We start from the raw sequence: 61,861 nt of genomic DNA, 5'->3' as shown, positions 1-61,861 counted from the left end.
GGAGGGAGGGAGGGAGAAAAAGAGAGGAAGCGAGACAGATATGTACACGCGAACCCGATTCGATAGGTAGGGACACAGCGGCGCGTGTAACACGACGGCTGTACGGCCTCGCCTCACCTCCTCGACGCGCGGATCGGAGATCCCCTACCCCGCGCCGATATGACGGCGCGTTGTCGACAGCGGTGGCGGCACACCGGCGACGATGAAAGGCTAAAATAGATCGACTCTGTCACTCGCGCGCGTCGTAAGCTGCCGAGCCGGTATCGAGTTGTGCTCACGAAGGGATGACGAGCGCGTGTCGCGGAGGACGCAACAATGGTTCTCGCTCTTCCACCTGCGGCTCTTCGAGCTGCTTTTTCGACTCCCTCTTCGCGCTCCTCGCCGGCGCGACGGCTACCACCGCCTCCTCCTCTCCCTCCTCTCTTCGCTCTTGTGTTCTCGAATGGGCGATCCTCTCCACGTTCCAGCGAGGAGAGTCCACGGACGTTCCCTCCCGTTGCCTCTTCGGTTTCTCTCGGCGCCTCCCGTCTCCTCGCTTTTTCGGGGGCTCGCACACTCTCTCTGAGGAGCCCTGTTTCCTCCCTGCCGCCTCCTCCGCGCTTTTCTACCCCACCCCCCCTCCGCCTCCTCTTCTCCTCCTGAACCGCGAGCTCCTCGCCGACGGTCACGGCACGACCAGCAACAGCAGTACTCGGAGAACCCGCACCCTCGCGTACCTGCTCCTCTCTCTCTCTCTCTCTCTTTCGGCTGCCTTTAAACACACACGCACACCCTCTTCGGAGAGGTCTCGCGCCCTCACCGACCTCTCTCGCCACCGCGCTTCCTCACCGAGTTCGGGCTCGTCTCCCCTCACTCAAGTATCCCCGAGAAAACTCGCGACCGAAACGTCCGAGACGAGGTGCTCCCTGCAGCCAACATGTCGTCTGCTAGACCACCAGCGCGGCGCGGCACGTCGCGGCGGCCCACCGCGCTACAGACAGTCCAAGCTCGTAGTCAGATTTCGGAGCGCCCGTTGCGCCGGTATTAACGTCGCTCATCGCGACGCTCGCCGACGGATCCAACCGAACTCGATGTTTCCAATTTTGTACTCGGTTGCTGGCAACTCCGTTGTTCCGGCGGTGCTATTCCATTGATTCTTGAAAATGTGGAATCTGTGACTCTGGTGTTCGCGCGGGGTTCGCCCGTACGCTGCGACGTTCATGCGCCTCACGAACGCCAGCCGAGGATCGATCGGATCTTTTCGGCCGCGAGTATTAAAGCATACAGGTGCCGACGATGATCTTCCGGGTGTCCACACTCTGCCGGCGATTCAGAGACGGCTGTCGCGTGCTTGCTTCGTCAAATTTTCTCTGCAATGCATTAAATCGAGCTATTCGCTTTTGACGATCCGTTATGACAAAAAAATGCATAATTCGCCATTTCTGTTGTATATTATATCTATGTACATTCTTTTCATACATTTTTTTATTTCCAATATCTATATAATTTTTACGTGCTCACATACACGATATGAATAGAAGATTGATGCATAAATATATCTTAAAGTTAAACATATATATACTTCTTATTATGTAATTATATATATTTACACGCAACATTTGTATATACTATTCTGTGTGTTGAGAAATAAGTATTGGGATTACCCAAGTTATAAACATATACCTTTCCTACTCTAAATTCAAGTCAAACATATGTGTGTTCACGATTTACTCGAAAGAATTCTTCCGCCACGTGTTACGCGCATGTATATGTAACAATCATGATTTATAACAAAATTAAATATACAGCATTGAGATAATATAAATTTAATCTTAACGACATCCGAAACACGTTTGCATTTATTTACGTTTTACTTTTTATGTATTTATAATGTATTGTATGAGTACTTTTTACGTACATATCTCTTGAGACTATTATTTCGCGAAATAAAAGTCACGTGTAGAAACGTATGAGTCGTACGTAATATTAACGTATGTACAATGGTACACACCTGCAGAAACTTCTCACTATTTTTTTTCGCACTATTTATTGCATCGTCGTTTTGTCTCCGCTGGGCGATGAGAAAAACGAATTCTTGCGCACTCGAATATTACTCCATTATTGCGGAGATAGATGCCATGTCTCGCATTTTCTCGCCCCTTGCCCCCGTCACCTCCCGTCACTTAAACACGTTGTAAATTTAGCGGGTAATAATTCACCGACGACGTTGCAACTCCGAAGGCTCTCGTGTTCGCAGGAAACCGCGTCTCGACTTTTGACACAATGAATTTAAAGCGGACATCTTTCCAAGATGTCCACTCGCTGTTTCGATTAAACGAGCCAGAGTATTTCCTCAGGTCTATCAATACCACGTTGATTGCTTCACGTGGCGCTTGCGCTGGGTTTATGACTCGGTGATTGTTTCTGCTAATTCTTCTTCAGGTCTATCCGCTAGGACCTCATTTAGATTTAGATCTTGAACATTTATGGCGTGCTGATTGGAACCTAAGGCAAAAGATAAGAATCGCTATTCAATTAGGGTTTCGTCCACACAAGATCCATAAGGCTAGAACAAATCAGAGGGGAGAAAAAAAGTACGTAAAAAACAATATCATAATAATGATATTTATTTGGGCTTGTTGTAAAGTGTGCCAGGAAATTCATTGGCGCTAGAATTGCTTCAATTTTACCTGTATGCGCGAGGAAGAGATCCTTGAGGAAGCCTAGCTCCTTAGTAAGCATCTTGATCTTCTCCTCCAGTAATCCATTCTCTATCTTCAGTTGGGTAACCCGCTTTTGGGTATGTTCCGTGCGTAATTTGCTCTTCACCCTGGATCGCTTCACAGCCTGTGAAATGCGAAAATAACGACTGACACTGGTTCAGGCATAAATAATCAATATAATCAATATAAAAAAAGTAAATCATGATAAAGAAAAAAGAATGTACGTTGATGTGCGAAACCAATAGATTACTTGATTATTTCGATCCCTTCGCTTTCGATAATCCTCGTCGTCCTCGTCCTCCTGCTTCTTCCGCCTATTACTGCTATTTTCTTTATTTTTTGGCGCCATCTAAATCAGCATGCAAATTTAAAATCAACATGCGAATTTATCAATTTGCGAATCTTCGAACGATATGAGAACATATGACAGTATAAGAATTAAAATTATAAAAACTTGAATCACAACTTATACAGCTTCTTTTTAGATATAAATATGCATCTTTAAATATAAATATGGGTTGAATTCAATAGATAAAGAGAGTAAATGTAGTAATAACGTAGTTACCGATATTGATCCCATTTTGATTTTACGCTGTTATATCCACGTTCCATTTTTTACATGCGACTAATCCTTAGAATGCCAATACATCGACCATGTGTCGGTAAAGAGAGAAAAATGAATTCTTTGGATCTAATACAATTTTTTTAATTGAGGCAAACTTGTCTTTTGAAATAGAGCAAACAAACGAATATTTGGTCCCACAAATAGGATTGTCTGCTTCCTCAAACAATAAACATCTTTACGTCGAACAATATATTTTGTTTGTATTTTCATTGTATAAACATTGCATTGGTTGCCACAAGCAACAAATTATTTGATAGTAGTAAAACTATGCCACAAAAATATTAGAGAAGTACTTTGTTTCAGTGAAACAATATTTAATATATAAAAAAATAAATTTTTTTATTGGAAACGAAATATTATTTCCTTTTAAATAATACTATTTGTTTCTATCAAACAACATGGTTTACTCTAGCAACATTTTCAAATTCAAACAAAATGATGTTTGATATTAAATTATGTTGTATATATTAAACAAATCCAAGTCAAACATGTATGCTGCTTTTTCTTTTTGTATGCTAAAGATTTTGAATTTCTAAAATTTCTTGCTATGTTTTGATCACAATATTGTTATACTTTCGACATCGAAAGGTCCAATCTTGCGACGATTTGCGAATTGCGCGGTTACCCAAACGTGCAATTCGCTAATCGAGATACTAGAATTAGATGCGTGACAAATATTGAGATCGGTATGCATTTCAATGTACAGCATATGTATGTACGCACGCACAACGTACAGGCCGGTCATTACGTTTCGCTTTGAGCAACGCGCCGTCGCATAACGCCGCACATGGTGTATTTACTCAATAAGGCCTTGAGGCCGTTCTGTTAAGAAACCGGCCCTGACATCTTCGCGCCGACACAACCTCGGTTCGGAAACCGCGAATCGGGCTTTCATTGTGGCGCTTTCGCGATTGAGGTTTCCGCGGGGACGCGACTCCGAATCTAACGCGGAGAAACGGCCGACACGCTCGTGAAAATCGGCACGGTCATTTCCGATTACGATCTCGTTAAACGTCATTTTCAGGCTCAACTGCGCAGCGACGGTTTCATTCAACTAATCTTGAATCAGCGACATACGTTGCATATTTTCAGTTTATGATCCTATTCACGATGTAGACGAATTTAAAGAACGTAATTAACGCGTACATGCTTATTGTTGCATCCAACGTATCTCGTATCCAATAGAAAAATATATCTCCTGATAGAATTACTAAAAAATACCATTTTCCCATCGGAATGCGTTTCTTAATTTATAAAAGAAAAGGTGTTGCAACTTTTCTGTGACTGATCACATACACACACACACATACATATATATACACATAATGTTCCAATAGACGCTCTTAAAATACAAAAGCCTACTCCGCCGTAATTTCACATTGTACGCGTTCACAATCGCACCGTCTGTTTCCGCGAATTGATAATATAAAACTCTTATATAAATCTCTGACATCATCGTCGGCCGACTCTGCTCGCGCGCGCTTAATCACGCACGTTATGAACGAAAACACGCTTAACGAGGAGCCGAAATGTCCCGCGCACGAAGAAATAAAACGGCCGCCGGTTATTAATTTCAACGAGAGCAATTTTCCGCGTGCCGGTGATTTGCGCGCGCGACTCGACGGCACGTCGAGGTCACCGTGGAAAACATTTTCGCGCTTGTGTCAGTTGAAATTTCAACTTCACCGATAGTTCTACCGATTTCGAGTGTCACACACGTGACACGATTGTCGTGTGGAAATGACTCAAACGGACGCGTTGCATTTTCCGTTCCACCGGGCGCTTTCTTTACACGCGGCGGCATGTTGAATCTGTTTTTCGTTCCTACACTGACTGCACTAGTTCTCTTTTCACCTCTTTCTTGAGATTTGGTGGGACAGAGAGAAGACTAGTGCAAGCTGGCGCAACCAGTGCAGCAAGAGAAAACAGACCCGTTGTACAACGTCGCGATTTTTTCCTCGTTAATAATCAATCTGCGCGATCTGCGAGAGATAATTTCGCGCGAAACGGATGTCGCTGACCACTTGTTTACCTTTGCAGCGAAACGAAACATTGCGCCGGCAACGGGCAAGACGAGAGACAACGCGTAGACAATTAGTACGCGAGACTCAGGGTCAATGTTTTCAGCATACGCGGTAACTCGCGACCGCATGCAATGGCGGATTTCAAAACTTACGCCTGCGGCCCTACTAAACCGTGATACGAGCTGTGTTCCGAAACCGTGGCCGACGGTTCGGTTAGCGCTCAGCCAATCATGATAAAGAAATTTTTATTCATTTTCTTCCGATTGGTCAATTAAATGCTAACCAAACTACGTCAATAAGATTTCAGAACACAACCACGAATTAAATCCCTCCACCTCGCCCTTGATTATGTTGCGTGATAATAAAATTGAAATATAGAAACGATGAAGAATCTGTAGTTCGCCCTCAGTTTCTTGCAGTCCTGTGTACGGTCGACCGACGAATAGTTGCAACACCATTTGTTCGACGAGTTTCGCAACGCATCACGCGGAGAATTCAATAGGAGGATTTGTCTCATAATAATCCTCGGGAGAGACATTTTGTATGTATTTGACACGAGATGCGTCGCAAAACTCGTCGAAAAGATAAACCGTCGCGACTATCGGCCGACACTTGCGGCCCAAGTTCGGCATCTTTCGGTCGAACGTATATTTAGATACCTACCACGCATCGTGACTGTTGGTACCTTTGACCTTTAACCTGTCGATTACACGCGGTCCTTTTTCCCTTCGAATATCCGGCTCGAAATTTAATTTTCAAAATCGTTAAACACGTCACGACAGCTCGCGATAACGGTCGAGATGCGAAAGCATGGCGCCGAGCACACGGATGAAATTAAATCTGTTTGTCACGCCTGCACTTTCATGCGTGCTAGCGTAGAATCACGACTTCGTGATAGGCAGGTAACATATGTATTCACGTTTCGGCGTGAGAAGAGGTCTGTTCGTTTTCGTTGCACCGCTGAACTAGTGCAATCAGTTGAAGCGAGACATGTTTTTTCACGTCAACTTATTGCACTAGTTCAGCGGTGCAGCGAAAACGAACAGACTTAAGGAAAAGGGACAGAAGGGCGAGAATGCAATCGCAACGAGGTTCTGCGTGAATTCAGCCCTGACGAGCATGAGCGACTTAACGCGTGCACAAGCGTCGGCATACTACGCAGCACGCGGGAAAAATCCACGTTGCCCACGTTTCTTCACCTTTACTTACTGCATCCGCAGTGTCACTCGTCGTTCCGTTCCTCTCTCTGTTGAACTCGTTCGTTTACTCTTCGGCCTCGACTCTACCGTCCGAGCGGAAATCACGCAATGCCATGTGCACCTCAGCTCGCGACACGATCCGTGACAATCCGGTAGGATAGGTCAGAGATGATGCAATCGTGCGAAAGAGTCATCGCAGGTGCCTACCATGGATTGAACATTGAGGTACCGACGTGTACTGCGAGCTGTCGGCAACAAACGAGCGAGAAAAGCGCTCCCTCTTACGTCCGTCTCGATCCGAGAGCGCGCCATCTTGTTCCCTTCTCGCGCGACCATTCGCGTAGACGCGCACGGCGAACAAAATGGCGTAGCCAATCATGCTTTTCAATTTAAACTCTAGTTTCTTTTGCGTTTTTTCTTGTAACGTCCCGTCCGTTACTCGCAACGTCGCAAAAATTACAGGGTATGCAAAATATAATGTTGCAATAATTGTGTATCACAGATCTTGTTTCTCTCTCTCTCTCTCTCTCTCTCTTGTCGATGTAACGTAGTTGCTTCGCATCGCGAAAGTAATCACCAGCCTGTATTTTCATAATCGCAGGTATACTTATATGTGTCCAAGTAATAGATATACTTATAAATATTTATTGTTCCTTCGATTGCGCATCCAACGCTGAGAATTCCATACACTTTGTAATAATTATGTACATGTATTTGTACGCGTCGTCGAGGTTACCTTTCGTGTGAGAATGTTCGAATTCATTTTTCCCCGACACGATGCTTTTACGATAGGGTGACGAAACGTTCGTCGAATCAATACGATCGGTGAATGTGACGGGTAGACTGTGTACTTCCGACGCGTGTCTCGTACTTCACTCGCTCTCGGAACCGCTTTCGCCGCTCGCGCTACCGGTACCACTGCCACTACCGCTAACAGACCTCGATCTCGACTGCGAGCGTGACTTCGACCTGGACTTGGAGCTCGATCGAGATCGCGGTGACGGTGACTTGGCGGGGGATGCCGAGCGCGACCTCGACGCGGATCTGGATCGAGATCTGGATGAGTTCCTCGACTGGGGACTGCCAGACCTCGATCGTGATCTAGACGGCGAATGCGACATGGAGCGCGAGCGAGATCTGGACTTGGACGGTGAACGGGAGCGTGACTTTGATCTTGATGCGGAGCGGGATCGCGACTTGGATCGAGATTTTCTGCTGGACGCTCGCGAGGACGCCCTCGACGATGCACGGGATCCCGCCTCGTTCTCCCCTTCGGAACCTGACGAGAAAATCTGCCATTAGCCGCGGTGGTTTCTCTCGAAAATCTACGGAAACGTATCGAACGTATTTGCGAGCGAACCTTTCCCGTCAGCTTTCTCTCCAACCTCCTGCTGGGTTTCCTGCTCCTCCTCTTCCTCCTCTTCGTCCTCGTCGTCCTCTCCCGGCGGCTCCAACTGTTTCTCTCGGTACCTCTGCATTCTGAATTCAATGGCGTTCAACGGCCGATGGCGCACTATCAGGCGCGTGTTGTTCGGCTGTTGTCCGACTTTCTGGCGACGTTTACTCAGCCGGACCCGCGTCTCCAGCTCGTTGTAATAAACCTACGATACGAGATGGCCGATGAAAATGAGTAAAGTATGTAACATAACAGTGTTATTTCAACAGCGACGTGTACCCCCTCTTGTCTCATCACGAGGAAATAATTCTCTTCGTATCCCTTGGAAGCTTTGCTCTTGACGTTCCAGTTATATTCTCTCGCCATTTTGTACTCGTATTCCTCCTCATCGGCGTAATCTATACCAGCGGTGAAGTCCCGTCGGCGCTTATCCAACGTCTCCTCCAGTGGCAAAAAGTACGCTACAAACTGCTCGCCGCTTTCGTCCATCACACCTCTGCAAAAATTGTTTTTGTATGATAAAGTAATAATTTCGAGACTCTTTTAATTGAAAAAAAAAATTACTCTAGTATCTTAAACTTACCGTATCATAGCTTGAGACATTTCTTCAATCTGCGCAGGTACAGAGCGACCAGCCGGTGCGGGGTCCGAGTCAAAAATAACTTGTGCACATGGATATTTCCACAACTGAAATTTGGAACCATAAGTAAACAAAGGACAGACGTATAGCGGATATTAAACGAATGTAAATGAAGACATTGTTGTGAGAGTACCTTAAAATCGGGATATACCGGTAGTATTTCTACAGGTACTACATTTGGTTTGCTGTAATGCCTTTCAATTGGTTTTTTATTGTCTTCAAAGGTCTTCTCTATAGCTTTTATTTGACTCTCACGGTCCATATACAATGTTTCCTCCTGATTGGAAGTAGACAAACATTATGTTGAAAAAATTTGCAATCAAATATTTATTATATTTAGTGCTGTAAGTATATAGCATACCTTAAAGTTCTTCTTGATACTATAGCCAACTTTGGCTTCGACCTTGTCCACACTCTGTGGTTGAAATCTGGTAGTTTCAGTAGAAATATATTCAGTACGTCTGAGCCAAGATACACTTCTGGCATGATGTCTGGACCTCTTCGAGTCTTGCGGTGTGAGAACATCTTCCTCAAGTAGTTTCTCATCAGCTGGATCCAACTGTGCATTAGGATCTCCTGCATATGTATCCTTGTTTATCAAATCAATTTCAACACCCAAATCATGTTCCGTCAATACTTCGTATTTGTAATTGCGTTCTAACGAGGTCGGGTTGTAACGAATAAATCTGCATCGTGGTAGTCACAAGTTATTGAAGAGAAAACATGTACATGTTGGTTTCACATCTTGCTACTTACCTGGATGGTTCAAAGGGATATGTTATAAACTTCGGATCAAACGGAATGTCCGGCAGTGTATTGCAATATTTAACCCGGCATATTAATTCGGATCTGAAATAAAAAGAGACGAAGCGGTAACGTGTCATATTCGATTAAATTGCATGAAGTGACTTTACTTACCTCTTCTCCGCTGGCCGGGTCACACGTTTATCTCTGTCAGCTTGATTGGTATTAGTTTGAATGGTAGGTGCCATATTACGTTGCTGTACGCGCGTAAATCATATATCCTACAATCCAGAAATTACACAGGGCACGATAACGCTAGTAAATCGAAAACTACACAAGTACACATGGCCGTCGGATCTGGCCGTAGAAAGATTCGTACAGAGGGTAGTAACGCCGTTTTCGTTTATTAAAATAAGGCACCTAGCGAGTAATTCGTGACTCTGATCTGAAAGTATTTACCAATCAAGTCTCTTACTAAACACCCCCCCCCACCCCCTCACTATCCAACACTGAATATTTTGCTACAGCCACTCAAAAGAGTCACAACGCCATTCAACGAGTAAGGAAATTACGTAGTATATAAAATAGAGAAAATATCATATGTAAGATGGGGCTTCAAAATTGCGTTTTGCCTAGGCAGTAATGACTTCGTTAAAAATAAATGGCTTCGAAACGAACAAAAGCTTCGCGAGCACGTGCATATTCACGAATCACCGAACAAACACATCTGTATTCTCTCTCTAAATAATGGTTCCAAAGGCGACCCAAAGGCACATCCCCACTCGACGATGGAAAGAATTCGATTGACCGCGTTGCAATTGACCACCACCAACCACAACCAGCCGTGATTTAGTGATTTTCCAGTGTCGCCCAATCGATGTAGTCAATTGGTCTGTTCATTTTAGCTGCACTAGCTTGAGAGGTAACAAGGAAGAAGCAAGAAGTGCAAAAAGTACAGTTAAAACAGAACAGATGTATGACGTCACCTGCCAAGCAATACGAATAAGAGTTTTGTATTTAACTTCATTTCGATTAAAACTAAACGGTGAGTTTAAACACATGGGCAATGGTGCGAAATTAATTTCGCGTAGCAATAATAAATCTTATGTAAAATGTACAAAGTTGTATGCAGCTTATATCACACGCGCGTTTCAAGGGTGAAGGACCGACACAAAATTGACAATTTTTTACAATCGATGAATGACTTTGGGCTTTTCTATATCGGTGTTCTAACCTCTTTAAAACGAATACTTGGTGTATACGTTTGACAGTAGTGTTTTCGAAGTTATTAAAAAGTTGCTTCTTTTTCCGAGTTGAACTTTTCGGTGACTACGTACAAATTTGTGGAGTCAGATTTACGGTAAAATCTATAACTTCTATTTATTTTGCGGAATAGATATCACCAAATAGTAAAAATGGCAGAGGCAGCAATGGATAACTCGGGCAGACTTGTGAAGATGGAAGTGGACTACAGCAACACTTGCGATACAAAAATTCCAGAATGCAAGAAACTTGCCTCTGAAGGAAAGCTACATGATGCTTTAGATCAATTATTGGCTTTAGAAAAACTCACCAGAACTGTTGAGTATATAGTGATATCATAAAATAAGGGATATGTATATGTATTTGGACGTAAACTAAAATTATTATATTCTTTTTAGGGTGCTGATATGGCATCAACATCGAGACTTCTTGTAGCCATAGTTGAAATTTGTTTAGAAGCCAAAAATTGGTCAGCACTTAACGAACATATAATCTTATTGTCAAAACGACGGTCTCAACTTAAACAGGCTGTTACAAAGATGGTTCAGGAATGTTGTACTTATGTAGACAAGACACCCAACAAAGAGACTATGGTAAAACTGATAGAAACTCTTCGTTCAGTCACAGAAGGAAAGGTAAGCTAACACTCAACCAACATAAATTAATACAACTCAAAATTTCAGAATATTTTATGATATATCTCATAATGATCTGTTGTGACTGTTATCTTTCTTCAGAAATATAAGTAGTTCTTAAAATACATGTATTTTCTTGTAATTAAGACTATTGTCTTTAATTGCCATTTTTATTATATTACTTATGTTATCAAAATAACTAGTCATTTTTAATATATCTCAAACTATTCAACAATAAAAACAGTGTTCATTGTGCAATTTGATTTTCTTGGTTGTACTAATTAATATACCAATTACATGATTGATATGATTTAATATTCACTAAATATAAAATTTAATGTACAAGATATATGTGGAAGTGGAAAGAGCCAGACTCACTCATCGTTTAGCCAAAATAAAAGAGGCAGAAGGAGACATTGCAGGTGCTGCAACTGTAATGCTGGAACTACAGGTATATAATTTTTAATTATAATACATAATAATAAATATTAATTGATATAGTATTGCTCTAAATAACTTATTGTATAGGTGGAGACATATGGTAGCATGTCACGTCGAGAAAAAGTTTCCCTGATCCTGGAACAAATGAGACTCTGTCTGGCAAAACAAGATTTTATGAGAACGCAAATTATAGCAAAGAAAATCAACGTCAAGTTCTTTAGTGATGAGAATGACGAGGAAACCCAAGCTTTAAAATTGAAATATTATGAGTAGGTATACACTGTGTTTTACGTTTGAGTTCATTATATGACAGTTTTGATAAGGTACATTTTACGTTTAGTTTGATGATGGAATTGGCTCGTCATGAAGGTTGGCATTTAGAATTGTGTCGGCATAATAGAGCAGTATTAGAGACTCCAGCGATTAGGGACGATTCAGAAAAGAGGCATACCGCACTTTCTCGTGCAGTTCTGTACCTCGTTCTTGCTCCACACGAACCTGAGCAGGCCGATTTGACTCATCGATTACTCGCTGACAAACTTCTCGATGAGATACCCACATACAAGTAATAATTATAATTATTTTGGAATAATAAGCTAAATATATAAAACTGGCTAATAATTATCTACACTGAGATGATAGTGCATTACAGGAGAGTAATCATGTTTTGCGACGTTGCAACACAAACCGCAACTTTTTTCGAATTTATCGTTACACTCTGCACTATCAATACTATACATGTGTGTAAGCAATAACCGATATTGGATAGTCATATTTGTGCGAATCCACAACGTAATCATGTTTTGTTTTGAAAATCGTCTAATATATTTATTTTTACATTTTTCAAAATAACAAACAATTTCCAGGGAATTACTGCGTTTGTTTGTAAATCCCGAGTTAATAAAATGGTCGGGGTTATGTGAGATTTATGAGAAAGATCTCAGATCAACCGAAGTTTTTTCTTCTACGACTGAAGAAGGACGCAAACGATGGGCGGACCTTCGGAATCGTGTTGTAGAACATGTAAGTTCTCGACCAACATCAGAAACATGTCGGTGTGGCGTCTGTATGTCTGTTTCCAGAAGTATACATTTGCGAATATATTTTATGTTATAAGCTTCAGCATGTCGATATGTTGCAAGATTTTATTGCTTCTTTTTTTCAGAATATCAGGATTATGGCCAAATATTACACCAAGATTACATTAATTCGCATGGCTGAGCTATTAGACCTTCCTGCTGAAGAAACGGAAGCATGTCTCTGCAACCTTGTGGAGACTGGTGTTATCAGCGCACGTACAGATCGTCCAGCTGGCGTGGTCCGTTTTACTGGTACGCAAGAACCAGCTGCTTTGTTGGATACGTGGGCCGCATCATTGTCGAAATTGATGGGTCTTGTGAATCATACGACACATTTAATTCATCAGGAAGAAATGTTAGCTGTTGCGCAATCTTAAAATTGATACGAAATATATATATATATATATATCGTGCAGGTATATAGTGCCGGTGTTTCTTACACATTTGAACTTTATTCTTATTCAATATTAGCACTACACATTATTTATGCCGATTTGTTAACAAATCGATTAAATCTCTTTGATTACGGTTTTAAATCGCCAAATATAAAGATTGCTATAATATAAATACTTTTGTACGTATTGAAAACTCAACAACCTGATAACTAAGTGCATACAGATTTGCCGTTCAAAACAATTTGAATACAAATTTACATTTTAAAAGATGGAGTTACGAGTATTCAGAGGAGCGGCATTTGTTGTTAAATTGGAAAATTAAATAAGGATATTCCTGACATGCAATTAACTTTCAAAATATATAGAAGCAGCAGTAATAACGTTATTAATTTTTTTCTTTCATTAAACTTAATCATTGTCGTCGCCCTATAAGAAATACATACAACTTAAACTAGCGTAGTGTATATATAAGATAATATTTTAATATTACATAATATGTTTGCAAAATACAATGCATGACGATATGGCATTAAAAAAAGAAGAAGGAAGAAACGAGTCAGTTTTTTCAAGAAACAAACGTTTCTTTGAGTATCCTCAGGGTGTTTCTTGTTATTTGCAGATCCTTTGAAAATTCTAATTTAAAGCCTTATTCTACAAATATCAAATATTTACGTATATCCGCGCATTGAAACTTCATTATATTGCACTCGAACGATACGATTCAATATATAAATATCTCAATTAAAGTTATATAATACAATAGTTTTAATCTATTAAAAATTAGGCAATATAATTAAGATTCGTTTAATTATTTGATTATTATCGATTATATGACATTTGAATCTCGACGTTGCTTTTTGAGCTTGCGCAAGTACCAACCTTGTGTAATCTTCTTACTTACGCGATTAGTCAACTGTTGCCAACCGTGCACGACAAAAATGTCAAATTTAACAACTGTATCATTGCTAGTGTTTAGATTCTTTGAGCGTTTAAATTGAATTTTTTTTCCATTATATTCTCGAGGATGGATACTCATCTGTGTTGTTATCGCCGTCACTATTTTCCATGTGTCGCAACGATGATATCAGTCAATAATTCTGGAGTATTTTCTTAACGATGCTCCGACGTAACCTCATCGACAACTGTCAAACTGGTGAAAAGGGGGTGACAAATTAACGAAAACTTCACTCGTCTCGCAAATCGAGGCGATTATTCAGGAAGCCGCTTTTCCATCGATGTCCAAGTGGATACGCAAACGAATGTCAATTTATTGCGACCACAAATGGCATTGCGAAGTATGAACTCGGGCAACACATTTTATACGCCCGTATCATCATTCGCAGGTACGCAATTAAACAAGTGCATTGTAAGTGTATATATTCAAGGATCATTGATCAATCAATGTTTCCGTATCATTTTCCAGAGATGTGGTATCAAATATTTTTATGGGCCCTATTTTCCTCGATATTCGTACATACAATCGCTGGGGCTATTTGTTTCGCTACCTTACGGCAACATAAATACGGCAAGTATGTAAGTTTTAATTTTCTAATAGTTGTTTGCGAACGATACGATCACTTCACGATTTACTGTGTATCCATAGATTCTTTCCACTGCTTATCATAATAATGGGTGTACTCTTGCCGCTGACATCCGGAATTCTCAGTTCAGCGGCAGTTGCCTTTGTATATAGAGCGTCTGGTTATCAAATGCCACCTTTATATGCATTGTTTTGGGGTATTGGGCAGACTGTGGTAGCTGCGTGCGTTGGATTCACGCGAATTTTAGCAACCTTGTAACCTAGGGACTACATTTGTGATATTTGTGTGTATATATACATGAGAACGGCGATCAAGTGTCTTCTAAGTTATAGATATATATATGAAGCTCTGTACATACATAGGTAAGTTTATCATTGTAGATATTTAGTTACATTGACATCGATTAATGGGTTAATTATAAAAATAATAAATTGTGAGAGTTGTTGAAGATATATGTTAGGAAGATTTTGTAACAAGAGATAGATGCATTTATTGAGTATTACAGTGAGGAAATACACATACACACACGCACATATACACACATCACGATATTAATAAATTAATCTTTATTTAGAAAAGATACCTTTAAAATTATTAATACATCTTATATTTTATAAAAGAATAAGGATTTACAAGGAATGCCTATTGTAAACTTAGGCTATTTTACACTCGTCTAAGTTACATAGGGACTTGATAAAGTTTCATTACTTTGAACAAACTTCGAATTTCTTACGACATTGATTCTCTGTGCGGCAAATACTAGTCTCAGTATAAATTTGACTACGTTCGCATTAAAAGTACAATTTCGAGCAGATTGAGATATTTGGCTTCGAAAGAAGCTGTTACCAAAATTAATAAAAATTCCCCAAGTCTTCGTGCATAAAGCTAGTTGTGTAATCTCCCTCAAGGCTTGTCCATTTTTACGTGTTGCTTAAAATTGTTAGCTATACTTTTGACATCTGCTAAACCTTCTTCCAAGGCCTTCGAGGCGTCCATCTTTGCGCTCTCATCAGAGGCACTTAGCAAATTCAGCACCAGATCTATGATTAGAAGAAAACACAACGTTTCTGTACCTGTTCAAAATTTGGTTTGAAAAAACATTTTCGAGTCACAGTGCATCATTACGTACCGTGGTATCGAGACAGAGTCGACACCGTGTGGGGTTCCAAGTGTTTGCGCAGAAACGCCAGTACGGACGACACGTGTCTGCCGGACATGTGTAGAGCGCTTTGCGTAACAGCAGTGAAGAGCACGCTCGTGACTAGGTGCAACGTCAGTGCGGGATCTTGCGTGGAGTTGAGTTCCTCCAACAGAGCCTCCCTGTGAGCGAGCACCTGCGGCCTCTCCTTCTTCTTATCGTACTTCTTTAAGACTAAGCAGCAAGCTGCCATTGCACCGTCGACGGTGTTCAGAAAGTCTTCCACCGTGTCTCCCATTATCGCCTTGTGAATAGCGGTTAACGGCTCCTTCACGTCCGCCGGTAATTCCAGCAACAATTTTTGCCTCGCCTCCGTCGTGAGGTTCTCGCCGACCTGCAGCATATTCTGCTGAGCCGCCAGCTTGAATATACGCGTGACGAAGTCCAGGCCCAGCGACTTCAGCAAATACTTCATCAGGGGAGCCTGATCCGCCTTGTCCAGCTGTTTGACACCCTTGTCGAATATTCTGACGTTCGTTATCAGAACATTCAGACGTTCCTCGACCTCGCTCAAGTTGGTCGTCTTGTTGCTTTGCGCCAGTTGCTCGGTCAACGACAACGCCGACTTGTTTAGCTTCGGCTGCAAATGGTGGGCCAACTCGTCCGCCAGTTCTTCGATCACGGATACGTTCTCATCCTTCGCGACTTCCGCCTTCACATCCTCCACGGATATCAACATGATTTCAGCCTTCCCGACCGCAGTCTGACTAATCTCCTCTTCGTCGGATTCATTCTCCTGCGTCTTCCCTTGAAGATACTTCTTCTTCGTAGACTTGGTTTTGGTCTCCCTGCCTTGGCTACCACCGCCCGCTTTACCGATCGTTGCCTTTTTCCTACGTTCCTCCTTCTTACTCATCTTATTCTCGATTATCAGGTCGGCGGATTTAGACTTAAATTTATTTTCGGCCACATATTGAATCCACTTTCCGCTAGCTACGATCTCTCTAGCCTTTTGCTCCGCCATTACCTCGAGGGCTTTATTTAAAGTTTGCAAGAATGCGTCGGAGACCGCAACCGTCTTTACGAATACATATACGTTGGCTTTTGTTCTCTTCGTTGCCTGTTTGAGAAGAATCTCCGCGTCTTCATCACTGAATACGGACGGTAAGACGGGATAAAGGTCAACGAAGGATCCGGTCGCAACGGCTTCCTCGATGTTGGCGTCAACTTGATCCGTTATTACTGTTCCCACAGCCACGGATTTTAGGAAAACTATATTTTCACTCGGAAAGTGACGCTTTACGAAGCCCGACGGGTCTGATATGCCGAGTCTTGCGAGCGCGTCGTATTCTGAAAGTTAAAGATCGATTGGATCGTTGTTCACCGGGAAGTTTGATAAGTTCTATACCTTACCCAAGTAACCGTTTTGCTTGTAAAAGTTTTCCACCCAATCATTCTGGCTTTTAGAATATATGGTGGGTATGTAAACGCTATTTCCACCCTGCTTTCCAGTTACAACTCCGGGCACCTGTTTTATTTCTTGTAAACCATCTAGAATTGCTGCATATATAATATGATGTGAGTATAGATCAAATATATGTTTTATAAATAAATAGAAACGAGACAGTACTCGATATTAGGAACTTATTCATGCCGTTTTCATATTGCAATGTACATTACAAACACTTACAGAAAAAGATCCTTTCTGGAATAGCACATTGTCCTAATATTGCGGATAACGGCGTAGGCTTTGTGACGGCAGACAAAGCGCCGCGGATTTTTGCTCTGTTTGTAGCAACAAAGCTGTCTGTATAAAAGACCCTAGGATCTTGGGAATCTTGAGTCGCGTGTATTATCTTGCCAAGCTCCTTCTCGACAACCGATTGCAAGAATTCAGGTGGTAAATCGTAAGTGAGCGTCAACTCTGCCACATTAATACAGCCGTGCTGTACGAGCTTATCATTGATCTCTTCTGCGATTTTATTTAGATAACTTCTATCAATAAGCTGCCCTAATATCACTTTTAATCCTTTATTGTGCTTCTCGATCTCTGCTACTACTTTTGTTACTTGCGATAGACTGACATTAAGAATTTGGGCCAAGTCAACTAAACTAACTTTTCCGCCATGGATGTACAGCTCATCTTTGATCTCTTTTCCTAGATGCTGCGGAGTAACGTATTCCTTGCCGTCATTGGTGAATATAATATCTAGGAGTTTGTTCTCTACCAGTGTCGTTATAATCTCTATACAGTTTCGTTCTGAAAGCCTGTAACATGAATTTCATTAATTATATTTAATCACCGCACAAATTTGACAAATATTAACTCGATAAATATATGATAGAGTTGATTGAATTTTTGGACCTTTAACGCCAATATTTCAAGTAACACGAGTAAAGTTAGAAATAAAGATTTTGAAAATTTAAGAATTTAATAATAGTTTTTACGTGATGGATAATAATTATCAAAATTAAATGTTAGCAACCGACTTATTTATATTTATAACAAAAATTGTATTCATTATATCATTATTAATACCATATGTTTAAATTTATCCAGAGCTTTTGCAAAACATATGTGTGATACAAAATTATGCTTGAAATTGAATAAAATAACAAAAACGTTTGTAAATTTATCATAATTCAGCTTAATTTCTTTGCATATTTAACTACCAGACACAGTTATTGTACATTTATTGTTTACTGTAAACGTAGAATTAGGTTAACTCAGAATACAGTGAAGGTAACACGTACTTCTGTAAAGTTGAGCTGAGCTGCGCCTTTTGGAAATCGGCAGCTAATCTTTTAACTTCCTCCCAATCTACACTGGTCATCTTTTGAGTTTTCTGTCGTCCTATGATTTGAGTAGTCGCGTTAAAATCGAAGCAACGTGGCGTCTGCTAATTTTTGTTCCGACAAGTGTTTGAAGCTGTCATGTTGTTATCCTAGGTTCGGATTGCGGTCCGATTCACATTTACAATGCTGTAAACGTCATTCTATCTCTCTAAAGCATGTAATGAACAATAAAGATAGAATGATGTGCTACAACTTTATAAGCGTGAATCAGACCGCAGCCTACGGGCGATATTATAGTCAGATCTTATATTTAAGACCGTCTTAAGTTTATTTTCAGATGCTGTACGGCTCATTTCATTGGCTACAAAGCATCTGTAGATGTACTTCAAATGGTCTTAAATACAAGATCTGACTATGAATACCGGCCTAAGATATGTTTTTAGTTTTAAATAAACTGTATTTATAGGTCCATATTCCGACTCACTTTTATCGATAAAAGCATCTCTAAAAAGTGACTCAGGAGCCACTTGATTGGCTGGGAAGCCTCATTTAAGGTTTATCATTTTACCAATAAAAATGAGTCAGAATATGAACTATAGACTTTAAGTTAAATGGTTTAGCAGTTGCAGCCAGTCTCCACATTTGAACAAACAGCAATATATCACATTAAGTCTATTCTTTCTCCGCTGAACTCTAGTGTACACTTTTAGAACTTAAAAAAGGACAGATATATACAGTTCAAACTTGGTGGAAGAAACAGAAGAGAACTGGTAGTACATCCATGGTGGGGTCAGTTAAGCGAAAAAGAACAGACTTTCTGAATGAGATAGACGGAACTTGTTTCTCGTTCTGCTCCATTTTTCATCCTTCGACATCTCATTATATCCCTTTTCGTTTATGTATTTTATGTCTAGCGTGAGAAATGTGAAGGCCTAATGACAAAGACTAATTATTCGCCACCTATATTCCCCGTATTCGGTGAGTTTCGTATCTGTCGCATTTATATCGGGACGTTACATAACCCCACCACAGAAGCTTTCTGCGATATTTAAACCGCCGGGATAAAATGCGCGGGCACGCGTACAACGACGAGGATATTTTACGTATGTAGCCGGCGCATGTCACTTGGCTGATTATGTTATCATCATCCCCGAGCCCTGCGTCGATAATACACGTCACGAGTTGTTGGTTAAAGCGAGGTTAATCGGAGCTCCTCCTGATACAGTGAAATAATTGAGCCGTTCGCTTTTAACATGGTGGATATCGAACGCTTCTCGTGGTACGTGACAATTTATCATATCATAACATAATTCACGCGTGATATTAAATAGATATCTCTCGAAGTTGGTCAATCGGTCACGTCTGGTTGCATCAAGGTGCGTGAACGAGATCGGTCGACATGGGTTTGCTTTTTTCCAGTTACATCTTCATCTTGCTCTTATACTGATATATTTTTATTTTTATGCGTTCAAATATGCGTACTTGCGGGAACACAATGCAAATGTACTACACGCGTATTTTGTGTCACTCATGTCAGCAGTTCGCGTTAACCTTATGTTAATCGCTCCTAGTTTTGATGTTTGAACATTTCAATACTCGAGCAGCGCAACTTGATCGGACTACATTTGGTCAACGTTGGGCAACAGTTGGTCACTCGATTTGTGCTGCTCAGAAATGTGCTCTTGTTAGTATCGTAATATTCATGTTGATCCCACCATAGACGCGAGATAAATATTACCATTGTTTAATTCAATGATAACTTCTTGGAATTAATCTTTTTAAATGCCAACTACCAATAAATCTAGCCTGTGTAATTGCGATCTGTCATTTTTTTTATTAACCTTTGCGCAAAAGGAAAAGATAATTAGCAGTAATTACTTCGCAGGGAATATACGTAGGGAATATATAATACGTAAATGTAAAAATCAAACGTACGTCAAAGAATGTTGTATATGCGGTAAAGTTATTGATAAAGAGACCCGCACTTCCCGTAACGTATTATTTGCCATATTTTTATCGTTTCACCGCGCGCAGCCGATGTTTATCTTTCGAAGTATGTATGTTCATTTACATTTTTCCTACGCAATCGCGACGATATTGCACTACTTGACCCGACATGAATCGATACTCAATTCTCGAAATCGTGCCAGACGAGCTAGAGAGGATTGTACGATTTCGGAGGAGTACAAAAAAATGCGCTCTCCTCTCTCATTTTGCATTCTCTCTTTCTTATTTCTTCTATCCCGTGTTACATTTTCGGCGGCGGATCCGAGCGCACAGAAAACATTGTTGTGTGCGTCACGCGAACCGAATGCACGTACGTAGCTGCGTAAACGTGACGTGCATACAAATGCGTCGGCAATGTCTTTTTTCCTTTCCTTCTTCTTCTTCTTTCTCTTTCCCCTCGGATTCGCGTGTGGCGGCGTCTGTTGCGCCCATCTGTTCACGCCGGCCTATCGCCATCGGTGTCCTTTTCTACCACTCCCTCTTCCACCTCCTCCTCCTCCTCTTTTCCTCCTACCCCGCATTCTGCCGTTTCTTCTGCCGCACTCTCTTCTCCTCACTTCGTCTTGTTTCAAGCTCGCGTGTTAGCGCGTTCTCTCTTGACTCGTCGCAACTTTCGACCTCTTGCCCCGCAAGAACATCGGCCCTCTCTTTAGTTTACATTCGACGACGCGATCGGCCAGTCCATTGGTCTCGCGAGGCCGATCTTTTGGGTATTCCGTTTTTTGCTTTCTTTTTTTGTTTTCTTCTCTCGCCGATCCTCTCCTCTCTCTCATACTGCCTCTCCCCCTCTCCCCACTGGCGTTATCGTCGGCTTCATCATCATCATCATCGTAGTCACTGCTGCCTCGTGGAGTCGGCGATTTTGGAGAACTCTGTGATTCGCTGGAGCATATGACGTACATGTGCTGCACGCCGCCACGCTCGCAGATAATCGTCCTAACCGGTAATCCCTCAGGCACGATATCGAGTTTCCGGGATTTTATATGTGTAACACGCGGGCGAGCCGCAGGCACGTTTTGCCACGTGCTAATTTGGCCGCGCGCAGGCATCACTTGGCTCTTGGTCGCTATTCGCTACACGCGTTCCACGGCTGCGTTTTTCCACCCAGTCATTTTAGTACGACACGTATTGCTATCGTTGCATAAAACAAATTTCTCAAATTACATGCTGATCCAAACTGATTTATCCGAATCGTCGTATTCGGAATAAATTGAATCAAATTTAGTCGTATGATGATGTTAGAACTAACTTGAAATTATGCACTTTTTTTTTATTGTGTGGAAAGCTTATAACAATACCGAGACATCGCATCAATAATGTTTTAAAAAAGTCCCAAGGAGGAATATATGATTCGCATAAAACTTACCACATTAGAGGGTCTTCCGTGTTAATTATACCTAGGCAGGTGCTCCGAATTTCTAAATGCGATTCTGAGCCGAGCGCAAAGTCTCTCGGCCCAGAATGATCGGACAAATCTTCGTTCTCTGCTTTATCTTCCTTTCTGTGCGAAGAAAGGGCAGAAATTCGTCAATTTCTCTTTGGAACCTCGCGACAATCGGTTCGGCACTGCATTTGAAGTCAAATTTCATGCTTTACGTGCACACATCAGGCGCGCTGTACTATTCTACGATGAATCATCAGACCTAATTAGTCGGCATGTTCGCGTGTGAGACAATTAATAAATTATGAAAGTATCACGAGAGAGAGAAACGCAGCACATAAATTTGTTATTCCGCGCGTCGATATATTTAGGATACGCGATGTCGTGTCGCAAAATTAATATGAGGTCTTCAACTGTTAAAAAATCATTAAAAGCGCTAACTTTTTTGTAAATTTACATGTTTTTATTTATATAATTTTTTAATTTAAGAATTAATTTTAATTAAAAAATAATATTTATTTGACAAATATAAACGGGAGATTAAAACTTTTGTATATGGTTTTTATAAATAATGCCATATAGTATGTAGAATATAAAAAATAGATTACAAAAAATGAGAATACGTGACAACATTACACAGAATGCTCGGTGAGATTTGTCTCTCTGCAGGAACGTATTCTGATAATGAATTCGTCTTTTCATCTAGACACAAGGTCAAAAAAATCTTCAGGTATGGCCGTGTATGAATGTCTTAATACAGGCCGGCGCTTACTCGACGATCATTCGGACGCGTGCATTTAACATTCGTCTTCCACACAAGCTGATGCAATAGTGTAACGTCTTGATACGAGAACTTCTGTTGTCTCGGGCAGTCGATTCTCACAAAACGAGTCGGAAGTATATCTTGCTTTGCGTCCGACGCTCGTTTCATTTATATTGAATGAACTGCTGAAGTAAGTGAAAAAGGATATATAATGCGGATAAGTACAAAGTAAAAATCATTGATTTCCTATAAAAAAATATATTTATAAAGGATGCGTATACATTTGTGAATACACATGAATATGTGTTTAAAATTAATTTGTTGTTCATTAATACACATTGTCCAATGCACGTGATAAAAATACAATAAAAATAATCGACACAATGTAGACAAAATCGCGTGTATACATGGCACAAGTGACCAAATGATATTGACAGTAATAATATGACATATTGAACGTACCGACCGCTCATTAATCTTTTCATTTTTTAGCATTGGCCGAGTAAGAGTGCAAATACTTTGTAGAAAAGAGTATACTTTGTAAGTTTTTTTAATCTCGCTGGCTATTTTTATGATTTCATGTGATAATTGTGCGTAATCACAATCATATTCGTTATAACGACGCACGCTTACGATGGTCGTATTGCAATCGCGCTCACAAACAGGCCTTGTCAGACGCGATATTTTCTTTTTTATCTTTTTTTTAATAAAATAAAGATAAACGTAATAGAGATGTATTTGCATATTTCAATTAATATAAAGCACGATCAGCTTTGCAAATATGTTTGCAAAAATGGAAAATTAGGCCGAGTATTTATAGAGTAGACGATAAAACGAGAAATAATGGTAATGGGAAAACAAACTATAAGGTTTGACAAGTTTAATGTCCTTGTTTCGGAAAGTACGTCTTTTCTTTTCTTTATTATAGCTTGATCCGCGGATGTCAATAATCACTTTGCTTCCCCCGTCGAGATAATTTATCTTTTTTATCGCATAATAATTTCAAAATATATGAAATATGATTTTTCCGAATATATGTTGGTATTAGTAGCTTTTAAGAGCCAGATAATGCAGAAATATAACTTCAACATATTTATAAATACATTTCGTTTGTTGTCATTCTCATTTCGCGTCTTCTATTACATTTTACTGTACATGTATGTATATGTGTGCGCGCGCGCATCGAATTGTATGTGCACAGAAAGAAAGATCAACTCGTATACTGATTTATTTTCTCTCGAGATTTAATTTCTTGAATAAAAAAGTAAAGGAATACGGATAGGTACACGGCGAACGATATCAAAGGATCGTCAATTTGTCTAGGACTATTAAACGTTTGATTTCAGTGTCAAATAATGTCAGGGTCAAAGTAGCGCGTATCGCGGAAAATGCACATATAAATAGTGTACAGGAATATTTCAAGAAGGTGCAGATAAGAGGCATCGTATCCGATATCGAAGTTGAATATGTGCAGGGATGTTTGTATATGTAACGACACGTGTCATTATCAGCATATAGTATGTTTTAAAATACACTTTTAAACGTGGTGCACATTACCGCGGTTAACGCGACGGCGGAGTTAAATACATTTTGCTTGAGACAAATGGCTCTTTAAAATATCGCACGTTAACACGGAAAAATACAAAATTAAGTAATATTAATACATCGGATTAATATTCCGCGAGATTAGTCGTTGTCAGACAAGGGATATTTTTTAAGGAAAAATTAACAAATAATAGGCATTCACGATTCAGTTCAATATATATTCAGTTTATATATATATATATATATATATACTTGTTACCTAGCTTGGTGATATTTGTGAAATACTAGAAGTCTGTTCGTTTTCGCTGCACCGCTGAACTAGTGCAATAAGTTGAAGTGAGAAAACATATACTTATCTGCGATGCAACGAAAACGAACAAACCTTAGGTTGATATTTACGAATTATCAGAAAAACTAGTATTGTCTGACGTGGACTTTACATATATATTATAGAACTTGATATGGATAATACTTTAAGGACATCAACTAACTCTAATACAGAGGATCTATTACGGTTCTCAAAATGTGGTGGAAATTACAAGACAAGTGTGTGAGCGAATTTATTAAAATATTTATAATTAGTCAATGCCTATTGAATTTGCTCACTTTTGTAACTTTTATTTCGTCTTAAGAAATTTAATAGCTCAGTAAATAATTTCTTTTATTCTAACGATATGATTGGTCGATTTTCTTACGAATGTGTATTATAGAACTACATAATAGAGAATATTGTGGTCAATATACGATGATGCTATATCCAATAATAGAGTTTGCTACGGTTTCCAGCTTATGACAAGTTTATTTTCGGACAAGAAATTTTCTTATTGAATATCAAATCATTATACGTCGGATATCGGACGACGTTTGAATAAGTATATCTGTTCAGGGGATCGATTGTGTATTTCAAAACGTAATGAGAATTAGGAAAAGGAGCACGAATTTACTAGAATATTTATAATTTCATGTTAAAATAGTTTCCAAAAATAGTTTCAGGAACAAATATGATTTCTTCGAATCAAAATATATGGAAAAGCGCAGATACGACGGGAAGTGTAGCCTAGCAGCATTTTTCTACAATCGACGTTTGATTCCTGCGCACCTTTAATTTTCGATTAGATTCTGTCTCCAAATGTATCGATCCTGAAAAGAATCAATTAGCGGAAAAATCGAGTCGGAGTCGATTCTTTTGAAAAAAATATAATCAATCCTTATATAATTAAATCAGAATCGTGAATGCCTATATCAGAGTAAGTTTCGTTTACGCGGAGACACACCGCGTTTTCGCGAGAATCGTTGTGGAAAAAGCGAAATATATTTTCGACCATGCGCACATTTGCTGCTTTATTCCACGCTTTTGCCTTTACGAGCACACAAGCAGATGTTATCTCTTCAGAAACTACCAGGATAGGTGATTAAAATTTTCGGAGATTTATTGGTCCGTTCATCGTTGTATACAGTTTATCTTGCACCGGTGTATGAAATCGGTCAGGTGCGGTCAGTGAAATCGTCAGGCTGCAATCTTTGAAGCCGCGTCGTCAAGTACTCATCAAGCTCGCGCATCGCTGACTTTTGTGTAGCAATAGCGTCCCTCGCATGCGGCATACGTACGCACACGCGTACACGTTCGTGTCGCCTGCGCGATCTTCGATCGATCTCATTTCATTTTAAACGAATTTAACGAATAGGTTTTCGATGTGAATTTTGATTGCCTAAGTCGCTTGATGTCATGAACCGTCATGATAAGCGATAACTTCACTCAAGGACGTTTTCAAAAAGAGATATGCAAATATGTAGAATCAACAGAATTATTATATTATAATAATTATATTATAACATAATTATTATTATAATAGAAGAATTATTTGGCATCTCTGATGTCAAAAATATAGAGAAAACACAGTAAGTTTCGAGAGAAAGGGGAGGAACAGAGAAAAGAAAAGAGAGATACATAGGTAGATATATGTATTTATTACATATCTCTCTAAGGCTTGGCTCTCTGAGGACGTAACAGTAAATACAATTGCACATTTACAAATGATATGTTATCTTAAATTGGTCGAGATACTAGAAAGAAAATTTTGAACTTGATTTGGACAATTAAAACTAAAAGTCAAATGTGTCAAATGCGTTGAAAATGAAGAAAAATCCTTCGATACGCGCAGAAAAAAATAAGAGAGAGAGAGAGAGAGAGAGAGAGAGAGAGAGAGAAGAGGGAAGACTAAATCGGATCGCTTCTTTCGAGAGTCTGAAATAAATAATTTATATCCACAGTTCACAGATATTTTTTATATCAGCGGAGTTAATCGGCGATAATCATCATCGATAACGATGACGATCGACGGGGAGGCTGGAGGGCCGGAGGACGCCGGTGATGACGACTTCACGCCGGGTAATAATAACGTTATGCCGATGATTTACACGATCGATCGCGCCGAGCCGAATAGCTCCGAGGAGTCGGCTACCGCGGCTGGCTACGTTTATCGGGCTGCCGACAACGACACTTCCGGTTCGGGCGAGACCGAGGTCAACCTCCTGCTGGCCGGTACCAACGGACAGAGCGCCACAGTGACGATCGATGCGTCGATCGGCAAGCCGAGAAGAACCGACGAATTAGTACAGACGCGAACGATGCGGACGATGGATCACGACAAGAGCTCGAACGGGCCCGAGGAGGGTGCCGGTGGGACGACCAGGCCGACGGCGGCAGACCCGCCGGACGGCGGTCTCAGGGCCTGGATGATCATGATCGGCAGCTTCGCGATCAACGGCGTGATCTTCAGCATCATCAACACCTACTCCCTCATCTACATAGAGCTGCAGAGGCGACTGACGGAGGCCGGCGAGAGCGAGGTGTCTTCCAAAGCAGGTAAGGATTCGTTGCGCGAGAGATACGTTAGTTACACTTTGTTCTGGACTATCTTGTACCGGGGCGAAGGGAGGATGGCGTTTCAGTCCGACATCGCCGGCATGCAGCAGAGCTGCGTTGTGCAACTTCAGTTTCTATAACTGATGAAAAGTCGGTGACAAGAAATGATGTCTCTGTTACCGCGATTTGGAATATTCGCGTGATTGTAAAATGCACGTTGGCGAAGACGAGAGATAAGGCAAAATAGAGGATGACGTTTTTTTTGCTTCTGTCCCTCTTGTTAGTAAAATTAACTTGTTGATAAAATTGATATCTCTTAATCGCGAATCTTTTGAGGTGGAAACTAGAGCTGTATCAATGAACTATATTAAATAGGAGGGGTGTGTAATCTACTTGTTGAATCTTCTTGCTTAATTGGTTTTATTACGTGCTGTTTCTTAACATTGTCATTGCGTGCCAGTCGATTCGATATCGAAGTATCGAAAGATGCTGATAAGTGACTCCTTAGATTTCGTCGAAATATCTTCGTGAGGCTTACGATTTTGAGATTACGGCGATCTGAGATTTATTCATCGATTTTGGCAGCGTTAAAGTGTTTATACGTCCATGTACCAGACAATAAAGCGCGATTATATGTGATTAATTTTCCGGGTGCACTTTCTGGGTTTCTTTCTGCAAAAATCCGCGGCATTCACTCGCAACGACTGATCATCGATCTTTTCCGTTCTTAGACCTCTAACGATGATTCTCTCGACAAATACTCATTCGCGAGATGTATTTATATTTATGTAATATACTTATCCAATGTAATCTTTCGTACAGATAATTAATGAATGATATTTTTAATTACAAGTGATAGCAGGCGGCACGCTGAAACAACTAGAACATTAGCTGAAAATTTCAAAGAAAATTGTCCATTATGAGTATCCACGAGCTTTAAGTTGTTCTTTTGACTATTGTACTTCTGACTGTTCTGACTTCTGTAAAATTAACATAATAACGACTTTAATAACCATATTATCATGTTATTATCTTTAATAACTATATTATCATGCGATTCTCAGAATTATTGTGATTCTTTGATTTTAGAAAGCGAGCGGAAAACGCAAGATATCACAAGGCCACTTTGTATCTGCACTATATAATAATTACATTATCTAATCGACACACGTAACCGATCATTTGATTCGACGCGAAAATGACTAAATAGACCATTATCATGACTTTATAATTGTTCACGCTGTTATGAAAATTTCACTAAACCAAACTCCACTTAAGATTGACTGAAGAATATAATTTTGTTTCTCTGAAGCTTAATTTATTCATTTTTTCCAGTCGCTTGTACCACGTAAGTTATCAGCGTACGTATATATTTTTGATAAGCGAAAGAAAATATAAATTTGAAATTCGTCTGATAATTCATTATTAAAGTTAGGATCGATCAGATAATGTGTAAATACATGCTTGATACAGATATCGCTCGTAATCGCTCGCAATGATCGTTCGCGCATATCAATGAATATTTAATAATTATATCGGATTAAAATTTTTTATTTGGATAGCACGGATACTCAAAGGGTTCATGAGCATGTATTGTACGCGAATACATGTAGTTCGATGAACTTCATTATCTGAATATTCTGAAAAGAATAGCCTTTCTATTTCGATAATGTTCTATCTAATCCTCGTTGCACGAGCGACGTCTTTTGTTACTGTTGCAGATTACGCGTTCGCATTCCTTCTCCGTTGTCTTTTCGACTAAACGACTCGATCGTGCTTTGAATCGATCGAAATATTCGTTCGTACTTTCCGCGTAAGTTTTTATTATAATAAGATAAAAAGAAAAGGGAAAAAAACATGAGCAAATTTTTCTTATTGAATATAGAACAGATTAGATATTGAATAATAATAAATTAGTAACTATGACGCGTGCGAGTTCATATTTGTTATCAATACATTTCTACCGCGTCGCCGATGTTTACAAGAACCATTTATCGCGAGTAATACGTTGTAACATTTTTTATTTATTTTCGCGCTATTGTCTAATATTTTCTCAATTCGAATCGCATACTTTTCCGCATTCAAGTTGAATCTTTCGGAGACGTTTCTTCTCTATTCGATGTCTTGTTATTCTTCGTCAGTTAATACATGCACAGGGTCAACCGTCGACGGTAGGAAAGGACTGTCTCCAATCGATATATATAAAGTCACTAACGTGATTAATTGTTTACATGAGGGGCACTTTTAAATATCAAGGATCTAAATTGTTCGACAATTAGACAGTCGTTTACGGTAATAGAGGTTAATTCATGCTACTTGCCGATGTCGCCCGACCAACAAGGAAACCCATAACAGTGTACTCCTCAGATTTTAACGAGCTTTGAATTTGTCTAGTTATAAAAACTAGATATGTTTATCTTCTTTTTTATGAGCATTCACGCACGGGTACCAGGCTGAATTTACAATAAGTGTAATAAACCTTCAGTTTTTTGCTTTTTCTAAGCAAAACAATTGTAATTTTCAGCACGAAGCGTTCCCAGCACTACACCGCACAATTCCCAAGATTTAAGCGTTACTACAACTTTTGCAGCGCGGAAAACGTCCGTTTAACATCTTTTCTCAGAAATTACGTTACATTTTATTGCTTAGAGAGGAAAAGATTAAAGATTTGCCATATCTATTGTAGATACGGACCAGGGGGTGAAAAGAATTTGTTACATTTTCCGAGCAAGTGTCTTCAAAATGCTCGCTCCCTTCGCGAGAAGAAATGAAAGTCATAAATTGTCGACCTAGTTATACGATGTACTAATTTGCAGCACACGCCCGATCGGTCGCTGCGATCATTAATTGACGTAACTGTTTATTTGTCTATTATTGACATGCATACTGTCTCCAGCATTATCTTATTATTCTCAATAGGATAATGAACGTTGCCTGATAAATTTTGACATCACTTAGCTATCTCGAACTTATGGCTGTAATTAATCGCCCCAGGATCATCTCGAATCTTCTTCGTTATCTCTTGGCACTTTGTCCATCGCGCGAAATTGCTGAAATTATGAAATTATTTCAGCGTTGGTAGGTTCGCTGACCATCGGAACCACGTTCATCCTGTCACCGGTCGCCGGTATACTTACGGACAAATTCGGCATCCAGATAACCACCTTCGTGGGAGGCGCGATTGCATCCGGTGGGCTGCTTCTTTCCTCACTGATTGCGGATAAGGTAACATATATTTGCATAAGAGTATATCCGAATGCCTATATTAACGTACTATTGAGCATTTTTAATAAGTAATAAACACATACAGTGTTGCGTAAACTGGATGCGTGCAAACGTACATTCAGCTACGAATATAAAATACGTTGTTTAACATATTGTAATAGTACGAGTAAATGTACGGTTCTTTAACGTACTTATTTTCATATTGAAATGAAACTGAACAAAAGAATAGAAGAACATATTAACGTGCTGTCATCGGCTGGGAAACCAGTATTGAAGACGCGCAGTTTCTTAAAAAATATTCGTATATACTTTCGTAATATTTTTCCGTTTAATAGACTGTAAGTATTTGAGAATGCAAGAAACGAGTATAAAAATGATAGAACTAGTTTTGGGCCGTATGAAGAACAAAAATGGTGAGATATTTTTGTAAAGGTAATTATAATTTCATGTATCATATATATGAAAGACTAGAAATTGTGTAATAGTAAAATAGTAAAAAGTTTCAATTTAGGGAATGGTATGTACATGATATGTACAATTAGAGCCATTAGTGAACACAATTTGGTAACGGAGCTTTCAAGCACTATATGTTATAATAAAAAAATATAATGAATATGTAATCTACATCCCGAACTCATTCTTTCAGGTGGAACTACTCTATTTAACATATGGCGTAATGTATGGTCTCGGCGCAAGTCTCGCTTACACTCCAAGCCTGGTGATTTTGGGTCATTACTTCAAGAAATATATGGGACTGGTGAACGGCATCGTTACGGCCGGTAGCTCCATATTTACGACACTTATCCCGTACCTGATAGAGTTCCTGCTGCGGCGTTTCGGGCTGGAGGGAACGCTGAGGAGCCTGGCTGCGCTCACCGCACTTATTATGGCTTGCGCAATACTTTTCAAGCCGATACCAGGTATGATATCAATACTGTTATCGGCAAGGCCGACAAACAATCGGTTCTCTATTTTTATCTTTCTTTAAATATTTCAGTAAAAACGACATCTGTTATTCGAGGCCGGTATCATTTTTATAATTTGTTTTATTTGTCATAACAAATGCGTAAAACTTTTTCTGCTTCATGAGAATCGAATTTAGAATTGATTCGGAATCGTAATAGTTGCTGTTCAACTTTATGTAATGTTGAGGAAGAAGTCAGCGAACATTTTTTTTCCAGTAAACGTGCCGCAAGAAGACGAAAGACCGAAATCCAAGGCACGAAATTGCATGAAAGAAATCGTAAACGTGTCCATTTGGAAACGGAAAAGATACGTCTTATGGGCCAGTTCTATTCCTCTTGCTCTCTTTGGGTTAGTTCGTTATTTACTTTTCATCGCCACGCCAAATCACTTATATAATTTCATTCCCCAATAATATCACATATTCCAGTCTGTTCTCATTAATTTCCAACCAAAGTAACGATCGTCCTCTTCTTGCCTCGTTCTTCGCAATTATGCTATATTGAAGTGCATTTTCTAATCTCTATTCGGGTTAATGTAGATAATAGTATAGTAGATAGTAGTATTCGTCGCTGCGAATATCGAGCCTAAATAGATTATTCCAATACATTGACATGATAAGAAAGTAGTCGCCGTCCAGTTATTTTTGTTTACGAAAACTGTTGTTTTCGAATAATTTTTTTCGTTTTGGCCAACAATCAATCCATGTGCTCGTTATGCAAACACATTTATGTAGATATGCCCACTGTACGATTCCGATCGTTTACTACTCTTTCAGATACTTTGTCCCATACGTTCACATAGGAAAGTTTGTGGCTATGACGTTCAAGGACGCTGATGGGAAACTGCCGGTGATGTGCATCGGCATCACCTCCGGCATCGGTCGTCTGATTTTCGGCTATATCGCTGACTTGCCGAAAGTGAACAGAATACTGTTACAACAGGTAATTATTTCCAATGGCACCTTGCAATTGCCATATGTCTGCGTTTTTCTGGCAGAAAATGATTGAAGAACTAAAGTGTTTTTTCTTATCCAGATATCGTTTATAAGTATCGGCATTCTTACGATGCTTCTTCCGGTCACCAAGTCCTTCGTCGTGTTGCTGGTCATCTCCCTTGGCATGGGATTATTCGACGGATGTTTCATATCGCTGCTCGGCCCTATCGCCTTTGACATTTGCGGCCGCAATGGCGCGACCCAGGCCATCGGCTTCCTCTTGGGGATGTGCTCGATACCTTTGACGGTCGGTCCGCCAATCGCCGGACTCCTGTACGACCACACCGGTAATATCCCATCCGATTTAACCGGTTTGCGTTGCCGCGCGTGGAATGCTCATCTCATACTTTGGTTCAGGCACCTACGATCTGCCTTTCCTGTTAGCCGGCGTCCCCCCGATCGTGGGGGCGTTAACGATGTTCCTCATAAGATGTGTGAAAGAAGACGACGACAGAACGATGAGCGACCCTTGCCCGGAGAATCCTCCGACTAAAGCGGATTGCCAGAATGGTTGGTAGAACAGGTACCTGTATATCATTAAATTTAATCTCATTGTTACGCTGTGTTAAATTGCTAAAGCGAGATTACCTGTAACACTCTCCGGTGTAGGTCTATCCTGTATCAACTTATCACCTTCTTAAACGTTCTGTTACAACAAGTTTGAAGAAGTTTTGGTTGCTACTTAAGAAAGTATGCTGATATGACTTGACTTGTGTTTATGTCTTAATAATCATATTAAGACGCAAGGATTGTTTCTTATAATAGTCACGATAAGTACGTCTATAATTTGAAGGAAAAATTTCTTATATCACTTTCTTCAGTGTTATTAGTTTTAAAGTACCGGTCTTTTTTCTTCCAATGTTCAGATATGTAGCACAGGTAGTTCTGTTAGATTTAATTTGCAAAAAATACAATCGCGTCACGAATGGAAATTTGTTGCTTCAGGCTTGTTTTCACGCTTGCCTTTCTTGATTAGCAATATTCAATATTTAATAGCTACTAACTGTTACATTTGCAGACAAGATGAAAAGTAATGATCTTTCATCAGTATTCAAGGTTGATATCAAGCAAGAAAAGGTGTTAGAAACACAAGGAAAGTCGACCGGAAAAAACATGCAATTATCTTGGTACAGATGTCAAGATATCAAGCAGGACGAACTGGAGCATTGCAAAAATTATGACAAGATCAACGTTCACTGTAGGTATTCGGAAAGCGTACCTTTGCTCCATCACGGAAAAACCTCGCAATATCCGCGCACGAATCTCTTCGAACGAGCGACGCGATCATCGATACTCCTGACGTTTTGATCGGGCGAAAGAGATTCGGTCGCACCACAAGCATGTCATTGTTTTAAGATAATGTTGCAATATTGATCACATCACGTCCATTTTTTCTGTTGATTAATTAAACGGGAGTTACGGGATGCATTTTTATTAATCTAATAACGATTTATTTACTCGCGCAGGAGGAAAATTCACATGCGAGCATGATTTTTTATTTATTCATGAACGAACACGCATTGATCCCGTATATGCGGTGTCTATCGTGCCACTCTTGCGTAGCCTATAATAATTTATATAATTATTATAATTATATCATACAATATTCTTCATGAGAAAATGTGGTCTACGATAAATCAATCAGCAATATATGAAAATAATATTAAACATACAGTGAAAAAAGAAAAAGAGAGAGTGTGTGTGTGTGATGCGCGTGCGCATGTGTGTATGTGTGTGTCTCTATATTACGTTAAAGAAAAGTTATGAAGATTAATAATTTAATTTTCTTAAAGAATCGGGCAACTATATTGATCCTACGACGTCATAAAACCAATATAGCTGTCCGAGAGAATCGAGCCTTAAAGTAGTCTCGGGATATTGTTGAAAAATATTATTGAAAAATTTAATCATGTAACAGAAAGAAAGAGTCGAATAATTGAGACAAAATAACAATTCAATAAGCAAATTGACTGTAGATTGACCGAAAATTTGATCAGAATCTTACATCAAAACTATATCCATCTGTATTCAGCTTGTATTTTTGTTAGGTTGTTAAAATCCAGTGTTAGATTTGTTACTTTTTTGCCATCAAAAATTTGTACCAGGCTCTGTTCGAAGTCTGCGAAGTTGTGCAGGTTTGGCTATTTAATGTGTATTTTAAAATGCAATCTAGTAGTAGAATGTTATTTCACGAGACAACTACCTTGGTATGGTTGGTAGGATTTTAAATTAAAATCTTGATTTATACACACGATGTTTTTCATTCGCCATGAAATTTCTTAAAATGAAAATCGGTTTTAGAATAGATAAATACACAATATACAACACTGTGGACAAACCCATAGTGAGGAATGTGCGTATGTTCAAGTCCGTCTGACAACTAATCTGATACGGGCTTTGAAAAATTAAAAATCCGACGATACCAAAGAATTTCGTCATTTTAGAATGTGTAAATTACTGTTGTAGCAATTTTGTAGCGTGTTGCATGATGCGTACGTAGCTAGTTTTGGAAAAACGTACTTACCGAAACGGTGAATTTTAATTTTCCAATTATAGATCAAGACGTAGCGAAATATCGAGTAAGAATAACATCCTTGAAGACAAAATGAAGCACAGTGAACACCAACTAACGGTGACATAACATCAGTGTTACAATTTTCCGTTCAACAATATAAATATAACGTGTGTGTTATGTAACATTGTTAAATGAGAAGTTATAACATTGATGTTACGTTATCGTTAGTTGATGTTCACTGAGCACGTATTAACCACAGTCGTATAAAAGATGCCACAATCACCGTGTAATATTATAATAGCGTAATCGTGCAAGTATTATTACTTCGTTTAGAATGTGCCTAGTAGATCATAGCAGGACGCTGTCACAAACAACGATTGTCGAAGTGTTCTAAATTTCGCTGTAGATTTTCCTCAAAACTGTGAGGATTAGCTAGCTCTTTAACATGGAGTCTTGGGTCTGAGAATTCGAGGAAATAATCGTTACTATATGAATTACGTTTTTCCAAAATCGCTTGCGTGAGTACGAGCGTAACGCGTTTGCGACAAATTGTATATCATCGCGCGCGAGTCTAACGAAATTATTTTAGATAATAATATTCAGAACTTGTTGATTTTCTCTATTCGATAGTAGCACTAAATTGTTAGTCAATGATAGACACAGGCGCGCGAAGCGCGTGTTGAGCTTTTCTGATGCCTCGATGTTCGCGATAGCGTATACATCTTCGTAATTACAGGGTACAAATTAAAACTTAGATTCGATAGTTACAAATCGCAAAGGATCGTAAGCACGATTAATGATGCACGACATTTATCTCATGTCGTCATGCCAGTAGAATGATTACCGAATATCGGCAAGGTAAGCGACAAATGAGTGTATGTCGAGAAATTATTAAGATTGTGTACAAATCTATTTTTTTTATTCTCCACGAGAGAGTCGATTTTTGTGTATGTGCATTATTAATTAAAATTTATCACGTGTGCAATATATAATTGGTGAAGTGAAGGTGAACAAAAAAGAAAGCGAGTCATTTACATTAGTCAAATCTTTTTTATCACTCACAATCGAAGGAAAAAATAACTTGTAAACAATTATTTTGTTAATCTGTACATATAATAATTTTATTATATTGAGTTATCATATTCCTGTGATACTTAGCTCACCTTTTAACAGGAAAAAATCTGCTGTTTTGTACATACAAATCCTTCATAATGCATATTGATAATGGTTGATAAATGAAATGAAATATTGTCTCCCAATTACATTTGTAATATGTAAATGTGAGAAAGGGCAGCATTTAATTGATTGTAAATTTTGCCAGAATCAATACCTCATCCGGATAGAGCATTTATTTTTGTAATTTTTAATGGTTAGTTATAGAAATTTCATCACGATTGCATTGTATGATTATTACGCTACCGCCTGATTGTCGTTTGTGTTATGAAGAGGATCTGCGTTTGTACGAATTATTTCAATAGTATTTCGATATTGCGTGCAGATGAACTGTATGATGATTTTGAAGTGGAAGAGACGAATTTTTGTGAAGGAATGGTTTAATTGTCAGTACACACGATCGTTGTCGTACGATTAATTTATAACTATTTTATATATAGAAAAATATCTTTTTTTGGAAAGTATCAATTTCTTGTAAAATTTTTTTTATGTAAGTAAATGATAAGCAAAGACATATATCAAATTGAATATTTGTATAGGAAAAGAGGAGCTACGTCACAGATACGATGCTCATTATTTTATATAAAAAGTGAAAATGTCATGTATGATGATATGCCGACACGTGAGGAAAGTAATCCCAAGTATTCATTTGAAAATAAAGATTCATCTAACCTAACCTGTCTCGCGTTGAGTTGTGTAATTTAAAGATTGAAGTCCCTTTAACTCGCTGTTGAATCATTGTTATTTTAATGCAAGTTCTTGTGACTTATTCTATTTGAAAACGAAGGTCTATTCAAACTGTCTTCCTGTTGCCATTTAACGATTTCATAGAAACTTCGGCCTCCGCGCAGTGACGTTTCGGTGCCATCATTGGCATCACTGCCTCCGCGATGCAAGATCTTGAATCGAGGGTGCGATCCATCCGCTGCAAACGCTTCGAAATGCCCAAAAAAAGCCATGATTGCTTTATACGGCGCTTTGAAGCATTTGCAGCGTTTAATAGACCGCATTCCGAATTGTTTGTCGGATGTAAAAGTTACAGGAAATTACTGGAAATTCTAGTACTTTTCAAGTATCTACTAACATAAATACTAGACTTTGTTCCGAGAACAATTTAACATTGTCATTAGTTTGCTTCAACGACGGGTCAAACGAATCTTCTCTTTTCAACAGGACGATCTAACAGCTATTCAAATAGATATTTCGTCTCTGCTAACAAAAGATAAAAGTCCTTACGTGTGATCTTACAATGCATGTAAATTATATTCTAATAGAAGACAAAAATATCAGAGTAATAAGATTTGATAATGACATTGAATTGAATCAACATCGTCGTGGGAATTATTCGATTTCGGCAACATCGAGGATACGATCGATCCTGCGATAAAAACAGAATCGAACATCGATTCATGGGTCGACATTGCCCGTCTCGATGTGTGTGTGCGTGAGGCTCGCTCAGCTGTTCCCAGCTGTTCCGCGCGACAGAGAGCAAAAGTGGCGATCAGAGACGTTCGTCGAGGCTGTCGTGCGAGAGATCGCATTCGCGTACGTGCGCAATTTTCCGCGCTCACGTCGTCGCATTTATTTTTAGTACATAACGAGTTTAGTGCCATGTCACGTCGCCGTTACGCACCGACATCAGGATTTTTGCTGCGTAACTACGCGCCACCGAGTTCCTGAGATTCGGACGAGCGAGATCGTGCGAGGGACGCGCACCGCTCGAACTTTGCCCGACTGCGACGAATAATCCTCTCGAAACGGTCATCTATGCGTTAACCATCTCGGCACGCTCGTTCGGGCCGGGTGATCCGCACGTTGCTGGGATTCGTCGTCAGCTGGTAGGCTTCACCGAGATCATCATGAGGAAGACACGTTCCAACATTTTCCGCGATATTTACTATCAGCCATACGATGACAGCACAAGGCTTAAGCTTTACTCCAGCAGTAAAGGTAACTTGTCAATATGTACACTTGTAGATAGCAGTGTGTTATCATAAAATCACGATAACAACCTTTGTGTTGTAAAGTGTAACGGGTGACATCACTCTTGTTATTGTTTCAGTTCTTGTTCTTAAGAATTCTGTCGTGTCATTGGGGAACTTTATTTAATCGTAGAATATAAATAGATTAATCAGTCACAGATCTCTAATGTGATTATTTATATTGTTATTTAAGTCATATTTTTATTTGATCCTTTTTTATTTTCGAGCGATTGTTGATTTTAACGGTCATTATAGATCCTTTTGTATCCTCTGACTGCGTATTGAACGACACAAACCTTTGAAAATACAGCTATTTAATCACTTGATCAGAAGTTTATATCTATCCTATTAAAGATAATAAGTTATTCTCTCTGAGAAACTGTTTGCTGTTTTACAGCCAGTCTGCAGCTGATACAGCGTATGTCATTACTGAAGAGCCTGAAAGTCCATAATGGTTGTGTGAATTCTATATGCTGGAACAATAGCGGAGAGTTAATACTGTCCGGGAGCGATGATCAGCATCTTGTTTTAACTAATGCATATAATTACAAGGTATGTTTTGAATTACATGGTTGTCATTATATGAAAATTGGAAAGATGTTTCATATACAGCAATACATATTAGAATAAACTCACTGATTGATAGCAATTATTATCCTGCCAACTAGCACACATGTTGTGTTTGTTTTAATTTAGCAGCGAAAGCATTATATCACAGTATAATCGAAGCATATTGTCAGCGAAATAATTTCGTCACTTAGTTTAACTTGGAATTTATTCCTGGACACTGTCAAAGTGGATTGTGCCAAGGTTATTTTTGATTTTACTTAGAAACCGCGTATCCAGAAGTTTAATTATGCAGGTGGTCCTCGAACGTTTTCAGTTTCAGTGAGTTTCGAGGACGAAATATATTTATATGAAACAGCAATTACCATACATCTTGTTATATAATTAATGTGCACACATATGTTTTTCTTTTCTACTTTATTTTTATTTCTCATGTCTGACTTTAACAGGAAGTATTCAGATATTTATCAATAATGTTAAACTTATCATTGTAATTTCAAGACTATTATTTTATATTTCATTATACACAAATGTAAAAAAAAAAAACAGGATAATTATTGATTTGGTATCAGTAAATGTTAATAACGTAATGTTGTGTACTATGTAGACTTTATGAACAAAATTTTAATAGCAGCAAGTATTATACTGTGTTGCTAAGCTATAGGACACAAAGAGGAAGTCATACAAGTTACATTGGCATTAAACCTTTTCAAGGAAATGTCTTGGACAGTTAATTCTAGCCAAGGTCTAGACATTGACATAGTTACAAATGTAGATGCTGTGCCAAACCAGTAAATCCTTCAGATGTACATGTGGCTAAATTTATCATCCAGAGCCATCAGTTTAGATCCACCTTAATAATTAACAGCAGTAGTATAGTACCGTGTGCAGTATATCGTGCAGCATATTGCTGTAGATCTCTTTTGAATATATTTCAAGAAAATATACATATCGTCGAGGTGGTTTTTTCATTTTTATACAGTTTATAAGAAGATGGTACAAAAGCGCTTTATTCTTCTGAAACACATCATTAACAGAAATTAACATTATTTAATTAAGCATCGTATGTTTAATTTGAAACAATTACAAAGAGGATTTCAAATCCAAAATGTAGCGCAAATTTCTCTGTTCGATTCTTACACGGTTCGGTCCTTACGTGGACTTTTCTCTTTTAAGGTACTAACGGATTATAAAACCAGCCACAGAGCAAATATTTTTAGCGCCAAGTTTTTGCCTAACAGCGGCGATCATCGTATCGTTTCTTGCAGCGGAGACGGCATTATTTTGTATACAGGTAATTGATCAACAGAGACGTTCGCAGAGAACGAATTAATGAGACCGAGTGTTCTCGCATTATCAGATGTGCTGAGTGCCAATATCGCATTTGCAGATCTCATGAGGCGTACAGAGACGTTCCATAATCAGTTCACGTGTCACACCGGCACCACTTACGAAATAGCGACAATACCCGGTGAGCCACATAATTTCCTAAGCTGCGGGGAGGACGGTACCGTGAGATGGTTTGATCTCAGAGTGAAGGACAAATGTAGCGCCACAAGGTGTAGAGAGGTAATTTAACGTCTGCGTTAGACTGCGTGAGCTGCGCTCGAAAAGCACGCTTCGAACTTGTTGTTGTTTATTTCCAGGATGTGTTAATTTCGTGTCAAAGAGCCGTAACTGCTTTGTCCGTGAATCCGGTGTCGCCGCATCAAATAGCGATCGGGTGTTCCGACAGCACCGTAAGAACGTTCGACAGAAGAACTCTCGGCACACCGGCCACTGGTAATGGACTTGCTGGACAACTACACGATAGCGCGACCAGAATGACATATTTTTATGTACGTTCCCTAGGCTGGACAGACGCGGGAGGTTCAGTGAGACCGTTGTGCAGTTTCACCGTGCCGGAATTCGAAGGCAATTCCTACAGGATCACGTCGTTGAGCTATAGCCCGGATGGACAAGATGTCCTTGTCAGTTACAGTAGCGATCATCTCTACTTATTCAGTATCAAGGTAACAACGCGTTAATGTAGCTGCAATCTACCTACATTTCCCACGATCAGCCACAACTTCGCTTCTTATCGCTGATCAACGTGTGTCATTTCAATCCTGAAATTCAATTTAGGATCAAGGCAGCTTGCAGCTGCGGAAAGACGCGACGATGGGAAAGGGAAAAGGGAAGAAGCATCCGTTAAGGTCGCCCCAACCAGTTCGTCGCTTGAGACTGCGCGGCGATTGGTCCGATACTGGTCCCGACGCGCGCCCAGAAAGAGAAGGTGGACGCCGCAGCGGCACAGGTAAATCTACGTGACTTACCTGCTGTATATTTTACGCGAGTAATCTCGACTTGTCGTTCATCCAGAGATCGCTCAAGCAAGACCGGTGCTTCATACTTCCCTGATGCAAAGGATGACGGACGTGCTCAGCAGAATGTTAAACGATCCGGCTACTCGCGCTGCTCTCAGCGGTGGCGGCGAGGACAGTTTGGAAGGTGTTATCGAGCAACAGGAAGGTATTCAAAACACCGAGAATAATGGGGAATTGAGTTCGGAAAGGAATGACGAATCGGCTGAGTCAAGCTCAGGACACGACGGCAATAATGCGGGAACGAGCGGTAGTCGAATGAAATATTTATTTACCTCGCGCGCCTACAATAAATTTGCTTTCATTGATATATATATATTTTTTTTTTTTCCTTTGAAGGAACTATGAGTTCGCACATCGATCGAGCTGGATGTAGCACAGCCACCGACGAAACGACGGACGACAGAAGAGCCGAAACGATAGAGGTCGAAGAGCGAGAATATGATCAGTTAGCCTCGCATAGTGCGTCCGCCGATGCAAACAACGGGAATTTAAACAAGTCCGACGATGTTCCTATGGAAACTGAATCTAGTCAGAGCGACGCGCAAGCCGCTTCCGCCTGTTCCACGAGTAGTCATCATAGAACCAAGCATGACGACGTGTGGGACGAGAGTGGAAGCGCGAGCGAAGCTTCGCGCGCCAACATAGATAGTAAGCAGGAAAGTATGATGGAAAATCTGCAGGATAGATTAACAACGATGCGAGATGGTTTCCTCGAGAGGTAAGACTTCTATTTCTCGATGCTCTCCACGCTTTCGAGAATTCACACCTTGACGGAAAAGCAGCAGCCAAAAGAACTCGCGCTGGTAGTCGACAGTATTCTGCTTCATCTACTGCTTATTACCAACGTGAGCTTTGATTGGCTGCCGCTTTTCTATCAAGACGATGAGAATTCTCCCTAATGCTCGAAACATGAAAATCGTCGAGCTTCCGTCTTCGAGATAAACATCTTAATTAAACATAATGAAAATCTGTCGCGTACGATGATCCTTAATTAATATACTTAATGTGTATAGACATGGCAGTGAACCTGCCGTGAGTTTAACATATTCTGACAAAAGCTCAACTAGCGCTACCATATCGCTTGGCGTCGGCGATGAAGTAACTCGCGACAGTTACCATCCAGGTGAGCACTTACCTTCCTTTTCTCTCGCTCCTTTCTTTCTATTCCCTCGCATTCATTTTCGCACAACGGCTCGTTTCTCAGGACCATCTGGAAGTTGTAGCGATGGAACTCTCGACGCGGGACCGAGTAATAATCACAAACATCGTTACACCGATGTCAGGGAGAGTAAGTATCAGCGTTCTCTGTTCTCCGATCCGTTTCGTAGATTCTAATACAGCGTGCTTGCATCTTCGCAGAGGCTGAAGAAGTCGTTGATAGCGAGGACGAGGATATCCAGCCAGGTGAAAGGTCGGTTGGTCCCGCGACGCTTATCTTTCTCTCTTTGAATTCCTTCAACAACGACGAATCAATATTTACAGATTATTAAATCCAGTGGAGGCTGAGATGGACGAAGCGATTGCCAATGCTCGCGCGTCGCAAGGGCACGAGACGTTCGACGAGACCTACCTGACTGAGCTTTGCGTGAAACGGAAATACATGGGCCACAGGAACGCGAGGTATGACTTGTATCATCTTCTCTAGTATCATTTTCAACTTATCACTCGCATAACACACCTTCACCTCAGCTCGATCAATGAGACAGCGAGAGTAAAAGAGCGATACGCGAAGCGTACGCCTTCGAAAGTCGTCAGACGACACGTGTGAGAAATGTGATACAAAAACGAAGCGCACGTTATCATTAGTTGCATTAGAGAGATTAACACGATTTTGTCAAAGTACGCCAAGGAGCTGTTGAGGGGCGAGGCGATGCATTTGTGAGCCGAATCACGGTAGTTTATAGTCGATGTATCACCAAATCTATCATGACGGACATGATAACTTCTTTTTATCTCTCTCGACCGACCGAATCCTGCCGTCTAATCAAAGTGTCTCTCGTCTACGTTTTGAACGTGTCTGGTAGATCGGAAGCCAAATCATTGGCCCGTGTAGTTCCGAAAAAAGCCTCCGAGCGGACTGGGCCGTGTATCGTTAGGCCGCCGCCATATTATCTGATCGTTCGCCCTTCCTCCGTTTGACTCTAGTTTCTTTAGGACCATGATCAAGGAAGCGAATTTCTGGGGCGACGATTTCGTCATGTCAGGTAGTGACTGCGGTCACGTGTTCGTGTGGGAGAGGGACACCGCCAGGCTTTGTATGTTGCTCGAGGCGGATCACCACGTTGTCAATTGCCTGCAACCGCACCCGTACCTGCCGATCCTGGCCACATCCGGCATCGACTACGATGTCAAATTGTGGGCGCCGGTGAACAAGAAGGCAGATTTCGACGAGAAATTCGCCGAAGACGTAAGCAGCCGTCGTTTCTTTCAATTGTAAAAGAAAAAAAAGGAAAGGAAAAAGACGATTATCTTACCGTCGCTCCTTGTGTTTTTCAGCTGAAAAAGAGAAACGCGGTCATGCTGGAAGAAACCAAAGACACTATTACTGTACCTGCGGTTTTTATGATCAGAATGCTGGCATGCCTCAATCAGATACGCAGAGGTAGTGAACATTTATATTAGTATTCTCAGGATCTCTTCGCGGTAGTTCGCTATACTAACAGAGCGATACATAAGTAGGGATAATAAACCGAAGATTTCGGGAAGTCTTCCATTGTCGTGCGCAGGTATTAAAGTACGTGATGGTTTGCTTTGGATGCTGTGAAGCTTTGCCTAAGTTCCCCCGCATTGGCTGTGTACATGCTCAGATATCTTAGTCTTGATTACAATCTCGGTGAATCGATAGATTTTCTCTCTCTCTTTTTTTTTTTCTTTCACTGTATATAAAAATATATGACTGAAGCCTTCGGTGTTTTTGTGTTCTTTTAAATATTTCCTTTAAAATTATGAGATATTCTGTTTTAGTTTCTTGTTTTTAACGCACATTCGTTATCATTAGCCAATGTGTTTTGCATTTGTTCGATCACCGAGTAGATTCCATCCAATAACGGACGGATTAAGAAGAACAGATTGAGTGTCCATTTACCGAGATTTCGTTTCTTTTACTTTTAATTGCTTGAAATATCTCCCAGAAATGTTATGCTATTTATTATACGAAAAGAAAAGAAAAACGGACATTAAATATTGTTCGTCATTCCGAAAGATAGATGTGTTGTGGATTCGATATTTTTGAAAACGCGCGTTTGGTAAGTGTACTGCCATTATCAATACAATCAGAATGTTACAAAGATGTAAGAAATTATATAATTAATAAATTGTCATTTTTTTTTATAGATCTGACGCTTGCGCCATGTATATAAGAACTATAAGTACCAAAATTAATTTGTGATGGACAATTGCGTAATGTAAAGTCACACTGCCACATGCACACTTCAAAATTGTAAAAAATAAACTTTTCGATAAAGAAATTGGCGAGATATTTTTAATATATACGTGCGATATATTAAACACATTCTTTGTTGTTTCTGAATTCTTGTAAAAATTATACTTATTAAAGGAAGATGATGTGTACGAAATTTCCGACTCCGATGGTTGTCAAATTATTTTTCAATACATTCTTGCTAAAATTGCTCCGAATAATAATATAGCATGGAATCGTGTAAAAAAATCCTTCGGAAGGAAATATTAGAGTCTATTTATCTTTATTAATCAAAGAAGGAGATATGTAAGTATCTGTTCTATTTGATCACTATATGAGCAAGGGAGGTATTTATGATTTCGATGAGAATGACGCCATTTAATTTATTTTACTCGTATTTGCATATTAGAAATATGTGTATGTATATGTTATGTTATCCTATATTACATATATGTGTGTGTGTGCGTGTGCGTGCGTGTGTGCGTGCGTGCGTGCGTGCGTGCGTGTGTGTGTGTGTCTATACGATATCTCGTATTCAAAATCAATACTAATCTCCGAAGATTCGCCTCTAGTCGGAAGGATGGATTAAAGTCGACGATAAATGGAACGAATAAATGATTTTTTCGAAGCGAGTCGCACACTACACCGTAACGAGCAGTTCATGAATCTAGTTGTCGGTTGTTTGTTACATTAATCTTCTTTGTTGAAACTAAAACGTCGCAAGTTGCGCACAATGTGTTATTCTTTACATATTATATCGGACAGGATAACAGAATCTTGTTATTAAGATATCTTTACGGTCTGAGGAAACGGCCGATAAATTTGTACAGATAAAATCATGCAAAGTTATGTCGGTTGTTTTGTAGGTCGAGGTCGCAACAGGAGACGGAGCGGCGACGAGAGCGGCGAGTTACGAGGTGGCTAAGTCGTCTTCGACGATACTGCAAATGGTGACGATAATAAAAGTATAATTTGCGTATCACGATAACGTCTCCTTGCGCGGGCGGCGTAGGATACCTTGCTCGGTGCCGATAAATCTTGCATCATATGTGTGACGAATTGAATTTCTGAGGCTCGGTATCTTAGATATATATGCAATAGCAGTCAAATCGAAAATTGCCCTTGTCATTGCCATTTCACGTGCTTGTTTATAACACGGAATTCCTAGTAGAATCGTGTTGTTTAGCGTGCCGAGGAAAAAACTAGTTTTTTTTTCTCACTCTCTGTATATACTTTGCGTTTGACGTGATCCGCGTGATTGTCGCGATACGTTAGCCCCTTAACGATAATTTTCATCCGACTCATACTGCGTGTTATCTATGCATTACGATTTTGCATATTTATAGATAGAGATCGCCGTCGAGCGGAACAAGCGGCAGTGCGGCGCATCGATAAATATAAAAGAGAAAACGAAGGGAGAAGGAAATGGAAAAATTAGTATGCTAGTCGAAAGTTTGCAATAAGGGACGTCTCTCGTCTCTGCTACACGTATACTTTTTATTGTGTATTGTTTAATATTTATATACGAAGAACGGCAGAAGACTGCACTGTCGACGATCTTTGACGGCAGTGGTGGCGATAGACAAAAATATCGATTCGTGTAATCGGTGAATTGTTAAGATTTCGAGAGACTCTGCGTAATATCACATTTATATATGTAGACTTGAATTATTTATTTTCACTACAACGAGACATAAAATGCGCGCGCGAGAGCGTGTATCAGGAGTGTAGCAATAAGATCTCGCAGAATTGTCTCTTGCTCGAGACAAAGGTACGAGATGTATGGCGACTGAGTTGTGCGGAGCTGCTTCTTAGAGAAAGGGATTTCTTACTGTTATCGGCATACACGATGATAACCCCTATGAATTCTCGCGTGCATTTCGCAGAATCGCTTACGGTCATTACACTTTCCGTTTGTGTCACAGATGGTATCATCGAGATATTCGAGGAATGAGCGGATCTTAACGAAGTCAGTAATACGATTTGCACTTAACTTCGTAGAGAAAGGAAAGACGCGAGTCCGTTAATGTTAGAACATTGAGATAAATATTATTGTCGTAAGGCGAACTTGTAAGTGCCTTACAGGTATTCAAATTTAAAAAGAAGAAACAAACTGAAAGGAAAAGCAATAACAAGAGTAATAATCCGCTTGAGATATGTAGGCAGGTTTTTTGCGAGGAATCAAGGATTTCCTTGTAGATTGACGAGATAATAAACGCGCACTATTAATACCGTATCTCGCGTCGCGTCGCTTGTGCAATTTTAATACGATAGCTAACATGATAGAGCGATCGTTAGATAAGTAACTTACATGCTAAGAGTTAAACGACATGTCTTTACAATTGTGTATTACGTGAAGGGTTTGTTTGTAATAAAAGTGTGAGAATGAACGCAGTTATGTACTGAGTTGTTATCGAGTTATCCTCCATCGGCATCATCCTGAATTGTCCGATCCTTTTCGTTCTTCCCGTTTGTGTTTCGCTTTACTGTTGAATAAATTCCTTCGACCGGATCTTTCGAAACAAATTCAGAGTTTTCCGCAGAGAAACGCGTGTATAAACCGAGGAAGGAACAAATAAAAGCAACGATTGGGAAGAAACTGAAATGAGGGAATGCAACTACGCTTTTTCAACTACAAAAGTTAATTTAATATTATAGAAATTAAAATCACCACATTGCTTCGCAAATAAATTAGTAATCAAATTAATAATAATATATAGTAAACAGATCAGATAGAACAAATCAGAATAGCTTGGGATAAAGTAGAATCTGTAAACATTTCTGAACTCGGGAGCTTGCAGGAGTGAAAGATTAAAAAATGTCAGCTGAGGATTTCTAGCTGCGTAAATGTCATCACTCATTGAGAATGAATAATTCGTCGGAATGAATAATTATTGTTTACAGTAATGACGCACACAAAAATGTAAACAAATTGATCAATTACACTTTTTTCTTGAATCTTCTTTTTAGGCTCTAAGAATTATTGATTGCAATTGGTCAATTTGCTTACTGTTTACGTTTTGTGTGTGTGTGTGTGTGTGTGTGCGCGCGTACTATACGCTTTAACGAGATAGGCTTTATCATTGGATTAAATTAATCCCTTATCCACAATTTTGCTTTAAGACGTAAGCAGTAATGAAATTGACCAACTATGGTTGTTTATTAGAAGAATAATCGATCGTAATTGGTCAATTTGTTTACTGCTTACGTCTTAAAGCAAGATTGTGGGCAAGAGATAAGTAATGTATGTATACGCGAGATGTCCTTTTTTTTACATTTGATCTTTTTTTTTTCATTTTATCCTTGTTATCCCTTGTTATCATATTCATTCATTTTTAATTCTACAATTTCATCAAGTTTAACACGTTCGCTAGTAGACCCTATTTGAAGGACCTTTTCCAAGGAGCACTTCATATTTTTATTTCACATAATTACATAAGATAAATTTCTAGTTTAATAATGTGGACATAGAAAAAAGAATTCTTGCTGTCACGCAAATGTAACGCTGGTCTTTTGTAAGGACGAACGTGTTAAACACATATTTAAATAATATCGAGTGTGTACACCGAGCGTCGTTAATGCAGTCCCATTTCCTAACATAAGTGACATCTAAAACTACGTTGCATCTAAAGTTATCAAACTGACAGACGTTGACAAATCAGCTGCTCTGCAGCATCATCGTCAATTTCTCGAATAACCAATAATCATGGTGCAAATATAGATTTAGATACGACAAGACTGATCGAAAATGTTTAATATCACTGCTAGGAAACGGGGCTGCATTAATGACGCTTAGTCTACATACATTGGGTTATTATCGGCTCTTTCCTCGGTAGTGAAAAGAAAAAAAAAGTGTTTCGCTTTATTTCGTTCTGCGGTAAATGTCGTTCAATATCATTCGGAAAAGTTCTTGCGGCAGGTCGCGCGACATTTGCTGTATGTGAGCATTCAATTGGCCGTACGTCTCCCTCTCATATGCCAAGTATAATCTCGGCAGATTTAGATCTTGGTACAGTTTCCTCACGCGTTTCACCTTCTCCGAATCGGTGGACCCGTAACACTCCTCCAAAATATTACGTTGTTCGGGAGTAACGCGTTGGAGAGCCGTGACGGCCAGCCACGTGCACTTGCCCTCTTCTATGTCAGTGCCGATTTTGCCGAGGACCTCGCGATTCCCGTAGCAGCTCAGATAATCGTCCTGGACCTGGTAGAAGTGTCCTATCTTCATCAGAATTGCTGTCGCTTGTCCGAACAGTTTTTGACTCTTTATCCCGACAAAGTGCATCGCTACTATCACTGGCAGAATGAACGTGTAATATGCAGTTTTGTAATAGGCGATGTCGTCGTATCGATCCATCGTAAATCGATCCAGGTTGAGCGTTTTGCCGAAATTTGTGAATTCCAGACACTGACCCATCAAAGTTTTCATCATGATCTCCTGGCAAGTCTCCAGTATGACGGTGTAGCACTCTCGCCCCTTGAAATGCTTCCGTAGTAGATGGTACATGACACTCTCTATCAACACAGCGTCGTTTATCGCCGTTAAGCCTACGTCCTCGTGCCGATACCAGCACAATTGTTTGCGGCGGATCAACGAACGGTCCTCGATGTCGTCGAGCACAAGGAGGAAGGCCTGCAGCAGTTCCATACACCACGCTAAAATCCGCGCCAGGTAAACGTTCTCTCGAGTTATCCGGTCAGCGGGTGTCAGTATGTAGTAGGCGTAGAGCAACATCAAAGCGCGAGTATTTTTCCCACCCGGGACGTTGTACTCGAGTACTCTTGTCAGCCACTCGGTAACGTCCGGAAGATTCAGCTTTTGACTCACGCTCACGATATCCTGAACGATGTCCGGCCACACGGTCATCAACTCACGAGTCTCGTTTTGACTGGTTAACTGTAACGACTTCGTCGTGACACGAGCTTTTTGCATGTTATCCGATCCGCTCGTATAAACTGCTCTTTCTACTATTTTATTCGTGTAAGATATGTATCGCAGGCTCATCGTCCTTGCGAGGTTTTTACACTGTGCCTGTTTGAGTATCAACAGCAACCGATTCCGTGCGATGGACATTTTCAACGATAAAAGGCACCGGAGTACAAACAACGAGACGATAGCGAAGGAAGACTAAATAGGACCGCTTCAAGCCGCTCGTATATATAAGTATTGACTACAATTTGCGCGCGAGCGTTATAACGTTCTGTGATTCATTCTATCATATCAGAGTTGTTTTCATTTTTAAGATTAACATTAACGTTGATTGCCACGGAACTTTTCACGATCCTGGTCTAAAAAGCCAATTTGATTTAATCAAGTAATGAAGCGATGAGATAACTCGTAGTTGGCGTCCTAAACAACTAAACTTGGCAACTAAACAACCTACGAGATATCTTGTAGTTGGTAGTCAACGTGTTAAATAAAGAAACACAATTAGCAGAGCTTTCCGACCTTTCAGTTGTTGTTATATACCTTGGACATCAATTATATAACTTTAATTACACAAATATGCAGATTTGGGCGGTTTTAATTTTTTTGTCAACTAAGTTGAATTAAAAGTTAATTGTCCACAAGTCAATTGATTTTACGTTAAAAGTTATATAAACAAAAATTAACTCGATTAAAAGTTAGGTTAAAAATTAAATTAGCTTAGTTTAAAGTTAAAAGTTAATTATGCAAAACGGTATGTGTATGTATGTGTGTACGCGCATGCGAATAATGCAAATGTATATTTTTATAAAAAAATATATACATATTCACGAACATGCGCAGTAGATAATCAGGCAGTTAAAATCACATAAACACATTTTGACATAAACATATCTAATTTTAACTATTTAGTGCGCATGTTTGTGAATTATAAGTTAGCATCGTCATATTTTTTGTTTTATTCTGAAGTATGTAAGAGGAAAACTGTTGCAATTGTCCTGTGACCGACTATATATAGAACGGATTGAACGGAAATTGAACAGAAAAATTTTGCCAATTTCGCAATAATTATTAAGGAATTATTAACCCATTATTAACGAATGAACACAACACGTCTAAGATCGTAAGGATCATAAAACATCTTTAAAATATCTTTATCTTCTTATTTAATAGTATAACGGAAAAAATCTTGGCATATATTTTCTCGCTTCTGACATCATTAAACACGAACGTCAAAGCGACTATTCCGAAGCTTTAATCTATATTAATGATTTCTGAATGGAGGACGATACGTAATTGTGGAAATGCACAATCAGCATCATACGCCGTCTATTGTCGAGGAGATCGTCAACAAATGTGCACTGTCTTAAATGAGATTTCGTCTGCAAAGTTTATCCCACCGCATCATATGCATACATACGCTAATATTGCGTAATAAATTTCTTAATAACTATTGTGGAAATTTACAAAACGGTGGAGGACTTTTCAGTTTGATCTGCTCTCTCTATCTGCACACAAGCGTTTTGTCTTTGATTAACACCCTGAATATTATAATAATGTAGAAATACTTATTAAGTTTAATAAAAGTGTCTCTCAAAATTATAATCAGTTATTTTCCTTTTCGAATCATCATATATTAGGCGACTCACATTAAACAAAGGTATCATTTTAAGATTGTTTTAAGATGATATGTAGCCAACAAAACGACCTTATGTTTTTATGTATTTCTTGTTAGAAACATTGTTGGATACTTACTGGCCAAGATCACATATAAGTTAAGTTCGTCCCAAGTTTATTAAGAAGCGTCCTTGGCATAATTATGTGCATATTCCAACCGTTTGGTGCTGGCGAAAAAAGAAGAAACCGGCAAGTCATGTGTGTTATGAGTTGATCTTTATTCATCGAGATGCGAATCACCACAGACATTTTTTCCTAAGTAAGTTTTAAGACTCAAGGAGAACTCGAGTACACGAGAATTCCCGGAACTTCGACGAACAAGAAGTCTATTAGCTTGAAAATAATACGCACTGCCTAAGCGCTAGGAACACGGCGACATTCCGCTAAAATCTCAATGACACATGTGGCCCTCGAGTAGGGATTGAAACTGATCAAATCAGTTCATCAGTGATGACATCAGCGATTACAAAATTTCAGTTTCCAGTTTCTCGAGAGGAGAGGACGAAAATGAAATGAAAAAAAAGCAAAATTACGTAAAAATAGTCGCGAATCTCTTCGGTCGAAGAGCGACGTAGCACGCGGAAAGTGTGTTATTTGATTGTGGACAGCTGCGTATATGTATGTGTATTTCTTTTGTTTTATTTCTCTGAACATTAGGACAAAATTGTAATCAATCACTTATTCGTAGATCTAATAATGTTTGTAATAATGAAGTTTAGCGTTATATTAGATGTACGGATGAGAGAGAGAGAGAGAGAGAGAGAGAGAGAGGGAGGAAAAGGGAGAGGAGAGAGATAGTTAATAATCTTTCATTTGTTCGTTCTTTTTTTCTTTCTTTTCGTGACTGCCGAAAGACGCGATGTCGTGCTCGTTCATCGAGCCGAAATTCCCGCAAAAAGTGGACGAATAAAAAATGTATCAAGAGAAATCGATTTGCACAAAATATCGAATGCCTCATCTTCGAAATCGATCATCGGTCTGTAAAACTTTTGCGATCCCCCTTATCTTTATCTTTTCTAATATGCAGCTTAAAAGGAAAAAAAAAAACAAAATAATTTCACCGTGTAACAAGTAATCCCTTTTATAACTGAACGCAAAAATTAATTCTCAAATTTCCAATCCTCTCAATTCCTGAAGATTAAAGCGAATAAATAGAAACAGGAATGGGATAAAATTGAACGTTCGCGAAATGACTGGCGCGAATAATTTCAAAGATCGGGCTTGCGCGAACAGTAAACGGAATGGCTTCTCGTCGATTATTCTTAATTCATCCGTTTGTTGCAGGTTGTCGCGTTCGTTCGATCACTTTCTCGCATCGTCGCGATCGTCTCTCCGAAACGCAGCTGTCGTGGTCAGCAGAGCACGACCGAGAGTCCGAGTACAAGTCTTTGGGCCTTGCCGGGGCGGAATCGATCTCCTGGGATCGTTTGAGTACACTTCAAGTACTCGGCCAACTGCGCTCACGCTCTTCGTTTCATCCCGAATTCAATTTCAAATTCATGACAAGGGACGAAGTGTGCCTTCCCCTGTGAGAACGTGCAAGATTAGTAGGATTGAATTTTCAACGAAATATCTTCAAATTATTGAACTCTCAAGATAGATATTATTTTAAAATAGAACATGTAAAATTCACCAATGAGAAGAGGTTCGCGTGAGAAGCAGATTATATGGGGACGCGTGAGACCTCGGTATCGCTCCTCTATATTCTTAGATATCGAATATATTCAAATTTGGATTCGTAAGCCACACATACATACACACACATATACACACACAAATATCGAGCTGAATTCCGCCTCCTCTGACACTCGCAGAAATATGAAACGTGTTGGCGATAATTGGCCGAGTACAAGTCGTTAATTTTGCGACTCGATTTCATGCGCATGCATGTGTGACAAATTGCATTTGGTTTGCACGTTCGATCGGAGAAAGGTGCGGATGTTTATCTAGATCAAGACAGGACAAATCACACAAGACCGACACTGAGACCGATATATCTTCTTAGAGGCTAAGGTGAGAGTTTTCGCGACGTGTTTTTGAGAGGATGGATTCTCGGCCGGGCGCGTTTCACGAGGCTCGACGTGACGCGTAAAGTGGATAAAATACTATTACGAAACGTATCCTCCTCCACACTCGCGTGCGCGAGCGTACGTGTTTCTATATAAAAACTCGCTATTTCCACCCTACACTTTTTGTTTTCCTCCTCTTATTCCTCAACTAGTAAGATTACAAATATCGCGTGCCGCGCACGGATATGCCGCGGTTTCTCTCGTAGTAAGAAAGGGCCAACGGAAAATAGCGTATTTTTAATTACAATCGTCGTGCAAAATCGGGCGAAACGGCACTTTCGCCGTCTTCGTTATAGCGTTAGACGCCTTCTTCACTTGCGGGTAAAAATACAAATGCTTGGGCGAGATTATCCTCATCGCTCGCCATTTGCTTCGTATCGCGCACACAGAGATGCGTGCGCGTGTGGACTATGCATGTGTACATATGCGACGTATGTTACGTACGTTCATGCGTGCGTGCATATATGCGTGTGTGTGTGTGCGTGCGCGCACGACTGTGTACAACGTGGTAATCATGGTAACAATATAACAATAATGTAATCATCACAATGATAATAATAATAATAATAATAATGGTAGTTACAATAAATGTAATGATATTAATATTATCGTGGCAATCGTTACAATAGTTCGCACTGTGTGTCGGAAGGAACGTCACTCAGACCTTTTGAGGCATGGTCGGACCGCGCGATGCATTTGCATCAAACTTCGCCGAGCGTCATTGTACGAGGAAAAGAGAGATCAGCACGAACGCATCGGCCTTCCGCGTGTCATTTTAACGTGCGCAATTTCCACCGTGTGGAGACGCACTTCACGGAGCCCGGAAATATCATGGAGACGACGCAGGCGGAAACCAAGTAGCTGACAACTGAAACGGGCGAGCGAACTAAAGTTGAAATAATTACGAGAGAGAGAGAGAGAAGAGACACAGAAAAGTTTCTTTAATCTGAAAACATCTTCGTAGTATAACAAATGGAGTATACAAACAAGAGTTAACAATATTACGAAACAAACCCGCGACCTGATTACAGCGATTCTCGCGAACGTGAGGATGGTATAGCGCGAAAGGAGAGAGAGATCTGCAGGAGAAACAGAATGGATGAAGTCTTAACGACTCGACGCGCCATCCTTCCCCATCCGAGTTTGTTCCGCGCATTCGTTGACGGAAAGGCCAGCTCGATCGCCGATCGGATCGTTTCTTCGTCTTCGTGAATCGTCCGTCGTTCGGTTCTTTCTGGAAGTGAACCGACCTATACCTCAAAAATACTGATCTCACGCACTGACGCACGCGTCTATATTGGTATCGCACAGTTTACAATCGTAGGGCGCGGATCGCTAGTTGAAAACGTGCAACGATGAGAAATCGAGGATCCGGGTAGGACGCGCGAGCTTTTCGAACAATTTCAACATTTATTATCGATGCAACGTCGGTGAGTTTCGGAGATCCGACACTCAACGAGATTACACCGGTCTCGATTCTTGCCATTTCCCGAACAGCTGCTTGATCCGTCATCGTTACATTACATATCTCTCTTAGTACTTACGCGTAATCGCTAATCAATAATTCTCACAAGGAGTNGGGGGGGGGGGGTGGACAAATGAAAATCTCTCGAGCACGCGATAGATAGATTCGTTACATCTTTTTCTCCTATTTCTCTTTTGTCATCGGGACAGCAGCCGCGAGAAACGATGGAAAGTCGATTCGCCGACTGCTGTGTATGCGCCACGTTTAAACAGATCGCCTAAGAAATAGAAGCCGAACATTCGAGAGATAAAGGAATACGATGATGACGAACGATATTGACGCGGAGCAAACTCGCGTGCACGATATTTTTAATTGCTTCTTTTTTTCCTCGTCTTCGCCGTCGCTACGAATTTCACTACGAATATCTCGGGGATCGACTCGATTACAAAGTCTCTCGTACAAAGATATGTTGTTTATCTATAGTACAAAAGTTAGCAGAGACAGTTTCGTGGGGAAATTTATAACGAAAGTAGGATGTGTCGCTGCATCGGATATATATATATATATCTCTCTCTGAACTGAGTGGGCTTGCGATGCTCGTGCGTTATGATTTCGTACGTTTATAATTTATAAACGTGAGTCGAGTGGGAGCAACAGCAGTATATATATGTACGTACGTATGTATGTATGTATGTATGTATGTATGTATATATATTCTTTTTATTCTCTTTCTTTCGGGGTGTACGTCGCGCTTCTATGAACGCGCAACGAATTACAGTTCTCGAATGTGAGATTGTGACGTAGATTTCTCTTAGACGCGCCGTGGATGCCGGGCTACAGAATTGCTGCGTCGCGCTGGACAGCAAAAATCAAAACGATCAACGATACTTTATCGATACGCATTACATTTAACGATGAAAAACGAGGAACTAGCAGTTTTTACGATTAGTTCGAAGCTAGTTTGAAACAAATGGCGTGTCGATCAGTTTTCACGAAGAAGATATATTTACAAGAAAAAGTAATCGTCGTAGTATCGGCGTAAATATTCGAAAATATGAGAGGATGTGGTTTCCTTGTGCGCTATTTTCAAGTCGCTGTCCTTATTCTCACGTAATGATAGTCTCTGTTTCGTTTTTATCTCTTCCATCGAACTGGGTGCGAAATCTCTTCGTTATCATTGACCGAAATACAAGGAATATACGATAGCTACCGATTAAGAATTCGATCGACAAGGGCTAAGGTTATCAAGGATCCATCCGTCGTTCCACGCGTGGCAACTAAATTCTACGGCATTTGTAAACGCGCGCTAACGTAATCGCGAGAAGCCCGTGTTATAACAATCGTTATAATCCTCGATTCTTGCCGTTCTCGCACAAAATAGGCACGAGTACAATGAGCTCCGAATCACATACTCGATATACAAACCAGAAGGACAGCACAACGACGAAACACATGGTCGAACACATTAAGCTTGAGATTCCTCGCCACGCTTTCTTCGTTAAAACGTTCGTGCGTTGGACGCGCGACTGGCAGCGAAGGATCGTTCACACACTGGCGGGGAGAAATTTGGAGAAAGGGATTACAGTACGAGCCAAGATGGAAATGAGCAAACCGCTACGGAATGTGAGAAATCTGGAGATTATACATATAATACGGTATAGTTTTACACTATATATCATATGCCAGTGGTGTAACCAACGATTTCGCAGACTCCGTTGGTTGGCGAATTCACGTTACGGAGATCTCCGGAGATTGAAAAAAGGACGAGAGAGACGGAGAGAAGAGACGAAAGAAGGGAAAGCGGGGAAAGTAACAGAGGAGGAGTGAAATTAGGAGAGGGGGAAGAAATAGAAAAGAGAAATGGATGCAAAGAGATAAAGGACCTCAAAGTTCCCAAAAGGCCTCCGAAACGTCAGTCACGCCACTGTACACGCGTGTCAGAAGAGAATTGGCGTCGTCGTTCGGGAACTGCCAGAGAGCACACGTGCTACGTCGAAAGAGTAAAGTGAGAGACGTTTACGTTGATATCTTGCAAAGGAAGAGATAAATTCCGCCGGACGAACGCGGGAAAAGTTCTCCGAGCAGAGAACGGCGCGCGAATTTCCCTTCTGATACGTGCATCCGTTATCCTGCACTTTGCGTCAATACAATGTAATAGTTTCGATACTCTATTGTACGGTCTTAATTCGAACGAGTTCCTGAACCTAGGCTCTCGAGCGAAAGATAACTTTCAGCGAGAAATCCGACGCGAGCATCGCGAGACACGTCCCCCTCCGCGCGTTTGAAGAATCCCTTCGGTTACGAATTAACTATCAAATACAAATAATAATGATATTTAGAATAATAATAGTAGTGCGCCGCGTGCGCGCGCGCGTGCGCTTCTTCGAGCTCTCAAAAACGGTGGAGATATATCTAAAATCTTGGATATATCGACTTTAGCCATTCGATCGTTATTGTTAACGTCCGTAAACTCGTATTTATAAACGTTTATAATAAAGACCGTTACACGCTATATATATATATATATATATATATATATATATATATATATCATATACTTTGAATCTTCATTTGAATGCGAGTCGATTCGCGCTAGATAAGGTGAGAGCGGGATCGCTTTCCCTTTTTTCTTCTTTTTTTTTCGTTTTCCTCTCCGCGACAGCGACGACGTATAATATAGTAGTAATAGTTGTTAACGTTAATGATAATCGTGTAATAACAATAATAACAAATCAATGAATCGTTTTATACAACAATCACACGTAGAAGCGACAAATTAGAGTAGTAGAAATAACTATCCCTTAATCGTAAAACTTTATGTTTATATTTATATACATATGTGTATATATATATATATATGTTTATTTATATATATACACATATATATTTCTTCATATAGTATATATATCTGTAATATATTAAATCGTATCTGTATCTTGTATCAATATACATACGCGTAGGTGCCGCGGGTGCGCGTGCGACCGCACGAACGCAACCTTCATAGTTAACGGCATGTCAGCTCGGTGATGCATTGTTATCGGCCGACGCTGCACTCGGGCGGCTTAGCGATCGCTCGACAATTTCAGGTCGTCTCTCTCTCTCTCTCTCTCTCTCTCTCTCTCTTTCTTTCTTTCTTTCTCGTTTCTTGCACGAGAGCCGGAAAATGCGAAAATACAATACACAATGTGGATGGAGATACGTTTTTCACGCGACGTGCGGAAACACGCGAAAGCTTCGAGACGCTGAAAGGAACGGAAACTTGGCGAACAGCGCTGAGACTTTCCTTCGTGACTGATAGTTCCAACGGATACGGCCGTTAGTTCGATTAGAATAACGATGCGTTATAATGATTCTTGGCGGCTTCCAACATTAATGATCGTCCTCGTCGTCGTCAGTGCATACGTATTCACGTTCGTGCACGCGCACGCGCCCGCACTCATATACATGCTATAACATATATGTATAGTTTTTTTATATTTATATTTATATATATATAACAAGATGGCAAAAGTGTGTTCATCCGATTTCTCGCAGATAGAGAGACTCCTCATTTCCTTTGCTTTCTTTCTTTCTTCGTCCATCAAAATTACATTATTATATGCGTAAGTCATAATAGTAATAGAGAATGTACGAACGTGTAGAAAGATTCGTCATTATTAATGAAGTAAATTCGACAAAAAACGTTTGAATCGCGATCACCGATCAGGCGATCCCCTTTTTCGCGCGGTGAATAAACCCACTGGCCGCGCGTCGCGACTTGTTGTTCGTGGTGTTTATATCACCTCTCTTAACATTCCCCAAGTAATTCAATAAATATATGCCCATATATAACATTAATAATGCAAAGAGAGAAAGAGAAAGAGAGAGAGAGAGAGAGAGACGACAGAGAGCGAGAATTATCGTCGATTTTTTTTTGTCGTTTTGTTTTAGGGATCCTTCGTCTCACCTCCTTCTACTTTTTTTTGCTTTTCTCTCTATTTTTTTTTCTTTTTTTCCCTCTTTCTTGCTCTGATCCCTATCAGAGAGGGGGAAGGTTTTGCCCTACGGTATTTCCTCTCGTTGAATCGTGTTCACCTACGTGCACTCGGGGATGCGAGATCGACTGACAAATGAAATAAGGGGGCTGGAGAGTATGGTGGATTTATGTCTATGTGTCTGTACGTGTTCGCCCACCGTACGGGCGGCGGCGTCCGTCGCGGCTCGTCGGTCATCCTTACGATGTAAAAGATCGCTTCCTTTTGAACAATCGCATGTCCTGCGTTAATAAGCGTAATACGCTTGGACTCGTGTCTACGGGCCTGTGTGTATGTGTGTGTATGTGCGCGCGCGCGCGGGGGATATTTGCCGCAGCGAGATGCGATGGACTCTTCTACTGAACACTGCAACCGCGAGTTGAGTTTTTGTCGGCTCTTAAATTTATTATGGTCGCAGCGGTGTTCGCGCGCTATACTTGGAAGGAACATTACAAAGGGTCCTGATCGAGTTATCTCGCGACGGTGGTGGTGCTGGTGGTAGTCGTATATCTCGGACGCTGCTAGAAACGCGATAGAGACCGCGTTATAGAATCAATCGAAGCTTAGATAATATCTCAAACTTACGCTATACGTTAGTACGAAGCTCGAAGTACTTTCTTGCACACATCGCTAGGTAAAAATGCACAGATTCCCCGAAAGAGATATTAGAGTACGTCCGCGTCGCCGTTCCCCTTCACACCACCCTCCTCCTTTTCCTTTTTTTCTCTCCGTTCGAGCCTCCCCCCACGCACGTACGTTTCGCGCGCATCTGAGCGAAGAAGAGATCAGGGTCGGTGGTCGAGGGCGTCGAAAGTGCGCGAACCTAACTATACGAGAATCCTAACTTCGAGTTAAAGTCTTATCGTTAATGAAGTAATAAAAACGAGACGAGTCTCTCTTACGCAACGATCCACAACGGGTCTCGCATCTCGCTGCGGGTGATGCGCGCCGATACAACTCTCTCGCGCGGCTCGCTGTTGCCGCGAGAGACGAGAGTGAGAGCCGAAGAAAGGAATCACCTGGAAGAATGTCGTCCTGCTCTACGTGCGAAGTACGGACGCGCCGCTCTCTTTCCACTTCGCTCGCCACGCTCGGTGAGAGCTTTTCGATTTCCACCCTGCCGCCCGCACACCACCACCGTGGCGCCGCCTCCGTTTTCCTTCCTCTCCCACCCTGGCACTTCGATACCACCATCTCCTCCTCCTCTCGTTCCATCTCAACCGCTGTCGCTGACCCTGTGTCGATGCCCGGCATCGATCGATCCCCCGGCTTCCTCTTCCTGCGTCCCTTCGTTCCTGTCAATCCTTCGACTGCGCCAACGAGAAACGATCCCGCACGAGACCGCATTTTCCCCGACTTTCTCGAGGTCATCCGGCAGATCTTCCTCTGAAATATTCATCGAACGGTCACGGAGTAAACGAACGTGTCCAGGCTTCTTGTGCCGTTTCCTCGCGTGCCTTGTTTGACCCTTGTTTCGGAATATTCTCCACTGGTCTCTACGATTTCCACTCTCTCTCTCTCTCTGCTGGACTCTCGTCAGGACGATGGTTCGTTACCGGCGTTCTGCTTCCGTCTTACGGTGTGTACACAATCGGACTCTAATCTCTCTCTCTCTCTCTCTCTCGGTGAATACAACTCCGCGACTTCAACCTCGCCAGTCCTGCGTCTCTCCCGGTTATTAACCGTGCGACAATCGGTCTCCTCCGGTATGACGTTGTCGCCCGTATCGACGTCCAGCATCGATGGCGAGCGGTCGCGTTTGCTCGCGCTCGCGGTTCCATTATCCCCCTCTCTCTCATCGATCTAGCGTGACATCTCGTTGACCTCCGTTTGCCCCGTTCATATTTGCCATTGCGGCGGTCATATCATCAGCCGATCTCTTCCTCGCAGCCTCGGCGCAGCATCCCGATGCTCCGTTCGCTCCGATCGGCGAGAAAGCGAGCTCGGAGGATGCGTGTATGCGACGAGATTTTTCTACTTTTCCCTCCTCTCTCTCTCTCTCCTCCCTCGCTTTAGCCGACAGCGGACAAGCGTGCCCGTCTGCCTCGGTTTGTTGAACAACCGACCGATCGGTCGGCCGACGACCAAACGACCCGTCTTTCTTTCGCGCTTCCGATGATCCCGCTTTCGCGTGGTTCCCTCGTCGAGGCTGAGGCACACGTGGCGCGGTGCACGCGTAAAAGTGTAGGTAAGTACGCTGAGCAGGTACTGGAGCGAATAATACGTGCCGGCGATTGCGGCATCTAGCGGGTTTTGGTTTTTGTCGCGCTTAGTTGCTACAATTTTAAGAGTGTGTACGTGTCTGTATGTGTGTGGGGGGGGGTGTGTGTATTCGTGTTACTTTTCAACGTTTCTTCTCTCTCGGACACCACGTTCTATGTCGTTGTGTATTTTCTTCGTAACTCCGCTTTTCTCTACGTACATCTGTACATGTGTATGTATACTTGTGTGTGTGTGATCGTATCGCTCGTGTGCTCCGTGTTCCTAACGTTCGTTCGTACGCGCTCGATCGGGGATGACGAGCGTCCACCGAGAGCAGCTGGCCGGACCTCGGCCGATTTATTTATGATTGAAGGAGAACGGCGACGGGCCTGTCACCGCGCTTCGATGAAAGTGAACATTTTGCCACTTGTTGTCCCTCTTGTGCCACACGCGGCTTTCTTCACTTTGTTGTGTGTGCGCTACGCCTTGTCTGCGGATAAGGAAGCAAAAGAGAGGCTCGAATTAGTTTTATTGACCAGTGATACCGCGACGAGGCCCGACAGAAAATGAATTAGCGAGCAACCGATCCAAGGCTGCGATTGATCAAGTTCGCTCTCAATACAAAAGTGACTTAAATACGAGATCGCGTTTGACGGATTCGGTCTCTCGTTACTTTTCTACTCACTTGTCCATGTATTGCGTCAGCCTGACGTACGCGATGCATGCGGCGTCCTCGCCGAGCAGGTGAACGTGAGGGTTCAGGATCGTCGTGTTGACGGCCTTACAGTTCTTCCCCAGGACTGCTTAAGGTTTTGACGGGAAGCAAAGTTGACGTTACTCGTATACCGCTCGTGATCCGTTACGACGCGCGACTTTAAAGCTTTCACAACCACTGAGAGATTAAGAGAAACGAAAGGGGGGAGAGAGACAGACCGCTGCTAAAGCCGGTGGTGAGTACCGCCGTAAGCGAGGGGGCAAGAGAAAGGTCAAATAAAGGATACCGCATACTCTTGAGAAAATTCTACCAGGGCCAGGCACACTTTTCGCGGCACAAAGAAGAAAGAGCTTCTTGATATTACTCATGCAAAGTCTTGTAATTTATTCATTACGACGAGAGAAGTT

The 61,861-nt window shown here is 40.6% G+C and overlaps 9 protein-coding genes across 39 annotated transcripts in view; 4 read left to right on the top strand and 5 right to left on the bottom strand.

Moving 5' to 3' along the window:
- Window positions 1-1,446: 1,446 nt before the first annotated feature.
- Window positions 1,447-6,801, bottom strand: LOC106742212 (CCAAT/enhancer-binding protein gamma). 3 transcript variants are annotated; one of them, XM_014614948.1, is made up of 4 exons: window positions 6,551-6,801; window positions 2,953-3,051; window positions 2,670-2,826; window positions 1,447-2,484 (listed from the first exon to the last, which is right to left on the bottom strand). In XM_014614948.1, exons 2-4 carry the CDS (start codon window positions 3,049-3,051, stop codon window positions 2,384-2,386), a joined length of 357 nt encoding a protein of 118 aa, XP_014470434.1. In that variant the 5' UTR covers window positions 6,551-6,801; the 3' UTR covers window positions 1,447-2,383. The 3 variants fall into 3 exon arrangements, with proteins under 3 accessions (XP_014470434.1, XP_014470433.1, XP_014470432.1); XM_014614947.1 differs by having other exon boundaries at window positions 6,561-6,800; XM_014614946.1 differs by lacking the exon at window positions 6,551-6,801 and adding an exon at window positions 3,268-3,625.
- A 374-nt stretch (window positions 6,802-7,175) lies between these two features.
- LOC106742110 (RNA polymerase II-associated factor 1 homolog) lies at window positions 7,176-10,129 on the bottom strand. Its single transcript, XM_014614743.1, has 8 exons — window positions 9,505-10,129; window positions 9,343-9,435; window positions 8,948-9,272; window positions 8,720-8,863; window positions 8,530-8,633; window positions 8,226-8,442; window positions 7,911-8,151; window positions 7,176-7,829 (listed from the first exon to the last, which is right to left on the bottom strand). Exons 1-8 carry the CDS (start codon window positions 9,576-9,578, stop codon window positions 7,423-7,425), a joined length of 1,605 nt encoding a protein of 534 aa, XP_014470229.1. The 5' UTR covers window positions 9,579-10,129; the 3' UTR covers window positions 7,176-7,422.
- Window positions 10,130-10,311: 182 nt separating this feature from the next.
- Window positions 10,312-13,695, top strand: LOC106742111 (26S proteasome non-ATPase regulatory subunit 12). 3 transcript variants are annotated; one of them, XM_014614744.1, is made up of 8 exons: window positions 10,312-10,375; window positions 10,727-10,910; window positions 10,992-11,228; window positions 11,575-11,679; window positions 11,757-11,938; window positions 12,010-12,234; window positions 12,536-12,692; window positions 12,835-13,695. In XM_014614744.1, the coding sequence occupies exons 2-8, from the start codon at window positions 10,746-10,748 to the stop codon at window positions 13,123-13,125; spliced, it is 1,362 nt and encodes a 453-aa protein (XP_014470230.1). In that variant the 5' UTR covers window positions 10,312-10,375; window positions 10,727-10,745; the 3' UTR covers window positions 13,126-13,695. The 3 variants fall into 3 exon arrangements, with proteins under 3 accessions (XP_014470230.1, XP_014470232.1, XP_014470231.1); XM_014614746.1 differs by lacking the exon at window positions 10,312-10,375 and adding an exon at window positions 10,380-10,399; XM_014614745.1 differs by lacking the exon at window positions 10,312-10,375 and adding an exon at window positions 10,402-10,487.
- Window positions 13,696-14,069: 374 nt separating this feature from the next.
- Window positions 14,070-15,156, top strand: LOC106742220 (transmembrane protein 170A). The gene is made up of 3 exons (XM_014614962.1): window positions 14,070-14,486; window positions 14,567-14,672; window positions 14,747-15,156. The coding sequence occupies exons 1-3, from the start codon at window positions 14,426-14,428 to the stop codon at window positions 14,940-14,942; spliced, it is 363 nt and encodes a 120-aa protein (XP_014470448.1). The 5' UTR covers window positions 14,070-14,425; the 3' UTR covers window positions 14,943-15,156.
- A 79-nt stretch (window positions 15,157-15,235) lies between these two features.
- LOC106742219 (E3 UFM1-protein ligase 1 homolog) lies at window positions 15,236-18,923 on the bottom strand. Its single transcript, XM_014614961.1, has 5 exons — window positions 18,577-18,923; window positions 17,513-18,090; window positions 17,236-17,382; window positions 15,814-17,172; window positions 15,236-15,724 (listed from the first exon to the last, which is right to left on the bottom strand). Exons 1-5 carry the CDS (start codon window positions 18,654-18,656, stop codon window positions 15,588-15,590), a joined length of 2,301 nt encoding a protein of 766 aa, XP_014470447.1. The 5' UTR covers window positions 18,657-18,923; the 3' UTR covers window positions 15,236-15,587.
- Window positions 18,924-19,455: 532 nt separating this feature from the next.
- Window positions 19,456-36,708, top strand: LOC106742215 (monocarboxylate transporter 10). 7 transcript variants are annotated; one of them, XM_014614955.1, is made up of 9 exons: window positions 19,456-19,897; window positions 26,586-27,180; window positions 30,254-30,405; window positions 31,052-31,325; window positions 31,587-31,719; window positions 32,147-32,312; window positions 32,406-32,652; window positions 32,723-32,875; window positions 33,414-36,708. In XM_014614955.1, exons 2-9 carry the CDS (start codon window positions 26,643-26,645, stop codon window positions 33,671-33,673), a joined length of 1,923 nt encoding a protein of 640 aa, XP_014470441.1. In that variant the 5' UTR covers window positions 19,456-19,897; window positions 26,586-26,642; the 3' UTR covers window positions 33,674-36,708. The 7 variants fall into 7 exon arrangements, with proteins under 7 accessions (XP_014470441.1, XP_014470436.1, XP_014470443.1 ...); XM_014614950.1 differs by having other exon boundaries at window positions 33,384-36,708; XM_014614957.1 differs by having other exon boundaries at window positions 32,723-32,888; window positions 33,414-33,484.
- Window positions 36,709-37,498: 790 nt separating this feature from the next.
- LOC106742183 (DDB1- and CUL4-associated factor 6-like) lies at window positions 37,499-46,784 on the top strand. Of its 3 annotated transcripts, XM_014614893.1 has the most exons (17): window positions 37,499-38,003; window positions 38,433-38,587; window positions 39,779-39,896; window positions 39,993-40,171; window positions 40,249-40,384; window positions 40,454-40,614; window positions 40,727-40,898; window positions 40,964-41,215; window positions 41,305-41,686; window positions 41,982-42,091; window positions 42,173-42,256; window positions 42,328-42,379; window positions 42,451-42,588; window positions 43,123-43,375; window positions 43,465-43,570; window positions 45,253-45,336; window positions 45,733-46,784. In XM_014614893.1, exons 1-16 carry the CDS (start codon window positions 37,913-37,915, stop codon window positions 45,309-45,311), a joined length of 2,448 nt encoding a protein of 815 aa, XP_014470379.1. In that variant the 5' UTR covers window positions 37,499-37,912; the 3' UTR covers window positions 45,312-45,336; window positions 45,733-46,784. The 3 variants fall into 3 exon arrangements, with proteins under 3 accessions (XP_014470379.1, XP_014470380.1, XP_014470376.1); XM_014614894.1 differs by lacking the exon at window positions 45,733-46,784 and having other exon boundaries at window positions 40,964-41,113; XM_014614890.1 differs by having other exon boundaries at window positions 37,500-38,003; window positions 45,253-46,784.
- On the bottom strand, window positions 46,444-49,973 carry LOC106742184 (farnesyl pyrophosphate synthase-like). Its single transcript, XM_014614895.1, has one exon. It carries the CDS (start codon window positions 49,458-49,460, stop codon window positions 48,249-48,251), a length of 1,212 nt encoding a protein of 403 aa, XP_014470381.1. The 5' UTR covers window positions 49,461-49,973; the 3' UTR covers window positions 46,444-48,248.
- A 5,251-nt stretch (window positions 49,974-55,224) lies between these two features.
- LOC106742123 (calcium/calmodulin-dependent protein kinase type II alpha chain) overlaps window positions 55,225-61,861 on the bottom strand; it is a 97,397-nt gene continuing 90,760 nt past the window's right edge. For 11 of the 19 annotated variants that reach the window (XM_014614763.1, XM_014614767.1, XM_014614765.1 and 8 more), the window contains 2 exons: window positions 61,425-61,542; window positions 55,225-61,229 (listed from right to left, as the gene is read on the bottom strand). In XM_014614763.1, the coding sequence (XP_014470249.1) occupies window positions 61,097-61,229; window positions 61,425-61,542 (251 nt within the window). In that variant the 3' untranslated portion in view covers window positions 55,225-61,096. The remainder of the gene's footprint in view (window positions 61,230-61,424; window positions 61,543-61,861) is intronic. The other 8 variants (XM_014614764.1, XM_014614768.1, XM_014614772.1 and 5 more) reach the window with 1 other exon arrangement.

This window comes from Dinoponera quadriceps, unplaced genomic scaffold, assembly GCF_001313825.1.
Source record: "Dinoponera quadriceps isolate SergipeBrazil2010 unplaced genomic scaffold, ASM131382v1 scaffold676, whole genome shotgun sequence".
Taxonomy (NCBI): Eukaryota; Metazoa; Arthropoda; class Insecta; order Hymenoptera; family Formicidae; genus Dinoponera; species Dinoponera quadriceps.
The sequence above is the reverse complement of the archived record's forward strand: the minus strand, read 5'-3'. Positions and strand labels throughout refer to the sequence as shown.

Bases quoted from the DNA above. Each gene is read 5' to 3' on its own strand.
- LOC106742111 (XM_014614744.1), top strand. From the start codon at position 10,746: ATGGCAGAGGCAGCAATGGATAACTCGGGCAGACTTGTGAAGATGGAA. The intron at 12,235-12,535 runs GTAATAATTATA...AACAATTTCCAG, and splicing joins GATGAGATACCCACATACAA to GGAATTACTGCGTTTGTTTG. The intron at 12,693-12,834 runs GTAAGTTCTCGA...TCTTTTTTTCAG, and splicing joins GGAATCGTGTTGTAGAACAT to AATATCAGGATTATGGCCAA.
- LOC106742212 (XM_014614946.1), bottom strand. The intron at 2,827-2,952 runs GTAATCTATTGG...CGCATTTCACAG, and splicing joins GAAGGGATCGAAATAATCAA to GCTGTGAAGCGATCCAGGGT. The intron at 2,485-2,669 runs GTAAAATTGAAG...CTTTTGCCTTAG, and splicing joins TCTCTTCCTCGCGCATACAG to GTTCCAATCAGCACGCCATA.
- LOC106742215 (XM_014614950.1), top strand. From the start codon at position 26,643: ATGACGATCGACGGGGAGGCTGGAGGGCCGGAGGACGCCGGTGATGAC. The intron at 31,326-31,586 runs GTATGATATCAA...TTTTTTTTCCAG, and splicing joins ACTTTTCAAGCCGATACCAG to TAAACGTGCCGCAAGAAGAC. The intron at 32,653-32,722 runs GTAATATCCCAT...ACTTTGGTTCAG, and splicing joins ACTCCTGTACGACCACACCG to GCACCTACGATCTGCCTTTC.
- LOC106742220 (XM_014614962.1), top strand. From the start codon at position 14,426: ATGGCATTGCGAAGTATGAACTCGGGCAACACATTTTATACGCCCGTA. The intron at 14,487-14,566 runs GTACGCAATTAA...ATCATTTTCCAG, and splicing joins GCCCGTATCATCATTCGCAG to AGATGTGGTATCAAATATTT. The intron at 14,673-14,746 runs GTATGTAAGTTT...GTGTATCCATAG, and splicing joins CGGCAACATAAATACGGCAA to ATTCTTTCCACTGCTTATCA.
- LOC106742219 (XM_014614961.1), bottom strand. From the start codon at position 18,656: ATGACCAGTGTAGATTGGGAGGAAGTTAAAAGATTAGCTGCCGATTTC. The intron at 18,091-18,576 runs GTACGTGTTACC...TTCATGTTACAG, and splicing joins CTCAGCTCAACTTTACAGAA to GCTTTCAGAACGAAACTGTA. The intron at 17,173-17,235 runs GTAAGGTATAGA...TTTAACTTTCAG, and splicing joins CAAGCAAAACGGTTACTTGG to AATACGACGCGCTCGCAAGA.
- LOC106742110 (XM_014614743.1), bottom strand. From the start codon at position 9,578: ATGGCACCTACCATTCAAACTAATACCAATCAAGCTGACAGAGATAAA. The intron at 9,436-9,504 runs GTAAGTAAAGTC...TTTTTATTTCAG, and splicing joins ACCCGGCCAGCGGAGAAGAG to ATCCGAATTAATATGCCGGG. The intron at 8,443-8,529 runs GTAAGTTTAAGA...CAATTTTTGCAG, and splicing joins ATGTCTCAAGCTATGATACG to AGGTGTGATGGACGAAAGCG.
- LOC106742184 (XM_014614895.1), bottom strand. From the start codon at position 49,460: ATGTCCATCGCACGGAATCGGTTGCTGTTGATACTCAAACAGGCACAG.
- LOC106742183 (XM_014614893.1), top strand. From the start codon at position 37,913: ATGAGGAAGACACGTTCCAACATTTTCCGCGATATTTACTATCAGCCA. The intron at 38,588-39,778 runs GTATGTTTTGAA...TTCTCTTTTAAG, and splicing joins CTAATGCATATAATTACAAG to GTACTAACGGATTATAAAAC. The intron at 39,897-39,992 runs GTAATTGATCAA...TCGCATTTGCAG, and splicing joins CGGCATTATTTTGTATACAG to ATCTCATGAGGCGTACAGAG.